The sequence below is a fragment of the Beta vulgaris genome, chromosome 2 (genome assembly GCF_026745355.1).
Source record: "Beta vulgaris subsp. vulgaris cultivar EL10 chromosome 2, EL10.2, whole genome shotgun sequence".
Lineage (NCBI taxonomy): Eukaryota > Viridiplantae > Streptophyta > Magnoliopsida > Caryophyllales > Amaranthaceae > Beta > Beta vulgaris.
The window spans coordinates 928337-999484 of NC_079203.1; the positions used below are offsets into that span (position 1 = coordinate 928337).

Sequence of the window (71148 nt, forward strand, 5' to 3'; positions counted from 1 at the left end):
TGTACTTTAATTCTTGAATGATATTTTACATAAACCTTTTTACCTTGATAATTAATCGCTATTATATAAGAAAAAAAATTTGGTCCAAATATATGTAAAAGTTTCATCATTATATAGGAAACACTATTAAAAAAAGTAAATAATTTTTTTCCTTGTCTAACTTCTAAATTCTAATTTCACTATAAATACACCTCTATTTTTTTTTATCATATGACCCACTATTAATTGTGAATGGTTCATGAGAATAGTGATTTGTAAGTAAATTTTTGTTAATGTTTTTGTATGTATTGACGTTCTAGGTTATTAGCTAGTTTTAGTTTATATGTTAATTTTAAGTTTTAATAAAGTTTCCTGATTATTTGAGTGATTTGCGTGATTTTCTCAATTGTATCGGTGATTTGTAAATTTTCTTCTTTTAAGTGATTTGTAAGTGAGTGTTGTAAATTTATTTTCGGTAGTTTTCTTTGAGCGCCGATTTTGATTTTGACATTCCTTTTGTAATTTAGAAAGGGAAGGGGGGCAAAATAGGCGTTTTAAAAGAGGACACCATTGCTCCCCCCTTCCCTTATATAATAGAGATATATATTGTGGATGTTATATTGCTAGTTAATGTACGTAGTTGGTAAAGTCTTAATTGGTAATATTCAACGCATCAAATTGAATCATGTTTCATGGACGAAAACGGGACTGGAAGGTGCTCTAGGCCTCTAGTAGGTGCACAGTGTTCAGATGGGATATAGTGGAGTAGGGAAGGATGAGCTAATAAAGGAGCAAAGAAGGAAGGCTGATGAGATTACCTTTTTAACAATTACCAGCAGACTGCTTTGTAATATCTCTATTATATAACCAAAGGGAGGAGGTATGACGTCCTCTTTTGAAGTGACTAAAATACCCTTAATGATCTAATTAATGGAATGAAAAAAATTACAAAAGCAAATCATTTAAAAAATTCTCATTCCAACTTGCCATTTAAAACAAGTTTAAAATGATATATGCATCAAATGCTTCAATCAAAAATTAAATGGACAAAATATTTATACATTATAAAAAAAGATGGCATATATAACGTGCACATGAAAAAGTCTGAACATTCACTACCTTTGATACTCTTTAATTCAGTTAAACCAACTCATTATTTTTGTTCTTTCTGTTCAATATTCATTCACAAAAAATAATGTTAACAATGACTCACAACCTTTTTATTTTTTTACATTAGCGAATTAATATATCTAAATTCATCTAACTGTTGGATTTTTCACATTTAAGTTTAATCATAAATAAAGTACGAATGGAGTATCTAATAGAATAACAAATTTTGAAATTAACGCACGCATCGCGTGCATATGAAGGCTAGTAAACTAATATGGGAAGAAGACTACATATAAAACATAAACATACTTGAGATTATTTAAAGCATAATGCTTAGGATTATATAAAAACTAGATTTTTTTGCACGCGATACGTGCTTGAATTTTTTTCGAACAGAAACTCAATTTTCTTTGACGTAAGAATCAAAATTTGAACATTATACATACGAATTATAATTGTTTTTAATTGCAAAATTTGATTGGTTTAGTTTCTGTCACTTAAGTCTCTCACCATTCTTTTTGTTTTTTTTTTTACTTTTCAAAGTTAAATTCTATGAATAAAATAGAATTTTTTTTGAATTTATTTATGATTTCTAATATTATAATTTTTTTAGTTGATTTTTGAATTAAGTACAGTACTTCATAAATTGTAAAGAAAGTAGACACTTTGATTTCAAGTCAATTTTTTCATAGGTTGTAGTTTGTAAGTGAATTTTTAAGTTTTTGTAAAGTTTCCTCATTTTAGTGATTTGCATAACGTAAATTATGCAATTTTATGATTTTATTAGTTGACTTGTGAGTGATTATTATAATTATATTTTTGATATTTTTGTTTGAAGCCCTCTTTGATTTGTAAGTAAATTTGTAATTTAGAATGGGAAGGGGGTAAGATAGTCTCTTCATTCGGGGACACCATAACTCCCCCCTTCCCTTATATAATAGAGATATGTTGTACTTTAATTCATGAATGATATTTTATATAAACCTTTTTACCTTGATAATTTATCGCTATTATATAATAGAAAAAATACGTCCAAATATATGTAAAAGTTTCATTATATAAGGAAACACTATAAAAAAATAAATATTTTTTTCCTTGTCTAATTTCTAAATTCTGATTTCACTACAAATACAGCACCTCTATTTTTTTTATCATGACCCACCATTAATTGTGAATGGTTCTTGAGAATAGTGATTTGTAAGTAAATTTTTGTAAATGTTTTGTATGTATTGACGTTCTAGGTTATTAGTTTTAGTTTGTATATTAATTTTAAGTTTTAATAAAGTTTCCTGATTATTTGAGTGATTTGCGTGATTTTATAACGTGATTTTTTCAATTGTATGGGTGATTTGTAAAGTTTCTTCTTTTAAGTGATTTATGAGTGAGTGTTGTAAATTTATTTTCGGTATTTTGATTTTGACACTCCTTTTGTAATTTATAAAGAGAATGGGGGCAAAATAGGCGTTTCAAAAGATCGAGGACACCATTGCTCCCCCCTTCCCTTTCATAATAGAGATAAAACATACTTCAGACTAATATGGGAAGATACTCCAAATTTAGGATTACTTAATATTGTCAATTCTTCTATTAAGAATTTAGTTAACCTTAGTTAAATTTGTACTGGTATAAAGAAATGACATAATGTATTGCATTGATGATATAAAATTCCTTGTATTTAATTAGAAAAGGAGGGTAAGCTAACTAGGAAGTAACGTAGTCATATGATAAAGTTAATCATTTCCTTATCGTGGAATGCCTCTTTGGAAGCAAATACTTATAATTTTTTTCTCCTAATTGTAGATTTAATTAGAAGAATTTTGACAATTAAGAGAGAGATTTGAGGAGGAGTAATTGAATAATCATGGATTTATAAGGTGGGATTAAGGAAAATCAATAGGTGAGACCACGTTGGATGGAAAAACAGACGAAAACATTAAGTGGTGATCAAAATAAAGAAGTTAGTAAAGTAAAGGTGATAAAATGAAATAAAAAATATAAGGTGAAAAATACTTTTAAATTAGGTAAAACATAAGGTGCTCATTATTAAAAAAATCTTCAAAAGAACAGAGAAAATACTTAATTTGGAGACTTGGAAGCAAATACTAATAATTTTTTTTCTCTATTTCCCCATATAGTATTGCATCTTGCTAATGGTGCCCAAAATGTTTCTTTGCACTCTTCTCCTTCCCGCTTATATCAATACTCCTTTAAAGCCAATGTGAAAACCTACAGGCTCCACTACTCTATCTCACTGCCAATGTTAGCAGTTTGCAGTTACAATTACAAGTTCCTTTCATTAATAGCCTTGTAGACTAAACTTTTATGTTGAAATATGTTTAAGTAGTATTTTCTTGAGTTGTAATTTTATTACTTCATTTTGTTGAAATAATCGAGTTTAGTGCTAATATCATGTTATATGTAAAAAAAATTATATATTGAGAAAAAAAAATTTAAGGACCTATTTCAGCTTATTTTGGACCCTGGACCTTTTGGACCTAACGGGTCTGGGTAAGGATTTAAATTTTTAGACCCAATGGATTTGGGGCGGGTTTGGATCCACCTCAAAAAAATTGGGTCTCGGTCTGAATCTTGTTGGATTCGCTCCAAACCTGATACATTGCCATCCCTTCACATAAGTTCCTCTCGATACTTGAAAACATAACTCAATAAGTAGTATACTGGCATTATTTCACTTAGTGGTAAAGAATTAATTTTAGAAATATCAAGGGGTCGTACGTATTGTATTGATCCATTATTTCACTTAGTGGTTTGCATATACTGACCTTTAGAATGAGTATTACCCATTTCAATAACTCGATAAGTAGTATCTCCCTTGACATACAATTCAAATATTGAATCTCTATTTTACTTCTAAATCCAGACTTTCTCTTCCTTCACAAATGAAAATGGTTGGGTTGTTAATAACTTTAATCGCTACTTTTCTTCTGATTATATATGTTCCACTCTAACAATGCAATTAATATGAGACGGAAAGTAAAATTGTCAATAACAACGCGTCTAAACAACCATGCGGAATTTTTCAAAACATACTGGACCACTGTAGGGGCATGTGTAACAGCAGCGGCTCAAAGATTCTTTATAACAGGTCATTTTTTGAAGGAATGGAATCGCACGCTACTTATTCTCATACCAAAAGTCAACCCCCCCATTGAGGTAAATCAGTTACGTCCAATTAGTCTTTGCAATGTTCTTTACAAATGCATGGCAAAATGTATGGTAAATCGAATGAAGCAGCTGCTGTCGAAATTAATAGATGATTTCCAATCCGCTTTATTTTATTCCGGGTCGTTTCATGGACGATAACATCCTGGTAGCACATGAAATTACTCATTGCATAAACAAGTAGCGCCGGGGATCAGAACATATGGCAACACTTAAACTTGATATGAACAAAGCTTATGATCGGGTAAGCTGAGTTTTCTTACTAAAAGTTCTACGAGCCTACATATTCCCAGGTCATTGGTTGAAGATGATCCACGAATGTATTTCAACTGTGACATATAGGATTTTCATTAATGGGGCAGTTACAGATCCTTTCTCTCCGACTTGTGGATTACGTCAAGGAGATCCCCTCTCGCCTTACCTATTTTTGTTCTGTATGGATATCTTATCTCGCATGACAACATTGGCTACTAACATTCATCAGTTTCAAGGTATACGAATTGGGAAGCGAGGGCTGAGAATTTCCCACCTGTTTTTTTGCTGATGGTTCGATGTTTTTCTTCAAAGCGTCACAAGCTTCTTGTAGTGCAATGAACTTGGTAATTCGTAGATTCTGCAATATCTCGGTCCAACTGCTGAATTTACAAAAATCTTTTGTCAAATTTAGCCCCAATATTCTGGAAGATATGCAACAGCAATATAAATCGATTTTGGGTGTGGATGCGCAGTTATCGTTAGGTACCTATCTTGGCATCCCAATAGATTTGCAGGGTTCTAAGGTGGAACATTTTACTCCTCTGTTAGATACGATTACGAAGAGGATTACTCAATGGAATCATTCTAGTATCTCCCAATCGGCAAAGGTGATTAAATAAATTTTGTTCTCATAGGAGCTCTCATGCACCATCTGGCGGTGTTTAGAATTCCAGCCACTATTGTTAATAAGTTAGAAAGCATACTGGCAGTTTTTTTCTGGAAGGATAATCATGGAAAAGGAATACATTGGAAGAAGCGCGAGACTATTCAACAGCCCCGGGCTCAAGGGGGCTTGGAAATTCGAAACATTGGGGTGCTAAATCAGGCTTTGCTTATGAAAAAGGCATGGCATGTTAAGCAACATCCGCAGCTGCTCCTTTCAAAAATATACCAACGAAGCAACATGCCGGTTTCTTCTTCGATTCGTCATACTCGGCATTCTTCTTGGGGGTAACGAAATTTTTAAGGCCACTGAGATGCTAGGCCTTCACTCTTGCTGGAAGATAGGGAATGTAGCACTATTGGGGTCTTTTTCATCGATGGATACATGGTTTCAAACCTATCTTCAAAGACAAACTCCACTTCGGAAGCTCGTAATTTAAAAGTCAGCGATTTAATTATGGATAATCAACAAGGATGGGATCTTTGAAAACTTTATAGGTTTTTCGATCCATCTTCTACTCGTCGTATAATGGGTATTGAATTACCTTCTTCTCCGGACCACAGAGACGAGCAATTCTGGCCTTATAGTAAATCCGGAGATTACACTACCAAGTCGGGGTATGCAATTTTAATCCAACAGAAAAATGAAATATGTAGCATGACATCTTCATTCGAAACGAAATTATTCGTTTGTATCCTATGGGGATTGAGCATCATGCCAAAATGGAAACTCTTCCTATGGAAATTGTGGCACAATGGTCTCGCTACCAAGAGTAATCTCTTCAAACGAGGGGTCGGTACCTCTAGCGAATGCCCCATCTGTTTGGATGATAATGAAGACACACAACATTTGTTCCGATGGTGTCCGCTGACTCTTGAAGCTTGGGCACATCGCCAAATGAGTATGGTTTAATTCGTCGTCCCCTAATGCCCTCTCGTTTAGAGAATGGCTTAACTGTTGGATAATTTATTTTCACAAAGAAGATGGTTATCAATGCAAGGTTCGCGCGTTCCAAAATTTGTGAGTACTCTCTGGACCATTTGGCGCTCAAGAAATGATCAGCAACTGTTTCGACAGCAAAGACCAACTCCACAATCGATCCGCCTAAGCCTTCAAGATAATGATAACCAGCATGCCACTTTTATCAATCCTAGGTTTGATCCATCCAGGAATCCTAGGGCCCAAATTTTCCGCCTGGGTTTCATGATGCACATATAGGCCGGCTCAAATGGGTGAGTCCCCTCTTTTAATACAAATTGATGCTTCATGGGATAAACTTCGAACCTCATGTGGTATAGCCTGGGTCACCGATTCCACCACATACACTATCAACAGGAAACAAGGATGGTTTTGCTACGCCTCTTCGACACTATTGGTGGAGTGTATAGCCTGCCTAAAAGCAATCACCTGGGCTCGTAACTCAGGCTATATGCACATTACGGTCATAACAGCAACCTCATTCAACTGCTGAGCCCAGGAAAGTATATGGATATAACCGTTAAATGGACCGTTGAGCAAATCCGAAATATAGCGTCATCGCTAGCTACTTGCTAGAATATTCAGGTCCCCGGTACTCAGGTAATGCAGGCGCATCTTTAGTACAATGATGCCGGAAAAATCAGGTGGGCGTTGGATAAGGGATAGTAGAGATCTATATTTTACTTTTCTTGTTTTAAGCTCCTGTTTTTACTCTTAATGTACTTTCCTTCGATCTAAAAAAAAAAACCCACCATGCTAGTATCAGTACATCAATATATGAAACTAATCACAATAGATAATCAATTAATCAATATATAAGTAAATTAATACTCCCTCCGTCCCATAATATAAGTCTTGATTCTGTTTTACACGGAATTAAAGTAAATTAGAATCTTGTTGCATTTAAATAAAAAGATTCATTTTTTATTAGGAACACTTACATTGTTTTTTCTTTTTAACAAAAAATAAAACTTAACATTAATATTGCATAGTTTAATGTGTAGAGGAGTTTAATGGGTTATGAGATTCTATTTTATCATTAATAATGGTGCATTGGAAGCTGAAATTATGAGGACTTTTTGGGAGTTAAATTATTTTCATGAGGGTACTTTGGGTATAATTATTGATTGAAAATAAAAACAAGACTTATATTTTGGGACACTTTAAAAGGAAAGGGGACTTATATTATGGGACGGAGGGAGTATATATTAACACTCAAATCCAAGTTATACGCTTTACACGTATGAATAATATTTTGCACAAACATTCCAAAAGCTTAAATGTTTTTTCTCACATGACTGTTTATATAACGTTGTCGCTAACGGGTCCATTTGCTTTTTAACTGAATAAGAACTAGGGTTGAACTTTGCAACATCATTGCTTGCTAGTTTGAAAATTACTATATATATATATATGGGCACATGATGATGCATAACAACTGCTCTAATTTATGATGATAATAGACAAATATAACTGATGGTCAAGCTTGTGAATTTAACTTCATTGGCTTTTAATTTGATCTTGATGACGATGATAATTCATAAATATAATGGATAATGCAGGGGTATATTCTATAGTTTCTAATATACTCATATTGCTTCTAAATTTATTTTTTTTGTTTTACTCACTTTAATTTTCTAATAAGGCATGCTCACTTTGAATCTCCTATTTATCACATTTGGAGACCTATTTCTAATGAAAAAAATTGGTTGAGACCACTTTTTCTAACATCTTCATCAAATTTTTATATACTTGTCATAATATCAAGTCATGTGACTCATTTATCTCTAATCACTTAATTACTAAAAAAATGAATTATATAAGTATCTCTCACTATCAATCCATGTGCAAAAAATTTCCCCTTTTTCCTTTCTTTCCTTAATGTTTTTGCTTGTTACCAAGTGAACAAGCAAAAAAGTACATAGAGTGTAACTCACAATATTATAATTGATAGCAAAAGGTAAGAGATAAAATTCAAGACAAATAAAATACTAAAAAAAAAAGGGTGCACCATCAAGACCCTTAGGGTTGAAGGTCAAACATTGTTGTTGAAATCCCTATTCGGATCTTACGATCCTACGATTCGGAAGAACCTTTTCGATTCCGATCCTACGTAGAATCTTAATTTAATATGATCCTTCGATCTTACCCAACTACCAAATTCACGTGGTAGATCATAACACGATTTTACGATCATATGATCCGATTTTTATCATAAAAATTTCACAAAATAATCCCAAATAGTATATTTCTCCTATTTAGCTTTTTGTCGCATGCATGTTACTTTAATCTTAGAGTATTTAGCTACTATCACAATTCGAAAACAAATAACATCATTATTAATGTGTGTAAAGTTTCTAACACGAGTCTTTTGACTACAATTATAATATAACATAATTATCACTAATTTACCCTATATTACGATTGGATCCTACCGATTCGATCCTACAACCCTTACGATCCAAAGTGCGATCTTGATCCTGATAACATCGGGGTCAAATATATGCTCCTAGAACGGAATCCTATTAAGTTTAGTGTAGGGTTCACAAACTGATCGATGATAGTTGGCAATAGACTAAATAAAAAACTATCTTCGAAAGAAGTATTATAATAATATACTCTAATTAATATATTAATTATTCCAAAAATAAGGTACATCAAAAAACAATATTTTCTAACAAATTAATATGACGGTCGACCTCAATTTATTTATAAGAAAAAACAAAAACATTTTTTTATGAAATCATAAATATTGGGGTATTGTATGGGGCTTTGGCCCTCTTTGCATAAAAAAAAAAAAAAAAACAATATTGGGGTATTACACTAAATTATAGGACAATATAATAAACAGCTAATAAATAGTCAAAATTGGAATGTCATTACAATAGTTACACTACTAGGCCACTGATACTAAAGACACCATTAGGCTCATCACATAAGTATGGGCTCAAACTGGATGATAATGACATGCGCCACAATTGTAATTAATGATGGTAAATTTGGAGACTTTGAAGCAAATACTAACAATTCTTTTTTCTCTATTTCCCCGATAGTATTCCATTCTTGTTAATGGTGGCCAATAAGCTAAGACTTTGTTTGCAACTCTTCTCCTTTAATTTGTTTCCACTTATAAAGCCACTGTAAACCTATACTACTCTATCTTCTGAGATCTTGCCATTGTTAGCAGTTTGCAGTTACAAGTTCCTTTCATTACTTATTACACTCAAGCTAAACACATACTTTGATGTTTAAATAAAATCAAGGGCCGTGTTATGGTAGAGTGTGAGTAATATAAATACAACTTATGGTACATTGTGCTTCATATCTTCTTACATCAGAAGTACTAATCTCCTCATAGAAATTAGAAATAGAATGGCAAGTTTATTAACAACAATATGTGCTAGTGCTACTTTTCTTCTGATTATGTTATTGAGCTCAGTTCTACAATGTAATTCACAACCACCTCCTCCTCCACCACCACCTCCTCAACCTTATGCGAAGATAAGTTTTCAGTGGCCAATGGCTCTCTGTGCCATCCATACATGCATCAAGGGTCCACCAGGGGCGTTTCGTCTCCACGGTGCTTGGCCGACATATGCCAATGGTAGGGGTATGCAGAAATGCACCAACCAACCTTTCAGCTGGTCCGCTATAAAGGTAACTTCTCTACTACAGTACAAACATTTTCTAACTAATAGTAATTATCAATTTTGGATGTTTGATAAATATATAATTGTTATTGTAGGATATGAGAGCAGATTTGGACTATTACTGGCCAAGCTATTTAGATGACAACAGAAGGTTTTGGCAACATGAATGGGAGTGGCATGGTACTTGTTCTGGATTATCTGTTAGGGAGTATTTCGAGAGATCTTTGACTCTCTTTAGACAGGCATACCGGCCAATGTTCAATGCTATAGCACGAGGTGGTAACATCAAATTTACTTCTTTTCCCTTTTGTTTTGGTACTACTACTGATTTTCTTATTTAACCTACTTTATTTATTATTATTATTATTATTATTATTGATGATAAAATGTTTTTTTTTGTGTGTAGTGGCTAGCCCTTCCAATAACAAAAATATGACGCTAAGTACAGTACCTACGCTTGCAACCTACTATAACGCAGTACTCGCCGAATTCAAGATAAAACCCTTAGTACACTGTCAGATGTTTAATGGCATAAGTTACTTCTTAGAGATGAGGCTTTGCGCCACCGCAGATCTCAAGAAATTGGTGAATTGCCCTGATAAGATAAATGCGAGTGGCAACTGTGGTCTTACCGCCGGAACCAAAGCACTATTTTACATACAGTAGGATTATAGTGGCTGGTTTGTTATATGACTTGATCTGTTTCAAAACTTATCGACCTATTATCTGAGTAACAACTATTAGATATAATTATGAACTTATGTACTGTTTGCTTATGTGGTATGAAGAGTCACAGATGGAAGCTTATGTTGTTGTGTAAGCTAGTAAGATCATATTATTCCAATTTCCAATATAATCTAATAGGTTTGTGACTTTAATATATAATTAGCTCTTTTCTTCCTGTTATTATTCATAGCAAATAATTCAAGTGTTTGACATAATTAGTAACCACGCGATAACAACGTTAATGTAATGTACTATAGTTGTTTCATAATTCATTTCATATCCTATATATTCTGTAAAATATCTGATGATCCTAGTCTTATACAACTCATTTATTGAATAAATTATATAAAAGCAACAGAAATTAACTATCAGTATGTAGTGCATGCCATGGTCCTCCAAGGTTAGAAAGTAAGGTCACTTAGAATAAGCTTAATTAGCCTAATTAAGCATACATGTTTTCTTGTAAACAATTTTATATGTCTTACAATTTGCCGTGTAGCCAACAGGCCAATAACAGGAACAAAAGATAAAGCAAGTATAAAGTATACAAGTATGTATATGGATGCATGATATGTCACATATATATATAGCATTTAGATGCATTTTGATTGCATTTAGAACTCCTTTTAGAGCATTTAGGTGCATAATGGAATGAATTACGTAAGTTGTGCTCTACTACTCCCCGTTTGCGTGTTTTGTTCATTTTCAGGTTACTTTGATGCAAATTGATTATGATTACCTAAGATCAAGCTTATCAATCATTGAAGATGAAGATATATTGATCAAGGATCACAATGCATCCATTCGGGACAATTTCGAGTTAGAATGAAGCAAAGAGTTAGCGAACGAAGTGTAAAAACTGACACCTGTTCAGTATTTTGGCCATAACTTTTGATATACAATTGATAATCACAAAATTCCAATTGGGTTGGAAACTAGACTTCAAGGGCTTTCCAATGATAGGTCACACGCCCCAATCCGACATCTGGTTTGAGAGATACAGCCTTCACAAGTTGACGCAAAAATCACTGTTTTTCCGCCCGGTCGACTGGGCGGTTTTACCCGACCGGGCGAAATTATTTTTTCACCAAAATTCAAGGAATGTTAGCCCGGTCAACCGGGCGACCAAATGGGAAAATTTGCTTACGCGCCCGACCGGGCGGGTTCGCCCGGTCGACCGGGCGGATTTGCTTTTTTGTCGTAAATTTCTGATCACCGTCGCCCGACCGGGCGGATTTCGCCCGGTCGACCGGGCGGACTCTCAGGACGCGATTTTTCGGGTTTTTTAGCCGGTTTTGTAATTAGTATAAATAGGTTTTTAGTATTTTCGTTAAACCTATCTCATTTTCTACGTTTTTAGGGCCAAACACTTCGTTTATTCTCTCTACTTTTGTTGAACTTTTACATTGGAAGATTATATAGATCGTCGATTTCCTTTTCCATCGTTCTTCAATCATTTGGTATTCTTCTCTACTTAGTTTAATTTCATGAATTCTTTTACTTTGATTATGTTTATCGTTTTCAATATCATCATGAGTGAGTAGTCTATTTCTAGGGTTTAGAGAGGGAAGCCATGTTTATACCTTTTTGATTGTGATTTGATGTTCTTCAATAATTGGATTGAATTAGAATAATTCCTATTGATTTGTTATACTTGTTTAATTCATGTAATTGCGCAATATCATGAGTTATGTTTAGCTAATAAGAATTAGAATCGAAAGATCATATTCATTAGAGGCTTATTACAATAGGTAGATTTGATTATGTTGAGCGACCGTACTGGCATATGTTAATCTAGGAGTTGTTAATGCCTGACCAAGGATTAACGAATTACTTCATTTATTTGAATCTCAATCCAAGTGTTGTTGAACTATATTATATTGATTAAACTGGTATAAGCATGGTGGACCGATCGATTGCCCTAGACTTTTAATTAATTGATAAATTTCCATTTTTCTGCGTTTTAGTTTATTTTAGTTTAGTTATTAATTAATCAATCATTTACTCTCTGCAAATAGTTAGATAATTGACACAAATCTGTAGAACTCCTCTCCCTGTGGATCGACCCGTATTTGCCAGTTTCTGCTAAACAAACACCGTGCACTTGCGGTATATTTTAAAACACATCAATGCATGTGGTTATTCTATGTTCAATCTAAAGACTATGCATGTGGATTGGAGTATATAAGTTATAAGCTATAAGTATTGTTTTCTTAAACAATATACTTATATTGTGAAATAACAATTAGGCTTAAAGCTTGCTCTTCTCATTAAGATTTGCACATATATATATATATATATATATATATATATATATATATATATATATATATATATATATATATATATATATATATATATATATATATATATATATATATAGGGGTAGGATCCGCTGAAAACAGCTCTTAGTCTGAAAACTGAAAACAGGGTAACTTTTAACCCCTTTAGGGTAACTTTTAAGCCCTTTAGGGTAACTTTTAATACTTTTAGGGTAACTTTTGTCAATTTTGGGGTAATTTTTGTCAATTTTGGGGTAACTTTATTATTAAGGGTAATTCTATATATTTCAAGCATAACTTTATTTATTATAAGAATAACTATTACCATTTTTAAGGTAACTTTTACCATATTTAGGATAACTTTTAGCAATTTTAAGGTAATTTTATATATGTTTCAAGGATAACTTTTAGCACTTTTAGAGTAACTTTATATGCTATAAGAGTAACTTCTTCCACATCTAAGGTAACTATAGATATTTCAAGGGTTAATTTTGGTGAAAAAACACTGACTTGAATACTTGATCTTCACAAATAACAAGCAACATCTCCGATGAACTCCTCCCCAGTACTCTCATGGTCGTCGAAGATCAACGACTTTCCGGCGAATTAACCGGCGATCATGAATCGCGCGAGGTAAACGCCTGAAAATTGCTCCTAATCGACTCACTGAGTTTGCCCGATTTAGCACTCGCTCACATTCTCTCTCACCTCTACGTCAAAGAAGCAGCGAAAACCATTGTTTTGTCCAAACGATTCAACTCAGTCTGGAACTCGGTCTCCACACTCAGCTTCTCCGATGAAAACTACCACAAATATGGCAACTCCTTCATCAAATTTGTCGACTCTGCGTTAGGGTTTCACAATGGCAAAAAAATCGAGAAATTCTCCATCAAATTTAGGTATGATGCAAATTATACGAATTTCGTTGATGAATGGATTAAATTCGCTGTTCAAAAGCAGGTGTTGAGTATAATTTGCCTGAATTTTTGTACGATGATGCGAATTTGGTGGAATTGGTTACTTGTTTATGTAGATTTTCCCCTGAAGCGATGCGAAAATGGCGTTTCAAGAGATTAAGAGAGAGAATCTGTTTGAGAATGAGGAGTAAGAGAAAAAAATCAGATGGCACGCGTATGGTTAAATCATGGCCGTCTAAAATATCATTTTATAAATCCAACGGCTCAAATTAACTGTTTTCAGTTTTCAGCTTAATTGTTGTTTTCACAAGATCCCATTCCTATATATATATATATATATATAATATATATATATATATATATATATATATATATATATATATATATATATATATGATACAAATAAACCTAATAATAAGGAAAGGAAATATACACTCCATATAACAATATAAAACTATACAAGATCTCTTAAAACCTTCCCTCAAGTTGAATCATGAAATGGCTCAAGAATGTCCAACTTGGATAACAAAAATTTAAACTGATACTTGCCGAGAGTTTTAATGAAAATATCTGCAAGTTGAGTAGAAGTAGGCACATAAATGTTGGAGTTAAGTACATAGGAGGGTACTCAACTTTGCTAAAAGTTCCAGTTAAGGTACTGAACTTTCAAAAGTTCCAGTTAAGGTACTGAAATTGGATGTCCGTTACTTTTGGGTGATTTTCTGTCAAATGCACCGTTTGGTACATTTTCCTAGGCGCGTGTGCAACACGAAACGCCACCTAATGATTACTTTTAAAGAGGCGGTTTATTTCGCGGGTATTTATCTCAACTCTCTGTATTCTTTGTCTTTATTTACTTTCCTTCTCTCACTGTTCATATTTACTTTCCTTCTTTCACTCTCCTTATTTAAATCACTGCAACTCTTTGTCCTCTTCATTTACGCCATTTATAATCATAGTATGTGGCCAACCCCAAAACCTCCAAAATTCCCAAGAATTACAGAGACTTCAGAAGAAGGTATATTCTTCTTCATTTACTCCTTTTTTTTGTACAGAACTTCATTTACTCCTTATTTTTTTTTACAGAACTTCATTTATTTCTTTTGTTTTCCTTTTTAGTACTTTTTGGTTACCTTTTTGGTTGTTGTGTGTAACTGGAGCAAAAAGGGTTTTTTTGGTTGTTTTCTTGTTTAAAAAGGCGATTTTTGGAACTAGTTTAAGTTTTTTTTTTGTTGGATTTGTTTGTTGCATGTTGATGACGCTTAGGGTTTGATGGTTAGTAAAATAATTTTTTTTTGTAATTGGGATTTGGGTTTTGCAGATTGTGTGAGTGTTAATTGTTAATTGTATAATTTATACAGATTAGGGTTAAGTGAAATTTAATTAATTTTTTATGTTTCTGTTAATGACTAGGTATGGAAGCTTTTACCATGCACACCCTTTGTGTTCACATCAAGATATCCTAGTGACCCACATTTTCTCTAGGGTAAGGTGGGAGGATCAGTACAAGCTTGAGCTGACTTGTAAGAAATGGAGGCTTTGGTGGAGACTCAGAAACTTATGGAGTAGTCTTATCTCTGGCTTAATGATCGTAGGCACGTTGAGAAGTGGATAATAGATGATATTATCTCCAACAATGGGAGGGACCTCCATGCTTGGATCAACAAGGACATGACTCATACTTTGATGGGTTTCCATGGTTGTTCAAAGAGGATTGAAGATGAAGGATGTTGGTGTTTTTTTTTTTTGGGTTGGGTTAGTTTGTTTTGCCTCTGTCATAGCGTGGAGGGGTAGAATGTGACAGCCACTGGCTTTATTTAGGGTGGTTGTCACTGCTATGACAGATTTGTTTTGTTGTTTATATGAATGCAAGCTCCAAAAAAACTTTAGTATGTTATGTAATTGGTTGGAGCTTGCCAATTTTTGTACTTGTTACTATATATATATATATATGAATGGTTTTTATGGATCCTACAATATCATTGGTGTTCTTCCATTCCTTGCACTTACTTTAGTATATAAATTTTTGTATGACAGATTTTATGGAAATAAAACCTTGCATAAGTGTGCACCATGGTGGAGAGTGGTTTGTACATGGTGACATTAGATACGAAGGTGGTCAAGTAAATGTGTTTGAAAACTTACCTGATAATGTTGATGCTTCATATGTAAAACAAATCATAGACAACTTGGGTTATAATAACATCATTAAGCTGCATTTTGTTGATCCTAGGAAAGACTTTAGTACTGGTATTAGATTCTTGGGCTATGCTAAGCAATTATTTGATCCATTTTTAGCACTACTTTTACAATACAACTTGTACATGTGTACACAGAACATGCAATAGTTAGGCCATTTGGGGTGGGTAATGGATGGAGTGGAGTTGGGTCAATTCATTGTGGTGAAGGGTCCTTAGGTGGTGAAGGGTCCTTTGTGCAATTGTTGTGTGATGGAGATGAGGCATTGGTCCCTCCTCAAAATACTGACCATACTAGACCCAACCCCATGTAGATATAGACTATGATACAGAAGGCACAGATGAGGATGATGATGAATTAGTTAGTGCCAGGACCAAAGTCAGTGATGAAAAGAAAAAACAACAGTCTTATGATGAAGAAATAGAGATGTTAAAAAGAGTATCTGCAACTAAGGGATTAGGAGAAAATCTGTTTGATGGTGACTTGAAAGGTGATACTGATCTTGACAGTCATAGTGAAGATGAAGATGAGGAGTATGGGTACTTAGAAGCTGCACCTTCAAAAAAAAAAAACACCAGTGCTTTACGCAAAGGGTAGATGGAGAGGGATGTTGGAAGTTGAGTGTAAGTTTTTTGTAGGACAACAGTTTGAGAATGCAAAGACTTTCAGAAAAGCATTAATTGACTACTCAATTGAGATTGGGAGAGAACTACCATATCTACTAGAATGACCCCAACAGGTAGGTGCTAGATGCTGAACAATGAACAAGGAAAAAGGATGTCCTTGGAGAATTTGGGCTTCAATTGGAGAAGTTATAAGAGAATACTTTATGGTGAAAACATTGGTGGCCCAAGCACACTTGTGGAAGAGCCCCTAAAAACAGAAACATGACAGCTACTTGGATTGCTCAAAATTACAAGAGCAAGTTCAAAATAAATCCTTATCTGAGGCTACAAGATATAATAGAGACAGTCTGGCTAGAGTGGGGGATTAGGGTCAGCAGAGTGTAGCTTACAGAGCTGGAGGAGGGGGCAAAGTTTGATTGTAGGGGAGTATATGGAGCAATATACCTTGCTGCCAAGGTATGCTGCAGAGATAAAAAAAAGTAACCCAGCTAATACAGTGATAATTAAGATGGATGGAAATATTTTTGAAAGAATGTACATTTGTTTTGAGGCACTGAAAAAGGGGTTCATAGCTGGATGTAGGCCTTTTATATCTCTTGATGGATGTTTCTTAAAAGGACCCTATGGTGGACAACTTTTAGTTGCTGTTGGGAGGGATGGGAACAACCAAATGTTCCCAATTGCATGGGCAGTAGTAGAGGTTGAATCAACTTCTAGTTGGACATGGTTTTTGACATTTTTAGGGGAGGATTTATTATCAAATGAAGGTGCTGGTTACACTTTCATGTCTGATCAGCAGAAAGGTTTATTGAAGGCTGTGTCAGATGTGTTTCCCCAAGCTGAGAGTAGGGTATGTGCAAGGCATGTTTATTGTAACTTCAGAGGGGTGTTTGGTGGTGGCTTAGAGTATAGGAAGCAGTTCTGGATCATGGCTAAGAGCACCACAGAAAATGAATTTTTCTTAACTTAGAGAGATGAGGATAATATCTAATGCAGCTGCTGATGATCTCTAAATAGGAACTACAAGAAATGGTGTAGAGCCTTCTACACTCCTCTATCTTGTTGTGATAGTGTGGATAACAACATGAGTGAGGTTTTCAATGCCTACATATTGAACTCAAGGCATAAACCTATAATTACTATGTTGGAAGACATCAGGGAGGGGATAATGGAGAGGCTACACAAGAAGAGGGATAAATAGGGAAGAAAGAGATGCTGTTGTGTCCAAGAATACAACAGCAAGTTGAGAAGCACAAGATTGGTGCTAGGGGATGGAATGCATTCTGGGATGGGGGGTTCTCTTATGGGGTGAGGGAAGGGGCAACACAAACAAAATATGTTGTGAATTTGGAAGCTAGAACTTGCAGCTGTAATGCATGGCAAATAAGTGGGATTCCATGCAAACATGCAGTGGTTGCAATTTGGAACAAAGTTGATCAACCAGAACATTATGTTAACCCATTCTTCACCAAATCAGTGTATTTGAAGGCATATGACTACTTGTTGGAGCCTATAAATGGAGCAGAAGAGTGGCCTAGTTCAGAAACTTTGGTAAATGCACCAAAACTCAAGAAAGTGCACAATAGGCGCCAAGTGAAGAGAAGGAAGGCAGCTGGAGAAGTTACAAGTTCAGGGAAATTGAAAAAAACAGGCTCAGTAATGACATGCAGCCTATGTGGTGTTCAAGGGCATAACAAGAGAGGTTGCAAGAATGTACCTACAGAGTCTGTGCGCATGGGTGCAAGTGAGTCAACTAGTAGCCGTGCACAGAATGTACCTACTGTACCCATGCACCATAGAGGTGTAGGTGTATACACCTACCCAAGTGGCTACCAAAGAGTTGCTACTCTCCAACCACAGCAGCCACCACACACACAGCCACAGCAGCCACCACAGCACACAGCCACCACACAGCACCTACTCAACCCCTCAATCACACAATCCCACAAAGAAGAGTAGCATGTTATTCAGATTATGAGGGTGAGCAGACCATATATTCATTCAGCCAAGAATACTCATTTAGCCAGTCACAACCAGGGGGTTCACAAGCTTCACAAACAATAACTAGCCAAGCCTTACAGGTATGTGATTTGATTGAATTAGCTAACATTTTCTTAACTTATAATCTGCACATGTATTCTGAATTATTTGTTTATATATATTCAGGACCTAGCAATGGCTAGAAGGATGCAAAGGAGAAAATAGTTGAAAGGTAACTTATATTTAATTAATAATATGCTACTACATGCTTGATATAGTAATTAGAGTCCTAAATAAACCCCTTACATAGTTATATATTGTACCATAAACAAACAAGAACAACAAGGAGTACACAAATCCAAGCCCTAACACACATAAATCCACCCTTCTTCATTTTCAGCATGATATATTTTGATTCAATCTTCCTTGCCTTCTCATTTGCTGTCTTCAAATTGTGCCTCAGCAACATCACTTCCCTTCTAAGCTCCTGCTTCTCCTCCATTAACCCCAAAATCACATTTTTTTGCCACTCTATAGGCTCTTCAACATCACACCATTTGAATAACTTGCACCCCCTTGTATCAGTCTCAGCATCGTAGTCAGGGCATGCTACAAACCTTCTACCAGGGTTGTCCCTTGTCCAGGCTCTGATTTTGGTTACAACAAACCCACAATGACATCTTTTGGGAATTGGGGGCATGGAACCACCATAGCTATTTCTTGACATTATGCTGCCTAGGTGAACAAAATACTATGAATTAAAATTCATATTGGTAAAAAAGGGCAAAAAATTAACATTAGGTTTAATTTTCATTAATGCAGTTGCTTTGTACCTGATTAATGGAAGGTGATGAAGTTGATTTTTTTTTGCTGCTGATGGAAGAACACCAATATCAGAAATTTTTCGTGTTGTGGAAGTTCTTATTTTTTGCTGCTCCTGATTTCTTGAGAGAGATGATTTTTTGAATGTTAATATATCTGTTAATATGGTTCAGTTTATAATATAATATGTTCATTTGTTACCGTTGAAGAATTTCGCTGGCTTTTTTGAATTAAAGGGTACTGAATTAACTGTCATTTTGTATTTTAGTGCCACGTCACCATGTATTTATTGCCATGTCACATTTTACTTTTAATTTAGGGTCTGTTAACGGCAACGCAAAGTTTAGTCCCTTAGACTAACGGCCGTCCAATTCCAGTACCTTAACTGGAACTTTTGAAAGTTCAGTATCTTAACTGGAACTTTCATCAAAGTTGAGTACCCTCCTATGTACTTAACTCTAAATGTTGAGTGACTTATTCAAAACTAGTTCCTATAGTTTAGCAACATGTGGTAGTTATTAATATTTAGGATGCTTTTGTTATATTAGTGGAGGTGTGCCGTGTGCACGACTTAATCATAGGAGCAGATTGTTTTAGTTAGTGGAATAGTTAATGGAGGTCAGTTAGTGGGTCAGTTAAAGTCTCCTACTTTCTAGTTTCAAGTGGTTAATGTTAGCTTATATATAGCGTCTTTGTTGTACTCGTAAAGTATGGAAAATTATTAATCAAAGACGTTTTAGTTGTGTTTGAATTGTTTCTTTATTTAAGTTTTATATGTGTTTTTATAATTCCAACATGGTATCAAGAGCTTCAGGTTAGATTCTAAGGAGGGAAACAAAAACAAAAAAAAAAAAAAGGGAGGAGAGGTTTTGTTTACACAAATGTTGAGAAAGTGTTAGTTTGTCATGGCCACTAATGGCATTCATTCAAATACACCCCAAATTCCAATATTTAAAGGTGAGAAGTATCATTTATGGAGTATCAAGATGCAAACTATGTTTCAATCCTAGGAGTTATGGGATCTTGTTGAGAGCGGGTATGAGGAACCGGAGGAGCCACCGGAGGTCCCCAATAAAAAGTTACGTGACAATCGCAAATTAAATGCGAAAGCTTTATTTATCATCCAATCTGCAGTGGATGATGATATATTTCCTCGAATTTCAACCGCTAAGATGGCAAAGGAAGCTTGGGAAATTTTGAAAATGGAGTATAGAGGTGATAGTAAGGTAATTTCTGTCAAGTTGCAAAACCTCCATGGTAATTTTGAATCACTTAAAATGAAAGAAAAAGAGTTTGTGCAAGATTATTTGTCTAAAGTGTCAAGTATAGTTAATCAAATGAGGTCGTTTGGTGAAATAAAATATTAGTGACTCAACAGTGGTGCGTAAAGTTTTAAGGAGTCTTACAAAAAATTACAATCATGTTGTTGCTGCAATTGAGGAGTCAAAAAATATGTCCTCTTATAGTTTTGATGAGTTAATGGGTTCCTTTTTAGCCCATGAAGATAGAATTTTAAGGCCGGACAATGAAAATGTCGGAAAAAGCCTTCCAAGTTAAGGGAGAAATGTCAAATGAATGGCATTATGAAGATGGTCGGGGTCGGGGTCAAGGTCGTGGTATGGGTAGTCGAGGTCGAGGTCGAGGTCGTGAAGAAAGTGGTGGTCGATTCGAAGGACAACGTCAATCTATGAGTAACATTCAATGCTATTATTGCAAGAGGTATGGTCATAAAGAAGATAGGTGTTGGGATAAACAAAGAGATGAGCAAGGTGGTGAACAAACCAATTTTGTTCAAAAGGTCGAAGAAGAACTTTTCTAAAGTCAAGTTAAGTGTGTGGTTACGAGTTCATGTTAAGAATAAAGTGTCAAGTTCATTGTCGTATTCAAGTTGTGATTGCGTGTTTGTGGTCGTGGTGGATTGTATCTTGGCAGCAAAGAGAATTCTTGGAGCAGCAGCAGTGAAGTGTGTCTATGGCAATCTGGATTGCATGTTCGAAGTCAATAATAAGCAACAGTAGTTGAGTATGTGAGATTTTTGAATAAGGGGGAGTGCTGAGTGACTTATTCAAAACTAGTTCCTATAGTTTAGCAACATGTGGTAGTTATATATTTAGGATGCTTTTGTTAGTGGAGGTGTGCCGTGTGCACGACTTAATTATAGGAGCAGATTGTTTTAGTTAGTGGAATAGTTAATGAAGGTCAGTTAGTGGGTCAGTTAAAGTCTCCTACTATCTAGTTTCAAGTGGTTAATGTTAGCTTATATATAGCGTCTTTAATTTGTTGTACTCGTAAAGTATGGAAAATTATTAATCAAAGATGTTTTAGTTGTGTTTGAATTGTTTCTTTATTTAAGTTTTATATTTGTTTTTATAATTCCAACAAAAGGCTCAATAATGAGCCTGTCAGTGATAGCATCCCGGACAAAGTGATAATCTACCTCAATATACTTATTGCACTCAATAAAACAGGATTCTTAGCAAGATGGAGAGCATGCAAAAACTGACTATCACTAAACAAAGGAATGTATTTGGGATGATGAACACCCAAACCCAAGAGAAGACCTTTTAACCACTTTAGCTCAGAAGTAATTGCAGCCATAGAGCGATACTTGACTTCGGTAGATGAGCGCGAAATAATATGTTGTTTCTTAGTCTTCCACGAAATGGGAGAGTGTCCTAAGAACACAATCCAACCAGACAAGGAACGTCGTGTGATAGGACACGCAGCCCAATCAGAATCACACCAATTTTTAAAGAGATAACTCACTGTCTGAACGCAATAAGATATCCTAATCTGGGGTACCTTTCAAATACGAACAACATGTAAAGAAACCTCCCAATGAGCTTGTTGAGGCTCCTGCATAAATCGAGATAAGATGTGAACAACATAGAGGTGATCATTTTGGCCCGACCTGTTTTTGGGCCGGGTTTTGGGCAGAATTTTTCTGCCCGGCCCGTTTTGGCCCGCAAAAGCCCGCTAATTTAGGCCTGAAATAGCGGGCTTTGGACACAAAAATTCGGCCCGCAATTTAGGCCCGGCCCGACCAACGGGCAAATTCTTTTGGCCGCAGCCCGGCCCGAACCTGGCCCATGATCACCTCTAGAACAACATAGAGGTGATCATTCCGGCCCGTTTTTGGGCTGGGTTTTGGGCAGAATTTTTCGGCCCGCCCTATTTTTTTTGGTTTGGGCGGGCTTTGGCCGGGCAAGCTAAAAACGACTTTTTAGTCTATTTTTTGGCCCGCAAAAACCCGCTAATTTAGGCCCGAAATAGCGGGATTTGGACACAAAAATTCGGACCGCAATTTAGGCCCGACCCGGCCCGACCAACGGGCAATTTTTTTTTGGCCGCGGCCCGGCCCACGATCACCTCTACAACAACATAAGCTAAGTCAGGCCGAGTGACGTCAAATATATGAGGCGACCTACAAGCTAAGGCGTCGATTCACCTATCGATTACTTCTAATACCTCAAAACCTTGCCTCCTCCCTCGACTGTTGCAAGATTCTGAAAGTATCTCGTCAAAATGTGTCCCCGCGGCCCACAATCTTGCCTAGCATTGCAGGGATAATGGTTTTCCCTTTCCTGTTCATTAAATTTGTTTTAGTTTGTTTTTATTTCTGTACGTTTTTCATGTTGTCAAAAAAAAAATTATTATGGATGAGTTACATGAGTATATATGACGAATAAATACACAACTGTGCCTTTCTCAACCTTCCCTGTCTGTCTCTAACAGGTCATCCTTCGAGTTTTGACCCGTATCCAGCTTGACTCTTCAATTAAACATTGAAACGTAGGTTGGTACTATTGTTTTTTCCTTGACGAGTATTGCGTTGGTAAAAAAATATTCCAACATTGAGGACAAACAACAGCAGAAAAACACGGACCAAGAACAACAGCATCTGAGCAAACATGTCTTATAAGAGGTTACGATAAATATTAGACAAATCACAACTTTAATTCTTCAAATAGTCGGCGCAAATTACCAGAAGCAGGATATTGTTTTTCTATAACAAGTGCAACTTAATTAAAATAAGATCCGAAACAAAAAATAGAAGCAAGTGAAAATATCGCAGCACTCTTAGGACTGAATGAGTCTCCTAGATAAAGGAAACAAACTTTCTGCATATCTGTAATAGGTAGCCCAGTTACCTATACCAAAATACTTGAACTCAGCTGTTGAGGGATTATACAGGTACTCTTCACGGTCCAGTTCGACGTGATGGGTGTTGTGACTGTTGTCTGTACCTTCATACACATAAACGAGCAGAAGATCACCATCCACTCGTGTTGTAAGAACATCTAGGCGAAAGTTGGCAGGAGTTGGTCCCACAGTGAACAAATGCTGCCATGATAGTGGGATCCCACAATCATCAAATCCAGTCACAACCCAAACATCAACGTTTTTACATATTGCAGCCTTTCCCTGGACCTCATGGCTCATGAACAATGCAATACTTTCCTTGTAGAGTGCAATCATGATTTCGAAGTCGTAGCGAACCCGAGACTTGGCATCCTCGGGAATATCAGATTCCTTGAAAATCTCAGAACTAAAATTAAAGGACACAAGTCTGCCGCTTCCATATTCTGGCACAGTAGACCAATAAAACACACCATTTAAGTACGCATCAGTAACGGGTAGTGTTATTCTACCAATTGGCGGTGCTCCGAGCGGCTTCCAAGCACTGCTTCTCAGTGAGTACACTTCATAGTAAGTAACAGGCTCGGGGTTAAATATTTCATATGCTCCCAATATTTTGAAATCACTAGATAGCACATCAAACCCAAATCCCACAACTTCAAAACAATTTCTAACATTTGGATATGCGAGAGACTTGAATTCTCTAGTGGCAGGATTCCACAAGCCAAAACAATCCCGTTTCCTGTCTCGGTCGTTGTCCTTCAAAGTAAGCAAAATGACACCATTGACACACCCATTGCAACTAGCAAAATACTGTTCATCATAATCATGACCACAGGAGAGCATGTCATTACTATCGCGTGCTATATCCTCATCCAAATCCAAAGTAGAGACATCTCCTTGGTGTATAGAGAGAAGGTGGAATGATACTACACGACCCAACTTCTGACCCACTTGATTGACAAAGTGGCATGTTGCATCGACTTTGCAAATGGAAGTTTGAACTTGGTAGTGCTTCCTGATGAAGCTAGGGCTATCAATGAGGGCACACCAATCTTTACACACACATCTCCCGCGCAACAAGTCTCGGACTGGAAGCCTTGATAGTATGTGCTGTAACAGATCATCCGGAAGGATCAGTTTTCTTCCATGGGCTACAATTTGCAACAGTTAATAGAGCAGGGTGCCCTTAAACCTGGGTTTTGCAATTTCTCCCCGTCTCAATTATGACCCAAAATGTTGTTTCTTCACAAAACAAGGAGCACCATAGAAACAAGAGCCCATTAATCATCAATGGAGAGTATGTATTAATATTACTAATGTAGTGATGAGAAATTAACAACTCAAATAAAACAATATCCCAGCAAATAACCCCACCCAGGGTGCAATGAGAGCTAAGGTTCAAGTGTAATATATAGTCGGACTCTTCATGAATGTGGCCTCGAGTTGCTACGTATGCAATAATCGAACTCTATATATACCTCAAGTTGCTATGTCAAATCCTCAACACCACAAAATTTCACAATAAGATTATGGAAAGTCTGATAAAAAAGCAAAGCTTAACACATAACACCACAAAATAATTAATTTATTTATCATAATGCACTGATAAATTTCGAGTGGCTCCAAAAATTTGCATAGAAAAATCCAAAAGTACGCGTTAAAAATCAATGCACAATGCACAAATGATCGTCAAAATATATATTGGCATAAGCAACCAAGTCCAAGGAATATCATGGCTACAATCACAAACGCTAAACGAATAATATCTTTGATTTGATCAATAAATGAGATCATTAACGAATTTTAATATGAAATTATATGGCATGAGAATTGATAACTATAATGCAAATTCCAAAATCAAATATTTCTAAGTCGTATCTTGAAATTATGATATTTGAGTCGAAAATTTGCACTCTTAACAGAGAAATCAGAAGCTTTGATCATAAGAAAGTAAAGGGTTATAACTAATTTAAAGGAACAACAAAAGCACAAGAAAACTAATGAAAAGGAACAACAAAAGCACAAGAAAATTAATAAAAAAAAAAAAAAAGAACAACAAAAGCACTAGAAAATTAATTAAAGGGAACAACAAAAGCACAAGACTTTACTTAATAAAATTAAGATTTGAGAAAGAAAATCAAACCTCGTATGCTCATGGAAGAGGTCTCAGTTGAAGTGTTACAGAAGGAAGGTGAAGGGAGAAGATGAATGAGAGGAGAGTGAAAGATTGCTAAGGAGGATGAATGTTTTTCTTCCTTTTTATAAAAGGAAAATGATTTTTTACCTATTTAGGAGATTACCCGTTGAAAGAAAACTTGATTTATTACCAACTAAAACAAAAAAAAAAATGAGAGAAAAAGGAAAATTTATTTTCAAGAAAAATATTTTACATCTTACCAAACAAAGTCGTAATAGGACAGTGCTTCTTTTTTTTTGTGAGGTGGTGTTAGGAGGAGAAAGCAACAATAATCAAGGTGATGTATGAATAACGCATATCATAACGACATTTTTCTAATCTTTTTAAAAAAAAATAGAAAGCAATTATTCTAAACACTCTATTTATTTATTTTGGACAATTTTGGTAAAATACCTATAATTTTTACAAAAATGATAATTGACTCCATGTACAATAAAAAATTTAAAAATTGTGGAGTATAGGGGATTTGATCACAAAACCTCAAGTACATATAGTAAGTCTTAACCATCAAACTAAGTTATATTTAGTGTTATTATCATAAAGTATTCTATTAATAAATAAAATATTTTCTTACCCTGGGCATAACCCGGGCCTAATAACTAGTTTTAACATAAAATTCGATAAATACATAGCCTATATTCTTCTAATAAGCGAAACTTACTTGCTCATTTCCTCTCATTCCTCTATTTTTCTTTGAATCTCAAACAATTTCAAAAAAAGTAACCCAACATTAGTCGCTACATTGAGTACATGATATGAAAACTGGATGGATGAAAACTGATCACTAAATAGATTTAGCTCGTTACGATATTAAAATAGTTTGTTCTCCTCTTAACTTTGATCATCATCTATTTTAAATTAGAATTAGGCGGTCTCTTTGAAAACCAACTCTTTACGGGACTGGTTTAGGGTTGGCGGCAATTTGTGGTTTTGTAGTTTCTATGCAATTTAAATCGCTCTATTCAGTCAAGGAGTGAGAAAAAGTAAAGAAGAAGAAGATGATGATGGGGCAGAAAGAGGAGTATCAACATCACCCAGCAGTAGACAATCTACTCACTCTCTTCACTAAAGCTCACCACGATCTCTCACTACTTCACTTCAAACTCGACAAAGAATTCCAACAAATTTACCCAGATAATGTAAACCCTTTTTTCATCCACTTTCTTATTAATTTATGAGTCTATCAACTAATTTCTGTTTTTCCAAATTCAAATGTCAAATGGGTACTTCCAAGTTTCCTTTTTTCTTTTAGTTTTTGTGGGTATGAATTTTTTTGGTACAATTTAGATGAGAAATTTTGGAAATTTGATAATATCATTGTTATTTCAGGCAAATCCTATGAAACTTGTGGGTCGAATTAAGAAAGTTCAGGATGAACTCTCTTCTCTCAAAGATCAGTGTCGCCAGCTTCTCATTGCTAAGCAGGTTTGCTCTATTTTTAATAAAAATTGTTTTTTTAAAAAAAAATCATTTATTTTGCAGTTATCAGCTTATTTCCGGATAATTGATGGTGGGTTTGAGGGTTTTAATGGGGTTAATTTGAATTTTGATTGTTCATGTTGTTTCTAGGTTTTTGGGGGAGAAGTGAGTGTTGTGGATTTATTTTTGTATGTATATGTAAGACAGGAAATAATGCTGTGAAATGCTCAAAAGTTGGGTACTAAGTCAGTTGATTGTTATATTATTACATTCTAGAAGTAAAGGTGTTTGATATAATTGGTTCAAACAGATTGGAGAGGAATGATAATGTATGTTGTTGTCCTATATTGTCATATTTTCATGTTAGCTGCCTAAGACCCGCACCGTTTCAAAGCGTGAAATCCTGAATCAATTGATGTTCTCTTTAGAAATGTTTAATTGTTCATGGAAATAAGAGAAGCAATATGCTGATGTGTTTCTGCAGATTACTTGTTGGTTCATGCATATTTGTATTTGACTGTCTTAGTGGTTATGCCATTTGTTACTCAGGTGTTTGACATTGCAGGACTTAATTGATAAGGCGAGTTCCATTCTTGTTGGCAATAGGAGCATGGTGCAGCGTATGCAAGCTTCTGTTGGCATTCCGGTGACTAGTGATTCTGAAGATGCTGCCTTTACCAGCTTTAATCAGGTTATAACTGCTTGTCTTTCACTTTATGGAGAACGGATATGTTCCCTGCAAGAAACCAGCAATGGCTTCTGTATTTTCCTTACCCTTGTAAGGAGATGCTTATATGTAAGCTAATTGGTAATATTGCTAGGCAGAGATATGCTTCTTTTATTGCCATACTTTGTTCTCTGTGTGTGTGTGTGTGTCAACGTGTGTATGTTCCCTTCTTTTCATCTATTTATTTCAAAGGTTCTCTTTTCCAAGTGATGTTTGGAGAATCGCACCACTTGCCAGCAAGCAACCTAGATCAAATTAAAGGCAAATGGCAGGCTCTTGTAGCAACTGCTAGCAGCTATGTTACTTGAACTCTTCATTTTATTAGATTTACCCGAGTCGGATCCTCAATGCTCCAACTAGGGTATAAACACTTTGGCACTTCATTTTGGGACAAAATCATGTTTTTTTTAAAAAAAAAAATTGACAAGTCGGACACTTGACACTTAAGCTACCTGTGTCCGACAAAATATGGGAGTCCGATTAACATAGGCTATCAGAAAGCATCCACTCGGCTATTCTGAGGAGCTTGCAATGCTTGTCCTTGCCACATTATTTCTCCTAAAATTCTATTATGTTTTAGTTGCATACTGTCTGGCTTCTGCAGTAATTCATTACTTCCCACTTTGATAAGGTCATAACTGCTTGTCCTTGCTTTGTGGAGAGTAGATTTTTGAATTGCTTGCCAATTTCTTGCATGAACCAGTAATGGTTTGTCCATTTTACTTACCCCACCTTGAGCAGGAGCCTCTTTACAAGCACTGGGGTGGTAATTTGCTGATCGAAGTACCCTTGAAATGTTATGTTATATGTAATCTAGTTAGTAACAGTGCTTGGCAGTGAAATGCTTCTATTTATTGGTTTTTGCCTTCAATTGATTTCGCAAATTCAGTGTGTTTCAACACAAAAATGTGTTCCTCTTTTTTGTTTTGTCTTTTTGTGTGGATCTGTGTTAAGGTTGTCTTTTTTCCAAGTGGTGTTTGGAGTTTTTACACCACTTGCCAGCAAGCAACCTAAATCAATATGGGGCAATGCTCTCCCGTGTTAACTGCTAGCAGAAAGCATCTGCTCAGCATTTCTGAGGGGCTTGTAATACTTGTCCTTGACAGATTATTTCTCTTGATGTTGTTCAATGTTCTTTTGTATACATATCTTCCTGCAATAATCCTAGATCATCTATGTTTTTTATCCGCTTCATTTGTTCATGCAGATTATCGAGGAATGGACAACTCATGTTAGATCAAGAACAGGTATAGATCCTTGAATGTGACAATTATCAGTTACTTTGGTTTTAATCTCTCGTTCCTTTGTGAAAGATAAGAGATAAAATCGATAACAAGCACGCCTCAAGGCAGCACCTCAATTTTCTGTATACCTCATTAATACTTTTCGTCAGTAGGACTGTAGGAGGCTTGTGTTCATGGCGGTAGGCATATAAAATTGAAAATCTTTGAGAGTACTCCGCTACTGGGATTTTTTCTCCATTAACACTATTAGGGATTCTAAAATGTAGTAGTAACTGCCAACAGACTCTTAAAACTTTCTCAATCAAAGGTGTAGCGACTTCTCGTCTATGTAAATGTTTTATGCGGCCATCTCAGAGCCACATTTGAGAATGTGTGGTAATCTTGCAGGATATGAAGAGGACAACGCCGTGCCAGAAAATATTAACGATTTGCTGTTTGCGTCAATTGTTAGAAGCAATTAATGGTCCTTTTTCTGCTTATTGCTCGATATGGTGGCAAAAGAACGAAGAGGTCCACATGCCTAGTGACACAAATGCACCACTTGTACAAATTACAAACACCTTGTTTCTTCTCAGGAATTTGAATCCTCTAACCTCGATGCAACTAGTGATTTGAGTTTGATTCAAATTGTAAGCAGACTGAATGCATCATAGTGTTCAGGGCTGGGAAAATATGTCTGTAGCTGTATGACCTGTATCAATATTAATAATCTTTTGTTCTACTGGTGTTCATACTCCCAAAAATTCTGGCTGTGTCTTCATATGTTGATTACCGCTTCAGGTTATTTGTACGTCTGAGAAACGTCTTTTGGTGCAATTTTAAGAGCTGCAGTTCCTTACTGTATTTTTATATGCAGAAGCATGTGGTTTTTCCTTTATGATTCTTTATTGCTATTCATCATCACCTCCAGATGGTGTCTGTGTTTAACATTCTAATGGTAGACATGGACCAAAACGCAGCCCAAAAAACATAAAACGCATGAAAGTAATGTACATCAACTGTTCTCCAATGAATATGTGAAATTAATGTACATCAATTGTTCTCCAATGAACATTGATCTTGACGATTCTTCGTTGTTAACATCTTTTTAGTTTGTTTATTGCAGATATTTCTTTGTTCATTGTGTTTTCTTTGTTTGTTCTTTAGGCTGAGTGGTTGTTCATCAGATATTTCCTCTTATGTTCATCTTTTTTTTTTCCTTGTTTATTGCTGATTTAGATGTTCATCAAGTCTTATGTGTTGTTTTTTTGTTCTTTTGCTTAGTTTGTTCATTGAGGATGTTTTTTTCATTGTGTTGAATGGTGCGCACCATTTAGATGATAGACTCATGTCCACCATCTAATTTGCTGGTAATAATGCGGTAACAGACATTTATTAAGAAAAATACATATGTGACGTTACAATTGCTTCATCGTGGACATTGACATTAGATCTTCCTTACAAAATTACATTAAATTTATTACTGATAACATCTATAACCACATGCTAAACTGGTCGGGAATTTTCTGCTTTGAAAAGTAACGTTACAGTGGAGATGTAAAACTTTACTAGGATAATCAATTACGGTTCCTTTTTCCCCCTTGGAAGTAACCTAATGCAGAAACAGCAATGTTGCCAGTTAGTGATGCCCTTGCCACAGCTCAAGTATCTTGTTTGATAGGTTGACATACGGTGTGAACTTAGTAACCTGCTTTCCTGAGCAAGATCATTCTCAGACTTGGCGTGCAACTATAACAGAACTAGGCACCTTAATTGTGTTCGCACCATATCTCACCACACCTAGGCCAATGTATCAAAAGATCACCTGCTGGCTATAACAGAACTAGGCACCTTAATTGTGTTTGCAACATATCTCACCACACCTAGGCCGATGTATCAAAAGACCACCTGCTGGCTAATTTGGTTGGAATGTGATATCGACCAGACGACGACATATGGTGCCATTGTGAATCATTACCTATTAAAGATGGACAATTCAAAATATCATCCACAAAACTTAACATTCTGTCTTTAGTAAGTTCACCCACTCAGTAGAATAATTTTTCTGCAACTTCATAGTCTCTCTGTCTGAAATTCCACATCAGATGGATCATGTAAGGAAGCACAAAGTAAGCAAGTGGACAAGACTGGCAAAGTTTATTTTAATACGAGTCCAATATGGTCAAAGTGCTTGAATATTCTGATAACATACCATTAATTTATACAGCAAGAAATAACAAGAGAAATGGGAACACACATACTCCATCGAAAACATTTACCATGGTATTAATACTATACTCCCTCTCAAAAAATTAGATTCGGTAACAGCAAACTGTAACTAGGTTTTCACAGCACAGCTAAAGTTCCTCTAGAGTCCCATAGAAGCAGGAACCTTTTATCTGAAGCTACAATATCTCATCCGCATGAATATGGAATAAGATGTTTATTAACCTATGACTAAAATGTACAAGTGAATCTACAATTTGAGCTCAATTACCCCAGCCCACATGCCTAAATGGGAAAAATGAAGGATAAAGTTTTATGTCTATTAAATAGAGAAAACTGCTCAACAGAGGACGACTTATGGGTCACAATTTACATACAGGATGCTGCTGCTTGCTCAAGTAATTTGTCTTGGGTGGAATGAAGCAAATCTGTCATCATGCCAATGTCGCTCTTTTGCCTTTTGCATCTCTAGACTGCAAGCAGTTTATAAGTCATGTTAGTGGTTTAATCCATTCTATACAGTAAAATTTGACAGAAGTTAATGCTCAAGTGTCGATGACTATAATCAAGCTATGTGAAGAGCCTTGCCAGAAACCCATAAACCTCCCATTCTTGCATCAGCATAGGATATTGATCCTCAGATTTTCAAAGATGTTAATTTTTGCCTAGAGCTGATATTTGTTGCATCTATCAAAATAATATATATAGCTCTTTATATGTTCCACTTTTAAGCTTAATATGAGTATGAGGCTAAAGCTTATCAGGTCTAAAGTGTGTGAGCTTTGGATCTTTGCTTGTCTTGAGCCTCAACTCTTGGTGTTTAGAGCCTCAGTACTTCCATATTTTAATATAAAGCGATTACAATTGTCTTAAAAAAAATGAATTCCCAGGTTTGAGCATTGAGTAGGTCAAATCTTCAAATCTTTATGTGAAAATAGTCCCTGATATATTCAGTGCAAGTTCTTCTCTGGAATCTATGGTATCTATGCTGAGAAAAAATGAAGTTCCCGTGCGTGGAAAAAGAAGTATGTAATTACTATTTCGAAAACACACCTGTGCAGCAACAGATCTTTTTGCATCCAAAAATTGGTGATAAATGGCATAAAGCCTGTGTTTCTCAGACTCTGAAACTGATGGTTTAGCCTTGGACGCGATAGACTTCAACAATTGATCTGTAATAACGGGTGATGCTCCTGACTTGCCATCATATCCACTGTCAAGAAGCTCCTGAACTGCAGCTAATTGGGCATCCGAGAGAAGAGCTTGGAGATCCGCACCACTAAAGCCGTCAGTCATATATGCTATTGCATCCAAGTCAACATTATCTCCCAAGGGTAGCTAAACAAAAAAGAAGTCACGAGACAATTTAGAAAAGGAAAATTCCATCTAGTCCCACTCAGTTTTTGCAAATTCCATTTGGTATCCAGATTTTAAGAATTGTCCAACTAATACCACTATAATACACCCTAATTGCTACCATGACTATACCGTTAATAAAAAGTTAGGAAACATTAAGTTAGCTAGTTATGTTAAGTTAGATCCCTTAAAATAAAAAGGTAAAAACATTAAAGCCTAATTACTAACCTTACTAGGTAAACCCATTTACCGTCCTCCCCATTCTTACTGCTCAAAATACAAAAACAAAACAATAACCCATCGAAAATCCTATCCTTTCTTTGTTGCTCTGTTTTCTTGGTTGGTGTAAATCTAGTTTAGCATTTGGTATTTCCTACAGTTGACGATTTTTTGCTGAAATTGCATGCTTGGAATTGTTTAAGAGTAATTTTAGCATTTGGTATTTCTTTTGTCATGTACTGTAACCGTGGATAATTCAAATCAATGACTTCAACAAATTTGTTATGTATAATGTCTACTGTGCCTTTGCTTGATTGGTGGGGTGATGGTGTAGTTTGACATGTGTTGCTTGTGATTTGTGCTGCACTAATTCTTATATATATAGTTAGCTAGTTATGCTGCACTTTATTTACTCAGCAAAACGCTTAGGTTTCTCGTCGTCAAACACGTACCCACAGGTCCCAGGAAGAAAAGATTCTCAAGTAACTTTCATTTAGCAATACATTGTAGCAGTCTAGCAGAGGAAAAAAGTTTGGTGAAAAGTTTGGTGATTACAACAGGTAGCAGCCACATATTACCCTCTAAGCCACAATAAACAGCACGTTATCAAGGGGGAAACAATTCCAAATCTGAAACTTCCCGGGGTGGGATATTGGGGGGATTTACCTTTCTAGAGAGAACTCTAAGAATATCCAATCTGTCATGCAAAGAAGGAAAATCGCAGAAAAGCAGACGATCCAGTCTACCAGGTCGTAGCAAAGCAGCATCAAGTAAATCAGGTCTACTGCTTGACAAAAAAAATCAGCATCAGTTCATTTGCACACATGAGGTAACAAAAAGAAAGTCAAAATTTAAGAATAAGCACATCGCACTACTGTCCATTATAGTCTACAATCAGATAAAATTAAATTGTAGTATAATCAAGCACTGAAATCTGAAACTTAGCAAAGAACATATCTACAAGAGTCTGTAGATCATATAATATGTTGAGGAGTACTCTAGGAAACTAGGATGCCTCATGACTCATCAAAAACAAGCACACTGGAAACGTATTCCCACCATCCCAACTTTTCTTCCATATTCCTTTCATGGATGGCCCTAATTATTGTCCAATGACGAAGTTCAGTCATTTTGTCGTCATTCGACATTTCGAAGATCTTATGTACGCTCTACCTAAAAAGACTAAATCTTCATCGTTAATTACCATGTGAATGAAGAGGAGCCCGTAAGTAAAGCCTTATGTTGCGTAAAGCAAGTTTTGGAAAGGCCACCAGTCCACACAGAATCATAAGAAAATACATGTTCAACATCAATGTTTCCCTCGTTCTTTACTACATGCAACATTGGACTTCTCTTGGTCAAACTTATGTAACATCTGACTACAATTTTGTTACTAACATATATAATTATGATGTAGGATCTTCATAGATTCATTTTGATTTATATTTTCACGATATAAAGATTTTATAATATCTATAGATGTAGATAAAGATATTAATCGTGTCAAAGACTTATCATGAAGATTGTGAAAAGTCCAATGTTGCACGTATTAAGGAACGGCGGAAGCATACCAAGGTCAGGACTTTGTAGCATAGGAAAGATTAGCAGCAAGGTGGAGACAAGGAGGCAAACAGTCCATGATTGTGTAGGCCACTTTGCTAATGCAGAAGTAGAATGGTGGAAGACCTGCTTGGACTTCAGATATGCAAATGTCATTCGGATATTATGGGAATTTAAGTTTAGCCAATTGCAAAAGCCACAATTCAGGGAAAAAGATAAGCAACCAAGAAAAGGAGGAACTTAATTTTCAGTATGAATCCATTTCCCAGTGACTCTTCAGTGTTCTCAAACCTCCCAGCCCTCAACCCTCCCCTATTCCCCTCCATCAAAAAAGGAACCAGATAAAAAATTATTTTCCTCTCATTCAATTCTTTCTCTATTAGACAACAACTTTGAAAAAACAACCTCTTCTTATCAAACATAACTTTGTATACACGTTCTACCTAAACCCTGTGTAATCCGCACTGATTGCTGTTGTTGTGCATATCTAGTTAACTGCATACAACATAGAAGGAATCAGAGTATCAACTTACACCCATGCTTGTCGAACAGAGAATGCCTTGGAAAAGGTTACGAGAACAACATTACCGATTATTATACAAAAAAGCTCTTGCAGGAAAGGAGCTGCATTAGCATTTGTATCTCACTAAAGAAAGGATAAAATTAACCAAAAAGAAAGTTTGAGGTAAACATTTAGGAGTGAAAGCAGTATTAACCTTGTTGCTGCAAAAACAAATACACCAGATAAAACTTCTACGCCATCTAATTCAGTCAGGAACTGCAATACAATGAGGAGAGTAATTTTGGCATGTTAGAAAGACCATGGCAATTTTAATCCCTCACACTTATAAAAGTAGACAACATATCTCAATGGCGAGAAAAGCTAGAAATAAAAACCTGGTTAACAACACGATCAGTGACTCCAGTGTTATCATGTCCTCTCTTAGGGGCAATGGAGTCAAATTCATCAAAAAAAAGAAGGCATGGAGCAGCAGCAGCTGCTTTGGAGAATACGTCTCGAACCTGAAAGTGAGTACAATCATTAAAAGAAAAGGCAATATACTGGCCCTAATGAGTACAGAGTGCAAAAAGACGAGTTCTTAGAAGTGCACACTTAATGTTCATTGGTAATATTACATTAACAACAAGACCACCATTTCCTCCCAGCCATGTGATCTGGAAGACCATAAATTTCATAGAAAACCCTAACCTACTTACAGTTGTAAGAACACTGTAAGCTATAGTATGACCAGCAGTGTAGCTCATACAAGCCAATAATTGATAGTGGAACTATGAGAGTTTACCAATCCAGTCCAACACCAAACTGAATAACCATAAGACATGGCAAAGTAAATTTTGGTGTAGAAAGCTATACTCATATCAAAATTTCCACAGGCGCAGACAACAATAGGCAGAAATTATAATCAATGCATAAGACAAAGAGAAATAACATAATATATAAAAATAAAAGACATAAGAGATGATTTTGTTATAACATGTTAACTTGTATTAAATTGATCAAAATCTGCCAAGAAAATCTACAACTGGCAAGGGAAATAAGGAAAACACAAATTTGCATTCTTACAGCTTGTTCAGATGCACCAATGTATTTATTCAGCAGCTCAGGCCCTTTTACTGATATAAATCTGAGTGAAGAAGCAGCAGCAGCTGCCCCGACAAAATGAGTCTTTCCACAGCCGGGAGGGCCATATAACAGAACATTTGTCCGCATCCTTAGAGGAGATTTACCAAATATAGTTGGAAATTTTGAAGGTAGTTCAATCATCTGTTAACAAACAGGAATATAAAGAAATTATTCAGATGTAATCCAGTACCAGAGAGAGGTCACTAGGTTGAGCATCATCGAAAGCAAAGTGCATAATGATAGTGTAGATAAAGATGCTTCAATGTTGTAAGCAGCAGACTAATTCAACAAAGGGAAGATAATGATGGCATGATGCTCTCTATAGCTACTGCTTAGATTGATCAACATTCAATCGAAGGTCGCAGCTGTATCATCATGATTAAGAATCTTAAGAGGACAAAGACAGTACAAGCAACATGTCTTGGAACATATTGACTTCAAAAATTCAAACTAGAAAATCCTTTCCATGATACATAAACAGCTACTTAGTTTGATAGAAACGGCGGTGATAGTAATGGATTTGCAGGTTATTTTGTAAGAAACATGTCAATGTCCATGGCAATGTAAATTTACTCTAAAGCAAGAGTTCTTCTTAAGTTTTAATTACCAGTGGTACTCATGCCATTTTAAAAGGGGTATTGAGTGAAGATAGAAATAAAATGAAGGAAACCCCATATTTTAAGATAAATAACATTGTCATGGACTTTACCACTTTGGCATGAGGTTTTCCTTTGCAAATAAAAAAAATTCATCATCATTTCCATTCCTATAGTTTACAACCGTCTAGTAAACAGAGCGTAAATGGTAATGCCTCCACATTAACTTATAATACATGACAGATAGCCTATCTACCCCTATATGGCTATATGACAATGGCACATCTAAATCTAAAAATAAATATTTAGTGCACTCAGACAATGTTTCCGGAAAAAACACATGCTTAAATAAGTCTCAGAAGATCTGAGATAATCCAAATGAAGATATCAATACAAATAGTACGCTGGCACAGTTTCAAATATTGTGTTATAGACGATGCTTAGACGAGTGAAAACATTAAACCTTTTGTTTTGTTCATTATGAACCATTGAAATAGACTTACAAATGCTAAATATCCAAAGCAAAAGTTTGAAGGTGTTCTATGGAGATAGTTATTAAGGTCCATGATCACCATGTTCTTCCTGATAATAAGTGGACACATACAGCAGTAAGTGGGAGACAAAAAAATATGATATCAATATAGTCAAGGAAAGAATATTCCTAAATGCTGTGATGTAGTCATGTAACTATCCAGGATCATTGATGCAGTTTTAGTCCTAGACCATCTACTAATTTTCCATTCCGTAAGGGGAGATAAGAAGCAGTAGATAAAAAAAGTTTTAGATAGACACCTCCTGGAATACCTCATGAAAAAAATACCTCATCGCGTAATCAATGTAGAAAAACAAGGATAAGCATAATTTACCAACCTCTTTAACGGCATTTCGAACATCATTAAGACCACCAATATCTTCCCAGCCAACACGGCCACCTTCAGATGGAGACTTGGTAATATCACGCATGGAGACAGGAAGGAAATCTTGTCTAGCTTGTACAAAGTCATCTGCAATTAAGCTCGGGTGTCTTCTCTCAACGGCTTCGTGAGAAGGCAAAAATCGACCAATAGCTGCATGGACACTCCTATCAACTAATATGCCCTGCAAAATCTCTCCTTAGGTTCAAAACTATATATAGCCCTGAAAGGACGAGAACCAAGAACTAAAAAGAAAAAGTAAAAGAATAGAAAGATCAGAAGCTAAAGATCACGGCTGACATTAGTGGCTCCAACTCTGGACACAAAATCAGTTTATAACTAATATTTGGGTCCGGGCAATGCCCCGGGTTGGTATTGTGTTTCCGAACTTGATATGCATTTTTTCCCATTCCCACTAATATATATTAAGGAAAACTCAATATTTAAAAGGTACAAATATATTAATGTGGATACTTAAAGCATAATTAAAAGTTGGTTGAGATGGTAATTGTGTCATGTATAATAGCAAGAGGTCAGGGGTTCAAATCTTGTTGCAATCTAATTTTACTTTTGTTAATTGACGTGACTTAGGTACATGTTGGACAATTCTAGTGGAGTAACAGAGGTGCCACATGGCGTGTATATATTGTCACGCACGCCTTTTAATATATTTGTATAGATATTTCAACCCAGTGAGGAAACTTCTCTTGTCCTTTTTTCTGGGGGTGTGTGGAGGGGTTGGCAATTAGCAAGCAGTAAGGTATGATTTAAGTCAAAGAAAATGATGAAACTAAATAAATTTTCAGAAAAAACAACCATCTGGAGGAAAATGATTTTGAAATTAGAACCTCGGTATGGAATGATGAAATTTCTGAAACATCCCACAATGTTAATGACATAGTGTAAGACGGGAAAGATAATATCCTAAAAATAAAGGTGATGAACGGAACTATGTTAGAATGACCAATTATTTGGCTCCTACTTTAAAAATAGGAAAAATTCAAGTATTCTACGCAAGCAAGCACCTAACTAAAGTCAATTATATTATGCTACCAACTCCCTTAATTGTTAATAATTCCTAGAGTTGTTCTGCTCTCTCGACAAACATCTTGTCATACCTTTTTCAAAACATAATTAGTGTCAGTGAAACAATGGACAAGCTACAGACGCACTAAATTCTAACATCATAATACTTAATAGCACATAAGAACATGTTCATTTAAATTATGTATTACCAGATCATATGCATCATATCCATCACATTTTGAGGCTACATCTAGCAAAACATCCTCTGAACAGTGCAAGGAGCGTTTCTGAATTTCATGCCTCAAGATAGCCAGACGTTCTAAGGTAGAAGGAGCAGGAAGTTGTACATGAAAATCAAATCTCCCTAAATATGGCAAAAATCAACTATATCAGAGTCATGGTATCAAATGAAACACACAAAATGAAAAAAATATTGATTTGTGACTTCCTCACTAAATCAATTCCCTTCAACCGAAATTGGAAAATACCTGAGGACCTCAGTGACTGAGGTATGCTATCAAGAGCACGCACACATGCTATGAATGCTATAGGACCAAGGCCACATGATTGCTTTCTCTTTTCCTATTAGATCGAAATAAAGAAAGACAACAAAAGAAGTTAGCAAAATAAGTAATTCTTTGTCCCTAATCATCAGAGGCATCTCCAAAATGGGGAGAAATTATCTGAAAATTCGCAATTATGGGAATTACTCATAGCATGCAAAAGCCTACCAAGTCTTTTTAGTTTTGATAAGATTATTTGATTGCTCTCTAGTGTGTTCAACTGGTCTTCCATATGAGCTTACAATACAAGAAGATACGCAAATGACTTGCTTCTACTACAGAACGATCAAACACATCTATCCACTTATAATCAATATGAATATTCACACTTCAAGAATATATTACGCCTTGGCATGCTACCATAAAATTATCAAGCACAACATTAAAAAATGAAGGCTGCAGATATACATTACCCCATACTCATCCATGATTCCAGTGATAAATTCTGTAAGTGCGACCACTGAGGCAGATGTTTGAGATCCTTCAGCATCACTCGAGGATGTAATAATGCTATCAAGATCGTCAAAGATGACGAGAGATGGTGCATTATCCAGCGCATCTGATAGATAGTCACACAGTCTATTTCGGATCGACGTGACCTTTTCTACAGCCAGAGTTGAGCAAGGTACAAAAACTCTGAAACATGAAGCTCTGATAGTTTAAAACTTTGAGCAAAGACGTATTATTTTACTTCTCAATGTTGCGAAAGCATCCCAGGGGAAAATGCAGCAGAGATACTAAAGCAAAAACAATAAGTTTAGACAAGTAGAAATTTCATAAAGAGACAAACTATTACAAGTACAACTATAGAAGACAGACAAGGTATCCTCTTTTTGAAAACTAAAAATAATCTCAGACAAAGAAACTAAATCTAAAGTTGAACTGAATTTTAACGATAAAGAAAAATTTGCATACGTGTGAATCAAGATGTCTTTGTTCTCCTCCAGGGATTTTGCAGCAGCTGAAGCTAAAACGGTTTTTCCAGATCCCTAGTAATAAGATAACAAGCTCAATCAAACTCTAGCGGAAAAAAAAGAAGAAAAAAATATCAGAACAAATTCAAAGTACAGTTCGCTAAAGCGTTGATATTCCTCCAACTATCTACAGCTACAAAATAATAGATGAATGTGCTCATTAAATACAGAACAAAGTACAGTTCGCTAAAGCATTGATATTCCTCCAGCTTTATTGTTCTAATGAAGTCACTAAGATACAGATGTATGCATTCTATCTAGCCCCCTCACCATAATTGAGGCTCTGGCCTCAGGCTGTGGTGAAGAGTGGGGGGAGGGGGGTAGGCCTCGGATATATGCATCCTTTCCCATACAATGACAAAGAGGCTCTTTTAGACTTGCCCCTGAAAATGCAAAGAGGTTTTTTTGAGTAAAACTTGTTCCAAAAGGTGACTAGAAGGTCTTCCTTCTTTTGTTTACTCTTTGTAAAGATCAAACAAAAGATGGTTGGTAACTCAGTGTGCACGGGGCTAAAGAAATTCCTTCAGTAATAAAGATCAACGGCAATGCAGCCATATGCCCTCATCTCAAAAGGACAATCCACTGAGCCCCTCTCTTCCTACCAATATGCACAAATGAGAACTGAAGCTTCCATCACCTAGTCGGTAAGGAGAATAATCCTTCAGGAACTCAACACTGACAAATGCATCAAACTGAAAGAATGTAGAATAAGTTTTTCAACAGGAAATTCCATCAGGAGAAAAACTCATATGCAAGTGTTATCAGTGAGGTCAGTCTCAATTCTCTGTAGAAGGGTAGGTGTTAAGGTTTATTTGGTAAACAATTAAGAAATTATTGTTACCATTACTGCACCCTTATCAAACTTGCATGTTAAACTTATCATTTTTCTCAGAAAAATGCATAAAAGTTACATGTTGCAGATGCAAACTTACAGGAGGACCATATACTAGAACATGACCAGGTAATGGAAGGTTGAGATTACTGAACCATGTTCCACAAGCAGGAGATAACAGCAATGTCAATCCTGGTAAGAGAGAATAAATAAAAAGTACTAAGCATTGAAAGAACTTAGCTATTCCAGCAGAAAACACAAAACATGAAGCATATCCCAGTAAACAATTAAGATTTCCATGACAATCTAGAGTCTTAGATAAGGTAATCTAAGCATAAATCATTCACAACTATGTTTGGAAACTAACAAAATAAGGAGCCAGAATAAACTAGAAATTGAAAACCTCAGAGTGCACAAAAACTCCTGCCCTGTCTCTTTGAACTGCTGAAAGCCTAAAACCAAACAGCACCCTAATGCTTTTCTAAAATCCTACATGATAAAGCATTGTACATATATGTGTGTAAGATAAAGAAGTACCTACTATTTATGACATCTGAAGCTGCAATACCCATCCAACTCAAAGAAGAAATAGTAGACGTGGTGATTTGGTTGAAGGAATGATCTTGGCAAGTATTGTATGATACAGCACTGCCCATGCTCAAGTTTTCAGAAAATAGCCTCAGAACATCATGAGAACTAGTGACATGATCTCCCATTACAAGCTCATATGCACTATACTTTTGACCAAGCGAAGATTCACCAGAAGCGTTTAACACATATAAGATCTCATTTACTGAGTCAACCATCATTTTCCCTCTCAAAGAGTCAGTCGATGACTGCCATCTACCAACAGGCAGACAACTGCTAGTAGTCAATTCCAAGTGAAGAAAAGTTGTAGGACCCAAAACCACCGAAGTAGGCTTTACTCCAGTCATTGAAGTAATCGCATGGAACTGAGCCATTATCCATGCGTGAAGGAGGCTCTTTAATCGCTCTTTAGCATTGGAAGGGAAACCACTATCCTTTGCATTATCAGCTGATTCTTCGAAAAGAGTAGAGATAAGCTCCTCTTGTGATGAGATATCTGGTCGACCCATGTCACGAGTAGACCGATGAAACGAAAGATTGTCTTCTTTATTTGAACTGTCATCAAGAACTTCTGCATCATTGATCTGAGAATCCTGGCTATTTTGAAACACTATAAACTGGCAAGGGGAGAGTGAAAATGAAGGAATATCTTTCTTCAAATCATTGGCATATTTTTGCATATAAATCCCTGCAATACCAGCAAAGTTTTAAGACTTGAATCAGTAAAATGTAGACATAGTATTTCAACTGTTTAGAAGAATTGGATCCCCTGCAGGCTGTTGCCATTTTCACAAATGCATATACTGCAATTTGATATAATGGTCAGATCCGACAAGCAACTGCTCTTTACAAACACACTAAATTAGATCGATCAAGACATTTTGGAAGCCATAAACGACTAATCGATGCTCCAGCAAAAGCTAAAATAAATTTAACTTTTTCTGGAAAAAACCAGGAGGCAATTGTTTAAGTTCATATGACAATTTATTTATCAATCCTACAGTCGCAAATCAATGTCAAACCAATAACAGGACACCATAGAATATTTGAGTTCCTAATAAAGTCAAAATATCCAGGGCAAGTATGTAATGTCAAACGATAGTCAGGAACTAGAGAATATCATTCACCATATCCACTACAAAATATGCAACGAAAATCTTCCAGTAGTATCTATGAGACATCATACAGTAAATGTTTGCAGCACAATTTGCATGGTCATGAACCGGCATCTCTTATTATCAAGGCTTTATTTTCTCTCCACTTATGAAAGGTCAAGCTAAAAAAAAAAAAGAAGCCTTTGCGATACGAAGAGTGTAGTCTCCTCCTTTTTGTGTGTGGCCTCAGCACTCCCTTTAGACTGACAGGAAATTTTCCTAGAAGCAGCAACCCTAGAAAGAGCGCGTAATCTGGGTCGGAAATATTTTACTCCTCACATTTGGCTATAATCTTAAGAAGATTTATATTCTTTACCACAGAATACTGCAAAGATCGAGAAGGCAATTACACATCAAAGCTCACACTATAGGAGAGAACCCACTGGCCACTTGAATAGACCTATCCTTATAAAGTTCAGCAAAGACTATCCCCTCAGTCAGTTCCCAGCATCATAGTAAAACAATTGTAAGACTACACTTGTTTGTATAGAACATAGATCATTGCCAGAATTTCCTAAATTGAAAGAAACAAAAGAAACATAGCACTATAAAGGAAGTTACTCAAAACCAGAGAGGGAACATACATGAGTGGAAGCGTACTCTCAGATAGCGACATAAAGATCGAGAAAGCATGAGATGTCCTTTACCAACAAACTCACAGAACACGAGACGAACTATTGCGTAGCGAGAATCATCCTCATCAGTCAAAAGTTTACCACTTAGCTCCTTTGCAGAAGAAGATAACTGCTTCCTCGAAGTATTATTTCCAGATTTTTCCACTTTCATTTTTAAAGGCCTTCTAGGCACTATGACAACTACATGAAGAGAGTCAAACAAACAGTTTTTGGCTGTTTCTGGGTGAATTAAAGCAATAGATGTCATCTCAATGCTCACGTTTCCTCTTCCTAGATGGCTATCCTGATTTAACCTCTGTTTTGGGTCTTGAATGCGCAAAAGCGCCTTTCGGATGGTACGAGATTCATTTAAAGACTCCAAACTGGAGTCCTTGCACTGATCAGCAGATTTTCTACGCCTCTTCGGTGCAACAGCAACTTCAGATCCTGGAACAAGTTGCACTGCAAGATTTGTGCAATTAGCATCAAGAAATAAATACTACAGATTCTTTTCAACAGCAAGTTCAGATAGAGAAGACAACAAAGGAGTAAAGAGGTAACACAAATATCCACCTTCCCCCCAAAAGAAAATAAAATTGACATGCACTGTTGCACAAAGATGCATGTCTGCAAGCAAAAACACACATACAGATGAAATAGGATACTGATATACAGCTGTCTAATACTGAGATGATTTTTTTTATCCAAAATACGCCTTTTAAACTTATTATACAAAACAGAGAAAGTAAATAACCTCCTCACACAATTACAGTCGAACACAATACCAAGTCCTAAAATCTTTGGATGGAAAAGTGGGTTCTTCCGACACATGCCACACCAAAGCATTATTACAAATGCCTTACCACGTTCTGAAGAAATATGTGCTATAACTCTTAGTCTTTCATTATTAATCCTAAGTTCTAATTTCATCATCCTGATAGATGAACAGAGAAGATAAGCTTGGAAAACTACACTTTACTAGGAGATTAAAAGTATGATGCCTGAAACAAAGGGATTCATGGCTTAGTGACTAAGTCAATCAAGTACTATCTTTGTCCTTTTGTAATCAACACAATTCCAATTTCATGCTTGCAAATGCAGAACTTTGACCATTTATATCATTTGTAATCTACACTCTACAGAGTTGATATTAATATTATCAAAAAATATAAAAAAGAGACGAATCTAACAAGATCCACAATGCTATGTTTTTCCTTAAGTACAAATTAGAAACAATTATCAAAGTACAATATGTGAGAAGCACAAAAGTACAAAGTGAATAGAGTAAAAGAAAACAGAGGGAGTTAGGCCCTGTTCTTTGGGACTGGACTGGTCTGAATTAAACTGAATGGAATTTTGAAACTGTGAGATGAACTGAACTGAACTAAATTTCCATTAAGTCAGTCCAAAAGTACAGGGCCTAAAGATCTAATTTGGTCGCAAGCTTATAAAACTGGTTAGTGAACTGAATGGAATTTTGAAACCGCCAATGATTAATGAAATGAAAGATGAAACTATTTCACGAACTGTGTCAAATAGAGTATAACTGGTTATATGAATGTTTCAACACAAAGATCAGCTTAACAAGGCAGAAAGTTGCCACTACAATCCACAAAGTTTGAAAACAACTACTCAGTTATACCAATATTCAACACTGTCATGCGTGTCACCATATCATTTTACAGCAAATTCAAAGATGAGAACCAAAGAAATCCATAGAGAGACCAGGCATCATCTCTTACCCACATTTCTATCGGGCAACATTGAGACCACAGTAAAAGTAACAATTCGATGGCCATGCAACCACAAAGGAAAACTCGTCTTTCCCTGGATGATCCGTATCTGTTATAGTCACCAAAAATTCATGGTAAACATCACCATAGTCCATTCAATAAAATATTATACATGCATGCTTAACTTACATGACAAAGAAGTTTGTTCACAATAGAATAGCAGAAGATTAGCATTCCAAATGGATAATTTGGATATTCGCATTCCAATAGAATTTCAGGTTTGGTTTCTCTATGTAGTGCATGACCCCAAATAGTTCAAAGTTCAGATCCAGATACAGCCAAAATATAATAGGAATACATGAATCTTAGTTGAAACTTAAAAAGCACAAAACTGAAATATCACAACTTCTTCACCAAACATTAGTTTTTTTTTTTCTTTTTCCACAATCGATTCCATCTTTTTCTGGCCAGAGATCAAAGTTTTAACTTTTATCATAAAAAATTCATTTTTATGCAAAAAAAAGAAGACCTGGTTCAAGATAGCAGCCTCAGCACTCTCAGCATTTAACTCAACAACTTCCCAGTCATCTTCCGCAGCAGGTTCAATTGTAACAAGGCTAGCCTTGGGCACGTTAGGAAGAGCTCGAACTTGAACAATTGTACCATCCGGCAAACCGATACAACCAGCAAACTCTTGAGCTATCTGCAATTAACACCAAATTCAGTATAATCAACAAAATAAAGTTCCAGCAACCAATTTACTTTTACTCAAAATCCGAAGATCATCAATAAGATTAAGTTTTCAAGCAGCTCTGATTAATTCTCACTTGATCAAGAACAATCAACAATTCAACCACAATAACAGAAACAATAAAATTCGACAATTCAAATTGAATTCAAAGTTATTGTTCTCGTACTTTATGACATTAAAAGAACACCAAATCATATTGAAATTCTACATATCACCATAATAAAATAAAAAAATAAACTGACTACTTTTAAAAAGTATTATTATTACAATTAAATCCTCAAGTAAAATACAGAATTACACTGCAATTCTACCAAATTTCAACGCACTTTCTATTTGCTTTCATTAAATCCTCAAGTAAAACACAAAATTACACTGCAATTCCACCAAATTTCAACGCACTTTCTATTTGCTTTCATTAAATCCTCAAGTAAAACACAGAATTACGCTGCAATTCTACCAAATTTCAACGCACTTTCTATTTGCTTTCATTAAATCCTCAAGTAAAACACAAAATTACGCTACAATTCTACCAAATTTCAACGCAGTTTCTATTTGCTTCCACACGCATCGCGTATATATAAGACTAATATCTAACAAATTGAAACAAGATTTCGGACATAATTGAAGAATTTACAATTTAAAACACGAGCATAAACAAAACAAAAAAAAAGCTGATAGAACAAAAATTCGAGATTACAGAAACATCAAATGAAAATAAGAAGAGAGAGAGAAAGAAAAAAACCTCGATGGCGGAAGAAGAGGAGGAAGAACCACACCAGGAAACATGCCAATGGCGGTCGTCGGAGAGAGAACGAAGTTGGAGAGGAATGAGATGAGGAAGGCGATGATCAGGATGAGTAGATTCGAGAGTTTGGAGGAGAGAGAGTGGGAGTGAGACATAGCAGTTTTCTACTCCAGCTACCACTCGTACCTCCAACTCCATTTTTATCGACTCTGCTTCTTACAAGACGGTGTGAGTGAGTGACTCGGTGAGAAATCCGGGTATAATGGATGCAGAAGTTTTCTATTTGGCTACTTTCGATGCAAGTTAGAACTTAGAAGGAAAGGATGAGCCGATGAGGAAAGGTTGGAAGGAGTGCGCACATTTTGAGTTGAAAGAAAACGGGTCCCATGATAACAGACATTGCTTGAGTAATCCACCGGGTAGACTACCCGCTACTAATAGACAATTAAAATATTAGTATTTAAGTCTAGTTGGATTCCACTATCATAATTACCACAACCTTATATTATGGGGTGGGTAGTCTACCCGGTGGGTAAACCAAGTTTTTTCCCCATGAGAACTACTTGTGCATCGAAAATCATATGTTATAGTCCGTTTTTATTTGATGCAGTCAGTTTTCGTATGAAATAGTCACTTTTTACATAGTTAGTTTTTGTATTACATATTTAATTTTCTGATATAGTCAGCTTTCATATGATATAGTTGGTTTTTGTTTAATATAGCTGGTTTTTGTGTGATAAAATCAGTTCAGGTCATTCGAGACGTTTCGTATAAGTTGCTGCTTATCATCTTTTGTTTTTAATTTATGGTTCTCTAGAACCCAAAATTTTTTAAAAAAATAAAAATTATATAAAGTAGGCTAATTAATTATCGTTTTTGGTATGGAAACCGGAAAAATAATTGTTACCACTTTTTTAAAACACACTTTTCGGTTGAATAATACTTTACGAAATTATTTTCTCTTAAAGTTCAATACATATAGAGTGACAAAAGTTCTTTAATTGTCTTGTGAAAAGTAAAACTTCCGTGAGAAGTTCTATTACCTAAGTCTGTCCAGGTAAGCAACTTCTTCTATGTAAGCAACTTCTTTTATTTTGCAGGCACTTCCTACATTTTGCCAACCAAACAACATCACCTTATTTACTTCTTAAAAAGTTCTACTTCACATATATTTTAATGTCAATCAAACAACACCTCACATTAATAATGACTAAATTTAAATTTATTATGTCCCTGATATCATTAGACTTTTATATTCATAAAACCAAAAAATAGTTTCTCACATACATATGATTTAATACTTTAAAATGACAAAGAGTAGGACATTGAATATTTAGATCGGACTTCTTTAGAGTAGGACAATTCGAGTTTAAAATGACATAGTTTCTAATATTTCGAGTATGACATTTCTCTTAATTACATATTTGGAAATTGTGGCACAATTGTTTAGCTACCTCGTCTAATCTACGACATCGAGGTCTCTCTATTTCAAGACGTTGCCTCACTTGTTTACACGACAATGAGGATGCCTTCCACATCTTCAGACTTTGCCCTCTCGCTATAGAAGCTTGGGAATCAGCCAACCTCCAACTTCAGGTTCCCATCCCTCAGCTACTCTCCATCTCTTCCTGGCTAGATTTTTGGATTAGCAAGCTCATAGAAAAAGACGGCTTCAATGAGACCAGACTACCTACATTCATATGTACTCTTTGGGCTATCTGGAAAACAAGAAATAATCAAATATTTAGACAGACGCGAGCTACGTTACAGATTCTCTCTGCTTATGCTCAAGAAAGTGTGAGACAACATGGCATCTTTATTTTGAAAGACCCACCATCGGCTGGCCTACCGCCAACCCGGATGACATGGGTCCACCGGGGTTCTTTTTTCACAATCCGGGTCAAGTTCATCATGGTACCCCATATATTACGATCCAGTTAGATGGGTCGTGGGACGTCAAGTTCGAAGCGGGAGGGTTTGCTTGGGTGGTGCATGCTCACGACCACTACATCTATCGACAATGCCATTTCCTCTTCGCTTCGTCCGCAATTTATACCGAAGCGACTGCATGTCTCCATGCTATACAATGGGCTCGTGCGACTAGGCACCACAATATCTTACTCACCACGGACTCGATCTTATTGGTTCAACATCTACTATCTATAGAACCGGCTGATATTACAATACAACATAATTTAGCATCCGTTAGAGCAAAGGGTGCGCATCTCCACTGATGTCGTCTACTGAAAGTCAGTGGAGGAGCTACGTGGTAACAAGCCCCTGCTTTTTTATACTTCACTGACTTTTTTGAAGTAAGAAAAAGCGAAAAATTCAAAAAAACCTAAAACAAACATACGTCGTTTCATTTGACATCTTCACTCTCTCAAGTCTCAAACAAACTCAAATCACCTCTCAGTCGTCACTCGTCGCCTCCTCTTAATCGTCGGCTCGTCGCCTCCACTCAGTCATCGGTCGTCGCCTCCTCTTAGCCGTCGGCTTGTTGCCCCCTCTCAGTCGTCGCCGTCGGCCGTCGCCTCGTCGGAGTCTCAGAGAAAATCAGAAATTGGTGAGTTTCTGTAATTTCGTCGGAGTCTCAGAGTAAATTTTATTGTAGGTTTCTCTTTATTTTTGTTTTCCAATTTTCAATTTTCAATTTTCATACTGTATATATATATATATATATATATATATATATATATATATATATATATATATATATATTGGATTTTTAGATTATTTGAATATATACATATGATTCGTTGATATAATTCATTATTTCGGGGCTTATTGAAATTGAAATCAATATAATTTTCAGTTTAAAGGGATTTTGCAATTTAGTTAGGGGATTATTTTGCAATATTGAAATCAAAATTAAAATCATGTTAATTATTGCCTACAAATTTTTGACTGACTAAGAGTAGTTTACAAACAATTAAATACTTTAAAATGTCAAAGAGTATGACATTGAATATTTATGCGACAAGATTAAGTTAAACAAAGAAATAATTCAGGCTCATCATAATTGAGATATAGTCAATTAGTCATATACTCATATAGATCCAAAGAAACATATTTTGGATATTTTGGTCGTAAGACTTATGTATTAAACATTTTTGTGTACTTTTTTCCCCTTATATTTGTGTTTGTTGTACGTCCGTACCCCCATATTTAAATTCCTCGGTCCGTCACTGGTGTGAGATCGGTTTTGCGAGTTTTGCGAGTTTTGCTCATATATTCAAACCTCTCTTCTAGAAAAAACTATTCTGCTCCTACCACAGTCAGACATGGCGCGAAAGAAGCACCAACAATTGGACACTCAAATTCATCGCCAAAAACCTAATTCTCAGTCCTCTACTGCCTATGTTCAGGTTGTAATCCTCTCTTTCTCTTTATAATGCATTCCCTTTTTTATTTTTGTTTTTAAAAATTTTGCTATTTTTCTGCAAAGTTATGATCTTGTTAATGAGTGTATTTTCTTTTAGTTGTTTATATATTAGCATGTCTTGTAATTGAATATGTGTTTTGTGAAATTTAGGTTCTTAATTATTTTGATTAATCAAAGATTTTTTTTCTTGTTATTATTTTCATTGTGATTTCAAAAATTACATGTTGTTGTTTTCCTGTTTTTTAATGCAGTCACTATGTAATGGATGTATTAACAATTGCACTACACTACTGTGTTGTTTTAGTTATGATAAATTGCCTACATAATGACAATGAATGATACTTGTATAAATTTTTGAATTTTAACATGGTAACTTGAAATAAAATAGAACTGAAACAAATTTCCGAGTGTATCGGTTTAGGATTTACAAGAGAGGATATCATATAGTAGTAATTGAGAGAGAAAAATTAGCAATTTCTATGAGTAGAAGATAAGATTGACAATAAGCTTCTATCATGTTTGATGAAGGTATCAGATCATGATATGATAAGAGACAAAACCATATCTCCTGGGTCGTATGGGTTAAAGATGTCGAGAGAGAGGGAGAGAGAGAGGAGAAAGAGGGAAACTTATAAGTGGAGTAAGAAAGGAAGGAATCATTGGATGGAAAATCACAAACAATGCTCCCCAGCAAGAAGGAAAAAGTATCGAGTGTTTATATTTGTCAACTTGAGTCCCTTAATGTGTTTGCAACTGCCTTTTCCATAAATGTAAATGTTATAAAGTACTACCTCCGTTTCATATTAATAGTTACACTTTCACTTTTGACACTATTCACAAATTTCCCTTTGACTATCATTTGTGAGTTATGGTTAAGAGAAAATATAATCATGTGGGGTCTTGTTTGATTCGTCTTGATATGTAGTTTTATAAATTCTTTGTCGCTATCTCGCAAATTGCCTACTCTTGTAGTCCACTAGTCCTATTGCTTTAATTTCCACTATTTGTTGCACTGGTTGAATAATGTAACGTTTCATTGGAACTTCCTGCATTGTACCTAAAATTCCTATTGGCTTTTCTACTCCCCGAGTAGATTCTAGGAACTGGGATGGACACACATGATACACTGCCTTCAATTCTGCTCTTCTTTGATAATTTCCGGATCATTTTCAATGCTGGAGAGGTAATCATAAATCCTTGTACTTGAAAATTATTTTGTTAAGAACACCCGTTTCAATCATGGTATACATGTTGTCCAAATTTTACTTTAATTGTTTGGTATGGATATAAGCGCCCATGTCTACTCTCATTACAGGGATTACAACGGTTCTGTGCAGAGCATAAGATTAAGTTGTCAAAGGTATTGGTGCATCATTTATTATAATCCTTGTACCATAATGTATGTTTTCTGTTCTCTTTCTTTATCTTTCCAAACTGAGGATGTTACAACCTTGTTATTTTTGCAGATAGATTATATATGTCTTTCCCGAGTTTGCTCCGAGACAGTTGGTGGACTTCCAGGTTGTTGTCTTTTCTTGTCATTATGTCTTCTTGTGCCTATTGATTCTTTAAAACTCTTAAACCTTTGCTTGGTCCAACTGTCACGAACTATGGAATCACTTGTTGAGAGTATAAAGGAACAAGCTTTACATTTTTAATAATTGGTTAAATGTTCAATTTGTGAGTTGTGACCCTAAAGTCTATGAATACTGTTTGTCTTTTTACAACGAAACAGCACGTAAAATCTCAATAAGAAAGCTTGTTGTTCATACCTGCTTACTTTATTAGCACAAAGGCTTCTAGGAAATCCTGGATCTTGCTTAGCATCCTCTTGGACTACAATTGAATGTCTAGGTGTAGCAGCTTCAATAACAATGAGGCGGCCAAAGATTGATTCAAAAGCCAGCCACCTCTTTAGCAGGTGATGTTATGTGTTGTCATTCGGTTCAATTTTATGATGAAAAACTCAATGTCATTTAGGGAAATAGAGGGTTAAATTACTTTGCCCATCTTTTCATGATAAAATATTGTCCCCCTATCTTGCACTATTGTGTAATCCAAATTATCCTTGCCTTCATGATTTATTTTGTGAAATCAGTGAAATCCCCTTGAATTTCGAAGATAAAGGAAAGCATCAGTGAAATCCCCTTGAATTTCAAAAATAAAGGAAAGCAATAGAGAACTTGATAGTAATTTGATGCTCAACTGGCATTTACTTGTAATTTCTGAGACTAATTTAAAGTGGTCTGTCAGCTAGAATCTTCAGGTCTTCATCCATTAATCCATCTTCATCTTGGTCCTTGCTCAGTTGCTCTCCTTGTTCTTTTCTGCCTATCTGAGTGACAAACAGCTCAAGTTGAATTTGTTGAGCCCTTCCGTTAGTCAGATGAATCCAGGATCTTTTTGGCCTGTCTTCACAATTATGCTGTCCAGAGTCCCTTCCACGTCAAATTGAGATTGACAGGTGATAAATGTCTTCATGAGGAATCTTCCTGGTTTCTTCTTTGTAGCCGTGAAAATCAGGCCCATCTGTTCACATGTCTCCAGACGTATTTAGCGAGTGATTTTATTTATAGCTAACTTTTGCTTGAAAATAATGTAGAACATAATCACCTGAGGTCTTTCTGATGTAGTTTTTTGATTAAGCACGAAGGAAGCTCTTATTATTGTTCTAATGTTATAGTTATGTGTCTTTGTTGACTGTCTGCTTGTACCATACTTGTTCTAAGAGATCAAGAGCTTGTGCAGGGCTGCTTCTAACGTTGGCTGGCCTTGGAGAAGGACATTCTGTGAGTAGTGGTTTGAGTCATGATGACCTCTTTGCTGTTCCTTTTGACTAGAATTTTATATGCTGTGAGCTGGTTTTTTGTGAATTGTTTTCATGCTGTGCTGAATTTTGACTGCCAGGTCGAGCTACGGGGTCCTTCAGATCTTAGTTCATTGGTTTATGCACTCAAGTCCTTCATTCCACATGCTGCTATCTGTGCGGAGAGCTTTGGATCCAGTCTGTCTTCTAATGTTGAAGCTCCTACTGTCCCAAGCCTGTCTGAAGGCCCATTTTTTGTTTGTAAAAGCGCAGTTGTCAGTATTTCAGCTGTCTTATTACAACCTAGTATTTTAGCAGATTCATATGTAAAACCTAGTGACGTTTCTGTTGTATACATTTGTGAGTTATCTGAAATTAAAGGGAAGTTTCACAAAGAGAAGGCTGAAGCTCTTGGTCTAGACGTTGGACCCAAACGAAGAGAACTACAAAATGGGAAATCTGTGAAGTCAGATCGCCTAGATATTATGGTGAGGTCCAATATGAGCATTTTCAGGAAAAGGAATTTTATGATTTGACGTCGTTGTATGCTAATATTTGCTAACCCCACATGACTTAACCTATATTTTGTTGCCTTTCCTATTAGATTCAACCCAGTGATGTGATAGACCCTTCTGTACGAGGACCTGTTGTACTCATAGTTGACTGCCCTACTGAATCTCATGCAGAAAAATTATCTACTACACAATCTCTCGGTAAATATTATGCAAAGCTGTCAGGCGAAGCACCTGAAACTGTGAATTCTATTGTCCATCTTACTCCTGCTTCTGTTGTAAATACTAGAAACTATCAGAACTGGATGAAAAAGTTTGGTTCAGTACAACATATTATGGCTGGATATTCAATGTGAGGACCTGTGTTACAGCTCTCTGAATCATTTTGTTTAAATTTATTTGTATCTTTTTAAATTGACTGTGGTTTTTGCAGGAAGAATGTGGGAATTCCAATTCTAGAATCTAGTGCAAGGATCACTAATCAGCTTGGTTACTTGTGTCCTCAGTTTTTTCCAGCTCCTGCTTTACATTCTCGAGAGCATCATTTTGATGCTGCAGTGGGCATGGATAGTCTCACTAAGGTATTTTCTTTAAGTGACTGTGTCTGGAGCTACCACGATAGAGTTGTTTATAGAATAGGGTGAGATTGGAGACTTAGTAACCTCTCATTCACCTTTGCAGGAGCCTACTGAAGGGACTTGTGATAGTATATTAGCTGAAAACCTTCTCAAGGTGCTCAAACATTTTTTTTTGTTCTCTCTTATAAGTTTCGCAATAGAGTGTTTTGGCGGCTATTTGTCCATTATTTTGTCTTCTCTGGTGTTGATTCAACGATGCTTTCTGTTGCTACTGAACAGTTCACTTTACTTCCTCATTCTCAATCTGGTTTGGACAAAGCAAATGTTCCAGGTCTCATAGCCCCCTCACAAGTCATTAGTAACTTACTGTTGGAGATTCCAGAAGTTGTAGAAGCTGCCCAGCAAATCAGCCAGTTCTGGAGTGAGCCCGAGCATTCCTCAAAAGATAGTGAAGGGTTGATTGGAGGTTTGTTATTGGATCAAAATCCTATTCCTAGTTGTTTAGAGAATATACGGAGAGACGATGGAGAAATTGTGCTTCTAGGGACAGGCTCATCCCATCCTTCTAAATATCGCAACGTTAGCTCCATCTTTGTTAATCTTTTCTCCAAAGGTAACCTGCTCCTGGATTGTGGTGAAGGAACATTAGCTCAACTGAAAAGAAGGTGATCTGCTTGGATTTTGCTGAGTTAAATATTATACTATTAGGGTTTTCTTCATTTCCATAACTGAGAAAATTTGACATTTCGTTTCTGTCTACAGATATGGTATGGATGGTGCTGCTAATGCTGTAAGAAATCTGAGATGCATTTGGATTTCACATATCCATGCTGATCATCATGCAGGGTTGGTGAGAATACTTGCTCTACGACGTGATTTGTTAAAGGGAACTCCCCATGAAAAATTACACGTCATTGGGCCCAAGTACCTTGAATCATTTCTGAATAAATACAAAGACCTGGAAGATTTAGATATGCAGTTCCTTGACTGCAGAAGCACCACTGCAGCTTCATGGGACACATTTGAGCATGGTTTTGTGTCAACAAAGTACCCAACTTGTTCATCTGATTGCATGATAGATGAGCATGTGAACAATGAAAATAAAGACGATACATGTTTCCTGAGGTGTTCAAAGAGACAGAAACTAAGTTCTAATGTGGATACTTGTGTAGATACTAGGTTTCTAATGAGCTTGAGTGAAGTTTTGAAAGAAGCAGGCTTGGAAAGGTTGACGAGTTTTCCTGTTATCCATTGTCCTGAGTCATTTGGTGTCATTTTGAAAGCAAGGGAGAGAGTCAACAATAGTGGAGTTCTGATTCCAGGGTGGAAGGTTATCTACTCTGGTGACACTAGGCCATGCACAGAAGTAATACAGGCATCTAAAGGAGCGACTCTTCTTATACACGAGGTATGTATGTCCGCTTGCTCAAAAATGAACGTCACTGAGAAATGAGGATTGGTGCATTGCGGCATGATAGGGTTTAATTCTCAATTTCTCATGCTTCACAAGGTTCCTTTCCTTATCCCTGGTTCCATGTAGGGCTTGCATAATCTTCATTTAGAGGGATACAATTATAAAAATTCAGGAATAGGTTATAAACATGAATGTGGTAATGCTTAGCCAATTCGTAGATAACATTTAAACAATCATGCCAGATGCCACGGTAGAGCTTGGCCACTTGCTATCCAGTAGACAACATTTTTACAATCATGCTAGATGGTTCAATGCTTTGGACATGCGTGATGCGATCAAATTTTCCTAGATTCTTTCAGATTCTACTCCATCAAAATTCAAAACATTCATTTTTCATACAGGCTTTTGCCTTGATTCTATTGCAACTAAGAAAGCTAGATGAAGCAATTATGAGTTTATGACTACATGAGTGAGTAGGTATGTATTATTTAAGATGCTTCTGCCTTTCTTTAAATAGGAAACTCAAATGTTGCAGGCAACTTTTGAAGATAGCCTTGCAGAGGAGGCAATAGCAAGAAATCACAGCACCATTAAAGAAGCCATGGAAGTGGGAACTTCTGCTGGTGCATATCGCATCATTCTCACACACTTCAGCCAACGGTATCCAAAAATTCCTTCGTTTGACGAGATCAACTTGGAAAAAGCCTGCATTGCTTTTGACCTCATGAGTGTGAATTTGGCGGACTTGCATCTACTACCCCAGATTCTTCCATACTTGAAGCTACTTTTCAGAGATGATGTAACTGAACAACTAGAAGATGACTAATTGTAACAGATCCAGTATTCTGTTGAACCCACAAGGGTAAACAGGGCAAATAAAAGTGTACAAAACTACATTAATGAGGTATAGAATGGTATTGTTAGTGGTGGTTGCTGGTAACTCCTATAGCAGTGCACGTCTTTAAACCCTAATTTTACAGAAAATTCATCTGTTATCTTCTTCACTCTGCAATTTGTTTTCACATTCTTCAGGTAATTAGGTTCCCTAACTCATCAATTCTAAAGTTTCTTTGGTTTTTGTTTTTTCCTTATTCGGATAGATATTGAACTTTCGGTTTCTATTGAAATTTTCATCTTCTTTCTCTCATCATTCTTGACACTCAACTACTCAACTACTTGCCAATCAAGGGAGCAAAACAACTAATAATTCGTCTTTCTCTTAATAACGGGTAAGTAATTCTGCATTACCTTATCTTCTATGATTTCTCACTTTAATTTCTAATTGTGCTATTCTTTTATGGGTCTAATTAAAGATTGAGTTTTTGTTTAGTAGTTGGTGGATACGATTTTATGCTAAACATCACAAATGGGATTTTAGGTCTTGTGTGTTTGTTCAGTTATGCTAATTGTTATAGCTAGTTAGGGTTTGAGTTTCACGAAATTCGACTTTTTTAAACTCGAGTTTTCTTGGTGGAAATTCATCTCGGTCTGATGTGAATCTTGATATTTTGTGGTTTGATTGCAGTAATATGTTTAATGCGTGGATGCGAATGCCTAAATTTTATTTGGTAAATCTTGATATGGGTTTGTGGTTAGTACTTGTTTCTGCACGGTTTTTCTTTGAATATATTCATAATATTTGTGATAATTGCTGGAAATTACTCCGTTTTTAGATTCTGTAACTTGTATATACACGGGATTTCTTCTGGGTTCTGTAACTTTGTAGAAAATGATGCGATGTGATTTCTAACTTGGTTGGTTAAGGTTGTAATTGGTCCTCTTTCTTGAAGGAATTTCTGAAAAGGGTTTCCCTTTTACTGTCATTCTTTTCAGTTTCCTATTTCATTTTCCATTACAATCTAAAATTTGTTAGATTGAATTTTCTCCTTTCATGCTCATACACTACAAAAAATCCTCAAATTAGAGAAAGAGTTTGAGATGGTTATTATGTAAATTTGTCTTAAAATTAGAGATGAACTTAATTAAATCCTTCTCTTAGTTATATGAGAGACAATGGAGGAGAAAGAGTAGGTAAATAGCTTGACAACCTTGAGAAATAACCACTAACTTTTGAATAATCTTAGTGAAGTTATTTGTAATTCTAGCTTGTTACGTTGATGAGAGCTTATGACATGGAATTATATGATAGAAAACCCATGATCAACGCTCCTTACTATATGAAATGTTGAGGAATTTGCGATTTTCCAATGTTAGGAAATCAGCAGGAGGCCACACCATTATTTGAAACATCCGAACTGTTTAAACTTTTATGGGTTTTAAAGTATCTGAATGATTACACCTTGAAACGTCTAAATTCCATTATTTGAAGATTGCTTTAGGTAGTCTCGAGAAAGATTGCAAGTAACATTAAGTAGCTCTACTATGGGTTTTTCAATTGTAGTCATAATGACATCTTAAGTTACACTTTCTGACTTTTGTCGTTTATGCTTAATTATCTGCTGTTTTGTCCTATTATGAAATGGTTTCAGTTTTCTCTTGGCTTTGTCTAGCATCCTTCTCAATTAGCCTCCCTCGTAGGTCATATATTATTTCAGAGTCAAACAAAAAGTGATTGAGGGTGTCATTGAGTAATTTCTAATATCGGAGTCACCATCTATAAGATTATGGTGTGCACTTGCATAATTATATAAAAAGAGGCAAAAGTAGCTTTCTCCTATGAACTGGGAATTTTTTTTTCTTGCATGGCTTTATAGAACCTGAAGCTCCTTTTGTTATCCAGCTTTGTATACTTACAGAAAGTAGTTTAAGTATTTTCTCTAGCTATTAGAAGTGGGGAGAAGGGGCTTCTAAATTTCTATATATGGAGATGGCTCATCTGTCATGTATACGCTCTTTTCATCTTGGTTTGTATTGAGTGGTTATATTTAAGTACCTGAACTTGATTAGAGGAGGCTTTTTAGTGGTAGGTTTGCAATTCTTTACTCTCTTTGTTATCTTTAGAGTTTCTAGGTGCTTGAGTGTTATGTTATTGCCTTCAAGTAAATATTTGCTGTTGTATATAACTTCCCCATTCTTGATAACAACTTCCTCTGGGGCTCATTTCGCTTTAATTTTGACAGTTTTGCTTTCATCTCCATCCACCCTTTTTATTTTGGCTTTGATTTATTTTATTGTTTGTTAATTTTGTCATTTGTTTCTGACTTGAAGCCGGAGTTGGGGCCAATAGTGAAGTTGTTTATGCTGCAAAGTTGTCCTTGTCAAAAAAAAAAAAGCAGCTAGACACCCTGCCCAATTGCATAGATAGTACAAGGTTTATGAAAAAAGGTATTTAACATCGGAATTTGTTTTAATTTGCTGCACTGTTTTGGGGGATAAAAATCCTTTTTTTTGGAATGTTTTGGGGGTTGGATCAGGTCTGGACGTGCTTTGAGTCAAAGCTCGGGTTAGTGGGACGACTGTGGACTCTATCGCACGACTATGGCAGCTAGTCATAGCTGCTGTTTGCAGACTGCAGAGCTGCAGCAGCAGCTGCCAGCATGTGTGCGCGTTGCTTGCTGTACTCCTGCTGTGCTGCTGTTAGAACTTAAGAGACATCCATTAATTTTATTGCATTGATATGAAATTATCTTCTATTCGCTACTTATTTGTTCAGGTGTTATGTGAACCCAAATTTATAGCTCTCTTGTGTCTTGTTCTGTAGCTTAGAAGATTCCCAATCTTTATGCAAAGAATATCTCTGCTGTTGAGAATTCAGCTCGTAAGAATCTGATTATATATTTTTTTGTCTATTTTTCCCTTTTGAAGGTACTTAGAAGTTATAAGGTGCAACAGATCAAGAACGGACAAAGACTTGAGATGTTCAAATTTAGCTACCATTATCTATTTTACTAGATCTTATTAGTTAGCTTTTCAAGACTTTGCTTTGCAATTATGATGATGTTTTTAGAAAAATTTTGGTTTAGGATTTTGGTGAACATGCAATATATGCCGGAGTTTTAGTTGTAGTAGTACATTTGTAAGTTTAATAATATTGATCAAAGTTTTTAAATTTAATCTTCAAATGTCATTATTGATTTTCTTCTATATTATAATGTACATATACATTCGGATTAAAGTAGCAAAAAGAGCCTAAACAAAAATCTAGACGGTTTTTTCATGCTAAGAATTTTGCTTAATAAATATTAAAGTTTTCCAACTTTTATCTCTGAGGACAAAAAGCGTTCTAAATATGTGTGGTCGACAAAAAGTATAGAATTCAGATGCTTTACGACGTCCACAAATTTGCTACCAAACCATGTAGAGGTGCCCATCCAGAAAATGTACACACTCTAAGGTGTCGTGAATGGAGGCGCTTTTAGGTGTCAAGAAAAATAAGGACTAGGACAATCACGAAAGTTTTTCTCCTCTCTAAAGGTTTTCTCTCTCCCAAACCCTAAAACCACCCCGCCGCAAATCTTGCCCTCGCGGGATTGACTGCCGCGTGAGCCACCTCACGCCGGCAATCGAGCCCTCTCTCCTTCTATTTTCGTTTTTCGTCGTTGTAGTCTAGGTTGTTGGCTGTGTTATTGGGTTTTCAACCTCCGTAGTCGCGTCGTAGTGGTGTCGTGTATAGGAAGTCCCTCTCCCTGGTGGTAGTGGTGTCGTGTATAGGCAGTCCCTTCCTCATCCCATGCAGTTTCGTCGTCTTCCTCGTCCCCTTTCCCCCCTTTATGAGTCCGGCTTCCCCTCCCCCCTCTCCCCTAGTTGTGTTAGGCTCCCCTTTCCCCTCCTCCTTCCCTGGTTGTGTTGGACTCCATGAGAGTTCAGTTATGAGGTCCTCATCCCATGTTCAAGTTTCTCAGTTCAGTTCCCCTTTGTTAGTTGTCCTTTGTTTCTTGGGCATCCCCTTCCCCTCCCCTAGTCCTTGGGCTTCCCTTTCCTCTTCCCCCTAGTTCTAAGGTTAGTGGTTTATTTTACAGTATGTGTGGGTAATCTCTCGTTTAGTGGTAGTTGGTTCTTTGGAGTTGCTCAGGCTATAATCTGTTGTTGGTTATGGCAATTGGAAAAAATTTGCCAGTTGGATAAGGGATGGTGGTTTATCGTTGTAGTAATAAAAATTTGTAGTTATTTGGAAATCGTTGATGCAGGAACGGGTGAATCATGAGGGTGTGGAGTGTTCGTGCGGTCGAGGCATTGATCGATGTTCATGGTCGTACCTTGTGTTTTCCGGTTTTAAAAAATTGGAGGTGTATTCGGGAGCTCACCATGTTTAGCTCTCTTTTTCGCTCGGCAATGACCTTCACAGTCTTTGCCTTGAAAAATTCAAATCTGCAAGCGGCATCCTGTTTCATTTGGCGGATTTCAGCAACCCCCGTTTCTCCTACCTTAAGGAGAAAAATGAAGTACTCTCGAGCGAGAGTCATGAGTCACCTAGGAATGTACTCGTCATCATATCATGAGCCAAGAATCCCAAGCATCAGAAGTTCGTTGGGATTGCTCATGCGGCAAGATGCAACTCTTGCCTTGGGTTGTTCGTTGTCCGGCTTGTGAACGACACTCGCTTCTCCTACCACTTCCATCTGTTATCAGAATTTTGACTCCACCAGGCCAATTATCGACCAGCGACGCCTTCCTTATTAGGCGAGTCTTTATCGTTTTTATTTGTTTTTGTTTCTTAGGGAATGTAAGAGCTCATAAAGCTCCTATAGATTTTCCTTTGTTTCTGTTTGTTTGTATTAATATTAGGAGGTACTTCATTGTTTAATTAATGTAAGTTTTCTCGATGTCAAAAAAGAAAAGAAAAGAAAAATAAGGACACTTTTAGGCGTCAAGAATGGTGACGCCTTTAGGCGTCGGGAATTATACAAAGTGTCACATAGATATGAGAGAGAGAGCGCGCGCACAGGAAAATGGGGAAATTAGGGTGGGGAAAATAAATAAAAAAGGTTTGAAGAGGTCAAGTGATATAACGTGACATCAAAAAATCGGAAAAAATAAAAGTCAACACCGGAAACCGGCATAAGGTAGCTGTAAACAACAAAATAGTAAAAGTAAGGTAGTTTGGGACAACAATTTTTTATAAGGTAGTTTTTCGCAAAAACATGAAAGTTAAGGATAGTTTGGGATAAAAAATCCTAAAAATTATTAAAAAAAGTTGATATTATGTAAATATATACTTAGACGAATCTAACAAGATCCAATATGACTATATTTTTCCTTATGTAAAAAATCACAAAACACGGTTTAAAGAGAGTGTCTGAATAGTGCAAAAGTCAAACTATGTCATCTATTTTAAAACGGAGAATGTAATACATTAGTCTAACTTAAAATTCTTAAAAGGTTAATGTATATATATAAAAAAAAGAGTCACTATTTCATATGGGTGGTTTATGTCGACAATAATAATATTAGTGCGTGTACTGATCCACGTCCATGCACGACAGCAAGACTAACGCTCTCTTCTTTTGAACTGAATTGAACTAAACTAAACTTAATTTGTTTCAATTGAACTAACTAAATTAAACTTAATTGTACCGAATTGAACTAAAACTGTAAGATGAAACTAATCGAACTGAACTGAATTTATCTAAACTAAACTGCATTTTCATTAATTCAGTCCAAGAGTAGCAGCCTAACTCAATAAACAAACACAAGGACGAAAATCCATATTAATTTCCTTGCACACACACTCTCTCTTATAGTTATATATAGTCAGTTGACTCAGTTATAGTCATCTTAAGACTACACAACTCTCTTACGTCTGAAATTACAAGCTACTATACTACTACATTTCAAGAAAGCGAGGAAATGAGGGTTATTCTTCAGTCTGAAAACATGAAACAGCTGAAAATTCCCAAAATGAAAGCACTTAATTTGGAGGAATTATTACAAAAGGTAATTAGAGAATCCACCATAGCTGAAATTCTCTTGTGGAAGAGGTATGAAAACTACTTCAACGTCCAAACTTACTTGCAAGAAGCCATGGATAACACTGATCAAGAAATCCAGAAAATTGTATGTTGTTCGTCATTTTACGTTCTTTCTTTATCATGATTCTCTTCTTTACTCGTTTTATTTGTTTACTATTTGCATCATTATTTGTGGGTCTTGGATAATACTTCATATTTCTACTGTTTCTTGATTTTGTAAGAACACAAGATTTTTTTTTTCTGTTCTTGGTTTTACGTAGTCTGGATTTTGTTCCAAATATATATGAAAAACAGAGGTATTGATTTGTATATTGTATCTTTAAGTGAAGTTTTGATGACATATTAGAATGAAACTTTTAAAAATAAGCTTAAGGTAATGTGTTAGAATTTATGTTGGATTTACTTCTTGAGACAAAAAATTAGAATAATGGTGAAAAGAGAAGATTTAAGGTATAATCCGTCAGTATTATGATTAACATTACAAAAGAACTTTTGGGTTATATCAATATCATGGGAATATTAATTTGATCGACTCTAATTATTTTTTATGTTAATTTCAGGTCCGAAATTTAGCCAATGCACCACAACAAAATGATCATTTGCCTTTCCAAAATGGTGCGCACAATGCGAATAACAACAATAATGCTAATGGTAATGCTAATGGTAATGCTAATGGTAATGCTAATGCTAATGGTAATGCTAATGGTAATGGTGTATTCCACCCCACTAATGCTGGTGGAAATAACAATGGAAACGGTGGTGGTGGTGGCGGTGGCGGCGACAACGCTGATGGAGAAGAAGTTGATTGGTTTAACACATTTACAATTTGGAGATACGATATGAACAATATGCTCATAGAAACCATTCCATTGGGCTTATATGCACATCAATTTGGTAGTTGGGAAGTATTGGCCAATGCAGTATATGAACACTGGCGGCAGATAAACATCTTTAACAATCCTAATGTTAATGTTAACGTCAACCTCAATCCTCATGCCAATGCTAATGGCAATGCTAATGGCAATGCTAACGGCCACGCCAACGGCCACGCCAACGCCAACGCCAACGCCAACGCCAACGCCAACGCCAATGCCGTCATCACTCCTGCCAATTGTTGGCCGGGAGGTATTATTATGTTTGGACGACGTAATGCTGGAGGTCTATTCACTCTCTTAAATTGGCCTGTTCATGCGTGGGAGACTGTATGTGTTCCATTGAATTGTGTTCTAGTATATGAGATGAATCTTCCAAATGGTATCTAGCTAGTATTAGTCTAATGCATAACTTGCAAATTTTATCTGTTTTTCATTTTGGTAGTTGGAAGATTTAGTAGATTTTGTACAGATGAAAATGCTTCTCTAGATAAGTATAGGATAATGCACGTACGTACGTCATTCATAAATGTATCATGTCAGTTTTAGATTTTGATGGTGATATGGATTCTTGATCTTTCTGTATGTTTTACAAGATTTATATGAAGATGGTTTGATTGATTTGTATAATGCTATCTACTCCATAATAATTGTGGTGTTTTATTGTATCAAACAAAATATACTGTTTATTAGTTCTAGTTAGTAAGTGTTCTGTGCCTCTATATATAACTAATGCCAAAATAAACAAATTTTGGCTCTAAACTATTAGCTTGCTCCATGTTGGCGCTACAATTTGTTTGCTAGTATCCACTTTTTGCTCAATACTATCTCCGTTCCATAATACATGTACCATTTGTTTTTTCACGTATTTGAAGACACTTATTTAAACATCAATATTTCTATTTGCGTACAAGTAAAAATTGTAAAAAGTTTATTTTGCGATTACAAGTAATATATATTTTTCTAAAGTGGGTAAATATATATTCTTAGTACGATAATCATCAGACCGGCAAAACTTTCATTTTTCATGGTTAAGAAAAATATTTGAGGCTCAACATACACATAAACCATTTTTTTGGTTGTTGACACTTGACAAATACTCTAATTAACAAGGGAACTTCACAGTATGCCAGTATATTAAAGCCCTATTATGTAGTAGTACATTTTTCTCTATTATTGTTTTAATATAAAGAGGATGGACCATGGTTTCTCAACCAAAAAGGGAAGCTTACGGTTAGAGGTCAAATTTGGTTTTCCATATATATTGGGGACTATTATTTATCGCCCGTATCCTGGCCCTGTTTGGCACTTGCGTTTGAAGTAGCTGTTAGCGGTTTGACAAGATTAAAATGCTACATAAGAAAATTATGAGTGTTTAGTAAGGTAATGATTGTAGTAGCGGGTAGCAGTTGGAAGAGATTATGAGTAGCGGTTGTTGAACGTTATTACAAGTAACGTTTGAGATTAAGAGGTAGCTAGCAGTCTAGCAAATAAACACTACTATATCATAGCATAAGGTAGAATTATTAACCAATGTTTTTTATTTCTTTTTCCTTCTTTTGTTTATTATTGTCTTATTTTACGGCAATTCAATGTTTATTTTACAATAGCAAAGATATAATTTAAATATTTATTTTAAAGATAAGATATTGTACAATATTTTAGTAAATTTGGTAATATAAAATTTTCGAGGGTTGAATATTTTCTTAGATTTATACATTTATTTGAGCAACTAAAAAGTCGTATACTCCTTTTTGTGTAACAACTACTGCAACCGCTAACAGCTACTAGAACCGCTAGTTTTGCCAAACATGCCCTATAATAATAATTTTTTCTCCTACTTCATTTACCTTCATGCAATCTTATTAGGGTAGTAACTACTAGATAGTGACACAAAATTTTGGTTCTCTTGTATACATCCGCAAGGGTTGGGAGTTGAGACTAAAACATATAGAAAGAAGAATCCATATCACCATCTTCATATGAATCAATTACACCACAACTATTATGGAATAGATACAAATCAACCAAATTAAACCATCTTTCATATGAATCATGTGAAACAGAAGGATCAAGAATCCATATCACCATGAAAATCTAAAACTGATATGATGCATACAATGATACAACTATGAATGACGTACGTGCGTGCATTATTATCCTATACTTCACTAGAGAAGCATTTTCATCTATACAGAATCTACTAAATCTTCCCACTACCAAAAAGAGAAAAAGATAAAATTTGCAAGTTATGCATTAGACTGTACTATCTCATATATTAGAACACAATTCAATGCCATTCTGACATTCTCCCACGCATGATGATACCAATGTAAGGCAGTGAAATTACCGTCATCATTACGTCGTCCAAAGACAGCAATAGCTCCCGGCCAACAATTGGCAGGAGTCCTGACTCTTACCTCAAGTCCGTTGGCATTGGCGTTGGCGTTGGCGTTGGCGTTGGCGTTGGCGTTGGCATTGGCATTGGCATTGGCGTTGGCGTTGGCGTTGGCGTTGGCGTTGGCGTTGGCGTTGGCGTTGGCGTTGGCTACTCTGGAGTTGGCGTTGGCTACTCTGGAGTTGGCGTTGGTTACTCTGGCGTTGGCGTTGGTTACTCTGGCGTTGGTTCTTCTGGCGTTGGGTCTTCTGGCGTTGGCGTTGGTTACTCTGGCGTTGGCTAATCTGGCGTTGGCGTTGGTGTTGGCGTTGGTTACTCTGTTTAAGGACAGCGAAGTTCGGTATATTTGCTCGGCGAATTCGTTCCAACTATTATAATCATATGCAAACAATGTACGACGAGGAAAGGTTTGTACGAGTTCAAAGCGCTCATTGTACCTGAAAAATGTGACACAGTCAACAACCACAGCATTCTCGTTGTTATTTCCAACACCAACACCACCACCATTTCCGTTGTTATTTCCACCATTTCCATTACCGATAAACATTGTCCAATTGTCAGCAACATTCTCCCTGAATGCGACATTAGCATTAGCATTAGCATTATTGTTGTTAGTCGCATTGTGCACACCATGTTGGTAAGGCAAGTGACCACTTTCTTTTGATGAATTGGCTAATTTTCGGACCTGAAATTAACATAAAAATAATTTAGAGTCGATCAAATTAATATCCCATGATATTGATATAACCCAAAAGTTCTTTTGTAAAAATGCCAAACATAAGATTAATCATAAATACTGACCCATTACCTTAAACCTTCTGTTTCCACCATTTTTCTAAATTTTTGTCTCAGGAAGTAAATCCAACATTAATTTTTAACCCATTACCTTAATTCTTTAGTATTGTATACCAATTTTTCAAAGAGCCACTTTTTTTTTAATATAAAGTTTCATTCTAATATATAAATCAAAACCTCTGTTTTTTATATACATTTGGAACAAAATTCAGACTACGTAAAAGAAAGAATAGAAAAAAAATCATTTGTGTTCTTACATTTAGCAAATTAGCATGATCAAGAAAGAGGAGAAAAATGTACTCATCATCCAAGACCCACAAATAATGGTGCAAATAGTAAGCAAATAAAACGAGTAAGGAAGAGAATCATAAAGAATGAATTTAAAATGACGAACAACATACAATTTTCTGGATTTCTTGAGCGTTATCCATGGCTTCTTGCAAGTAAGTTTGGACGTTGAAGTAGTTTTCATAACTCTTCCAGAAGAGAATAATGTCAGCTATGGTGGATTCCCTAATTACCTTTTGTAATAATTCCTCCAAATTAAGTGCTTTCATTGTGGAAATTTTCAGTTGTTTCATGTTTTCAGACTGAAGAACAACCCTCATTTCCTCGCTTTCTTGAAATAATGTATTTTTGTAGTAGTAGTATAGTAGCTTTTAATTTCACACGCAATTGGGTTTTACAATGTATATTCTTAAGAATTAAGATGACTACCAGAGAGAGTGCAAGGAAATTTATAATGGATTTTTGTCCTTGTGTTTATTTATTGATTTAGTCTTGCTTAGACCTCGCCGAATTTACTAATATTATTGTCGACAAAAACCACTCATATGACATATGACATAGTGACTCTTTTTTATATACTAACCTTTTAAAAAATTTAAGTTACAATAATTTATTACTTTCTCCATTTTAAAATAGATGAAACAGTTTGACTTTTGCACCATTCAGACACTCTTCTATAGTTCTATTATCGTATTTTGTGAAATTTATACAAGGAAAAATATACTTACTGCATGAGAAAGACATTATTGCACACCATACCTCATGGTTGCTAACGACCTGAACTGAGTACCTTGTTCTCATAGCTCTATGACGATTTATCCTGAGTGGAACACTTGATAAATGAGTATGTATCGCAAAATTATACATCATGACATTGACAATTGTTCCGAGAGTGCAGAAGATCTCGTGGTGAGAAATTTAGCATATCCTATTTGAGGATTTATTTTTCTTCTAAAATGCAACAATTGTAGCATTTCATAATTTTTCAAAATTTCAGGTCACTTGAGTTTGACACTTTAATTGTACAAGCAAAAACCACAGATTACTTGATGTTTAACAATGGCAGAGCTCTACTTAATGTGATTGCAACATTCATGCTCAATCGTTCTCGAAAAACCATGTACAATATGATACTTTTGGCCCTTATACATGCCTTTCTAATCAAATAGGGAGATAAAGCTGGATACATCGAGCTATCTCCTCAACTTGTGCATCATTCCGCAATGTCTTAACGGCGTGTTTGGTAGTCGTTAATGAATTGCGGTAATGGGAATGGATTTTAGGGAAGTACCCTTAAAATCTCCATAGGGATCGGAACCAACCAACCAACCAACAAAAATTCAAACTTCTTCCAACATAAACCAAACATCCAACCAAATTTGGGAACTCTTATAAGCAACCAAGCAACCAAGCAGCCAACCAACCAACAGTAAGTCCAACTTCTTCCTACATAATCCAAACATAAACCAAGCAACAAACAGAAATAGAAAAATCATCAAAGTGACAAAGGACTCATAACAGAGTTGGCCATAAAAATCAGCACAACACACAACACGGGATCATCAGCAAGCATGCTCTCTTGGATCCAAATCATCCCCTTCATGAAAAGGACTCAAAGGGATGTCAGGACAGCCATCGTCGAAGTCCTCTATCATAGTCCTCATAAATTTTAAAACGACGCATGGTACCGTCTTCATCCTCCATGAACAAATCATGGTAAGTCCCGCCTTTTGTAAATTCAGTTTCCCACCCACACATCACCTCACTGTCACCCCCCTGTTTTTCTTCCTCTTCACTGTCAACCTCCATATTAACCTCATGAATCTTCCCTTTCCCCTTTCTTTGAGATGTAGTTCGTTCAGTTAAACCCACCGCCATTAAAACGCAGACTATCGGCAGTCTGTTGATGGGGTTAGTCCTAATTTTTTCCTCTCCTCAGAGTTAGGTTCTATAATTTTTACCCCCTTCCCCTCAGATCTTCTTGCATAAACCCTGGATCTAGGTTTAGGGATATGAGACTTACCAGTGGGGGTGTTAAAAAACAACTGCTTCTACGCCAAATTATTTTCCTCCTCTTTCTCTACTGTTTTCTTCACCTTTTTTTATGCCTTCATTGATTTTTTGCTACGATAATTCTCAACTTCGCCGGAGTACAAAAGCTTCCATGATCCCTTCATTTGGTTTTATGGTTGGTTTATGTTGGAAGAAGTTGGAATTTGTGTTACCCTAAAAATTGTCCTTCTGTTTGTTAGTTGGATGCTTGGTTAAAATGAGTCCCTTTACATCTCAATGATCATTTTGTGAAAGATAATAGTCACACCTAATGTAAGTGATGAAGGGACTCAACATATCACATAACCCATGTTATGGGCTCCAAGTTTGAAGCACTTTGTGCTTCAAACTTGTTGAGGAATCAAGCATGGGTTATGGGCTGATGATTATGTTAATTCTTGATGCATTAAAGAAGTCAATTGATGTTAAATTTTCATTTTAATGTTTTGTCTGCCATATACAACTGGGGTGGAGAGTTCCCATAACCTGATTTTATTTGTAAATAAAACTAATTACACATAACAAGGAAACTTAACTACCATTATGTTCATAACATGTGTTACATTACATGCTGCCTCAACACTTACATATTTACACAAAAGACACATAACCAGAACTTCTTAATGTTTCTTCTACACAAAAAGTTGTCTAAACAAAAAAAATGTCATCATGCTTCTCCTAATACTTAGTCTCTGGTTAGGTGTAGCAATCATCAGTACTTGCATCAATATGAAACTAAAATTGCATTGGTAAGTTACCAATGCCAAAAAATGTCATATACCACCCTCACCTAATCTGCATCTACTTCCTCTCCTTCATTGAACTACTGCACGTTAGAAAATATAGGAACCTCCCTTTCATTAAGGTACTTAACTGCCTCATCAAGTAGGGATTGTTTAACCTCAACATTCTCTGGCACTTTCCCAATTCTCTGTAAATATACTTTTCCATGATGAAGATTCTTGTAATTGTTACCCCCTTTGTCTTTCAAAATCTCAGTCATCACATATTGTAACTGTACCATGCAAACTTAATCTTTTGTGTGTCATAGAAGTCATAAGATCTTGAACTCTAGTTATAAGCTCATCTACATTTTGTGGAAATGATTGATTTTGAATTGATTGAAGAGCCCTAAATAAACATTAATCCAACAAGTTGAGATCAGGGGATTATGTGGTTGATTTACCAGTTGTATTTTGAACCCATTCTGTGTTGCATCTTCTTTGAATTTCATATCATCATCTGATATGTGTGGTTTTGCATTATCTTGCTGCAATTGAATGTTTCTTGGTAAATAGGCAGGCCAATTTTGCATAATGCTAGGTATGACATTGTCAATTAGCATTCTTCTGATAACTTCTTTTGTGACTGATTCACCGACTTTGTTTCAATAGTCTATGCTTCTCTATTGCAACTTCTTTTCCTTGCTGCATTAAACTTTTTGTCAACTGGGTTCGAACCTCGCCCTAAATATGAAATAATGTTGCTTTGCATTAAATGCAATTGCCACTGTGCCAACTTTGCATGTCATACATGATATTGCAAGAGAGTTCTTCTTTTATCTCATAAAGGGGGTCAGGCCCACACCAGCCCTAACATTGATCCCCCATAATGCACGAGAAGTTTTCTGTGTTAAATCAATGTGGCGTAGGAATTTTTAAACAACTCATCAAATATTGAGTATGAGTTCCTACATCATATTAGACTCATGATATAGGCGTGTCGCGCACCTAACAAAAATAAATAACCTAACTAATCCTCCTAACTATGTAGTAGGGTAAGTCAGAGTCGATCCACAGAGAGAAAGTTGTTCTATGATTAGCCCTTAAATAATGGTAAGACTAAAGGAGATTAATATCAAGAATATGGTGAATTAACTATACTAATCAATATAAAATAAAAGACTCTACAGTTAAGTATCCCCACTAGCACGAAGTAATACAAAATAATTTCTACCCCAAACTAATAATTAAATGTTCACAAGGAAAAGTACACCCTATAAAGTACCATAAACCTCTCCCGAGTATCTATGGCTTCTCTAATATGCATTCAAGCCTACTCCCGTGGAATCATGCAAATTAAAGACATTAAAAACGACACTTTAACTTCCTAACAATCCATTCTACCTACTCCCGTGGAGAACTTCATGTCCTTAATTGAAATACTCAAACCGTCTGTGATCAAGACAATGGAATATAACAATACTAGTTATCCCTAATCTAGTATTGGAATATGCACAATCAATTAAGCAAGAACAATTAACAATTAATATGAGAATTTAAAGAAACAATCATGAATTAAATCATACTAGGGTTTCAACTTAACCATAGATAAAAGAAACTACTCTATCATGAAATAAATAATGAAATCTAAAACTATAAAAGAAAACATAATTAAAGAAATCAATGAAAGAAACTAATGAAACTCATGAATTAATGAAAAAAGAATAAAAACTAGGGTTTACACTAAAAACTAGAGAGAAAGAAGAAGAGAGAAAACTAAAACCTAAAACCTAAAGAAAATAACGTGAGAGGGGGGAGGAGAGAGAATGAAAACCTATCTAAATAAATATTCAATAACCTAATATGACTTGGAAAGTAATT

At 35.8% G+C, this 71148-nt stretch overlaps 6 protein-coding genes and 1 long non-coding RNA gene across 20 annotated transcripts; 5 read left to right on the plus strand and 2 right to left on the minus strand.

The window, feature by feature from the left end:
* The first annotated feature begins 9486 nt into the window (after positions 1-9486).
* On the plus strand, positions 9487-10554 carry LOC130590553 (uncharacterized). The gene is made up of 3 exons (XM_057393058.1): positions 9487-9826; positions 9915-10095; positions 10226-10554. Exons 1-3 carry the CDS (start codon positions 9542-9544, stop codon positions 10483-10485), a joined length of 726 nt encoding a protein of 241 aa, XP_057249041.1. The 5' UTR covers positions 9487-9541; the 3' UTR covers positions 10486-10554.
* Positions 10555-17781: 7227 nt separating this feature from the next.
* LOC130590637 (uncharacterized) lies at positions 17782-18376 on the plus strand. Its single transcript, XM_057393125.1, has 2 exons — positions 17782-18313; positions 18369-18376. The coding sequence occupies exons 1-2, from the start codon at positions 17782-17784 to the stop codon at positions 18374-18376; spliced, it is 540 nt and encodes a 179-aa protein (XP_057249108.1).
* A 118-nt stretch (positions 18377-18494) lies between these two features.
* On the plus strand, positions 18495-19501 carry LOC109134487 (uncharacterized). The gene is made up of 3 exons (XR_008968405.1): positions 18495-18650; positions 18736-18781; positions 19372-19501. It is a non-coding gene; the product is annotated as an uncharacterized LOC109134487 (long non-coding RNA).
* Positions 19502-23273: 3772 nt separating this feature from the next.
* Positions 23274-25812, minus strand: LOC104884834 (F-box/WD-40 repeat-containing protein 1). The gene is made up of 2 exons (XM_048638055.2): positions 25658-25812; positions 23274-24756 (listed from the first exon to the last, which is right to left on the minus strand). Exon 2 carries the CDS (start codon positions 24355-24357, stop codon positions 23452-23454), a length of 906 nt encoding a protein of 301 aa, XP_048494012.2. The 5' UTR covers positions 24358-24756; positions 25658-25812; the 3' UTR covers positions 23274-23451.
* An 806-nt stretch (positions 25813-26618) lies between these two features.
* On the plus strand, positions 26619-29952 carry LOC104884833 (hypothetical protein). Its single transcript, XM_010669531.4, has 5 exons — positions 26619-26850; positions 27041-27136; positions 27696-27821; positions 29065-29104; positions 29489-29952. The coding sequence occupies exons 1-5, from the start codon at positions 26710-26712 to the stop codon at positions 29560-29562; spliced, it is 477 nt and encodes a 158-aa protein (XP_010667833.1). The 5' UTR covers positions 26619-26709; the 3' UTR covers positions 29563-29952.
* Positions 29953-30454: 502 nt separating this feature from the next.
* LOC104884832 (peroxisomal ATPase PEX1) lies at positions 30455-46926 on the minus strand. 5 transcript variants are annotated; one of them, XR_788784.4, is made up of 18 exons: positions 46574-46924; positions 45610-45783; positions 45090-45189; positions 43318-43809; positions 41533-42267; positions 41092-41183; positions 40101-40174; positions 39599-39821; positions 39111-39204; positions 38832-38986; positions 37553-37780; positions 36027-36227; positions 35339-35464; positions 35158-35219; positions 33548-33665; positions 32360-32644; positions 31684-31779; positions 30455-31058 (listed from the first exon to the last, which is right to left on the minus strand). XR_788784.4 is itself a non-coding variant. In XM_010669528.4 (17 exons), exons 1-17 carry the CDS (start codon positions 46772-46774, stop codon positions 31741-31743), a joined length of 3399 nt encoding a protein of 1132 aa, XP_010667830.1. In that variant the 5' UTR covers positions 46775-46924; the 3' UTR covers positions 31342-31740. The 5 variants fall into 5 exon arrangements, 2 of the variants coding, with proteins under 2 accessions (XP_010667830.1, XP_048494013.1); XM_010669528.4 differs by lacking the exon at positions 30455-31058 and having other exon boundaries at positions 31342-31779; XR_788786.4 differs by lacking the exons at positions 30455-31058; positions 31684-31779 and adding an exon at positions 34453-34576 and having other exon boundaries at positions 32622-32644; positions 46574-46926.
* A 1892-nt stretch (positions 46927-48818) lies between these two features.
* Positions 48819-59285, plus strand: LOC104884829 (tRNAse Z TRZ4, mitochondrial). 10 transcript variants are annotated; one of them, XM_057392406.1, is made up of 16 exons: positions 48819-49142; positions 49829-49944; positions 51055-51144; positions 51277-51321; positions 51428-51482; positions 52710-52750; positions 52869-53255; positions 53372-53631; positions 53713-53860; positions 53961-54011; positions 54137-54522; positions 54620-55265; positions 55789-56303; positions 56460-56500; positions 56797-58556; positions 59037-59285. In XM_057392406.1, exons 2-13 carry the CDS (start codon positions 49861-49863, stop codon positions 56095-56097), a joined length of 2502 nt encoding a protein of 833 aa, XP_057248389.1. In that variant the 5' UTR covers positions 48819-49142; positions 49829-49860; the 3' UTR covers positions 56098-56303; positions 56460-56500; positions 56797-58556; positions 59037-59285. The 10 variants fall into 10 exon arrangements, with proteins under 10 accessions (XP_057248389.1, XP_057248386.1, XP_048494018.1 ...); XM_057392403.1 differs by having other exon boundaries at positions 58440-58556; XM_048638061.2 differs by lacking the exon at positions 59037-59285 and having other exon boundaries at positions 56797-56839; positions 58440-59027.
* The last annotated feature ends 11863 nt before the right edge of the window (positions 59286-71148 follow it).

Excerpts from the sequence above, each read along its gene's own strand:
- LOC130590553 (XM_057393058.1), top strand. The coding sequence starts at position 9,542 with ATGGCAAGTTTATTAACAACAATATGTGCTAGTGCTACTTTTCTTCTG. Across the intron at positions 9,827-9,914 it reads TCAGCTGGTCCGCTATAAAG|GATATGAGAGCAGATTTGGA; the intron begins GTAACTTCTCTA and ends TTGTTATTGTAG. Across the intron at positions 10,096-10,225 it reads GTTCAATGCTATAGCACGAG|TGGCTAGCCCTTCCAATAAC; the intron begins GTGGTAACATCA and ends TTTTGTGTGTAG.
- LOC130590637 (XM_057393125.1), top strand. The coding sequence starts at position 17,782 with ATGCTGTTGTGTCCAAGAATACAACAGCAAGTTGAGAAGCACAAGATT.
- LOC104884834 (XM_048638055.2), bottom strand. The coding sequence starts at position 24,357 with ATGCTCTCCTGTGGTCATGATTATGATGAACAGTATTTTGCTAGTTGC.
- LOC104884833 (XM_010669531.4), top strand. The coding sequence starts at position 26,710 with ATGATGATGGGGCAGAAAGAGGAGTATCAACATCACCCAGCAGTAGAC. Across the intron at positions 27,137-27,695 it reads AGCTTCTCATTGCTAAGCAG|GACTTAATTGATAAGGCGAG; the intron begins GTTTGCTCTATT and ends TTGACATTGCAG. Across the intron at positions 29,105-29,488 it reads TCATGTTAGATCAAGAACAG|GATATGAAGAGGACAACGCC; the intron begins GTATAGATCCTT and ends GTAATCTTGCAG.
- LOC104884832 (XM_010669528.4), bottom strand. The coding sequence starts at position 46,774 with ATGGAGTTGGAGGTACGAGTGGTAGCTGGAGTAGAAAACTGCTATGTC. Across the intron at positions 36,228-37,552 it reads TTCGAAATGCCGTTAAAGAG|ATGATTGAACTACCTTCAAA; the intron begins GTTGGTAAATTA and ends GTTTGTTAACAG. Across the intron at positions 35,220-35,338 it reads CTGATCGTGTTGTTAACCAG|TTCCTGACTGAATTAGATGG; the intron begins GTTTTTATTTCT and ends ATTGTATTGCAG.
- LOC104884829 (XM_048638058.1), top strand. The coding sequence starts at position 49,861 with ATGGCGCGAAAGAAGCACCAACAATTGGACACTCAAATTCATCGCCAA. Across the intron at positions 53,256-53,371 it reads CAGATCGCCTAGATATTATG|ATTCAACCCAGTGATGTGAT; the intron begins GTGAGGTCCAAT and ends CTTTCCTATTAG. Across the intron at positions 53,632-53,712 it reads ATTATGGCTGGATATTCAAT|GAAGAATGTGGGAATTCCAA; the intron begins GTGAGGACCTGT and ends TGGTTTTTGCAG.